General features: G+C 44.7%; 1 protein-coding gene across 2 annotated transcripts; it reads right to left on the minus strand.

Annotated features, from left to right (window-relative positions):
* Positions 1-11193: 11193 nt before the first annotated feature.
* On the minus strand, positions 11194-51371 carry LOC110508468 (protein-glutamine gamma-glutamyltransferase K). Of its 2 annotated transcripts, XM_021589002.2 has the most exons (14): positions 51193-51371; positions 36896-37167; positions 36564-36755; positions 24504-24755; positions 22324-22442; positions 22020-22127; positions 21568-21745; positions 16659-16797; positions 16201-16393; positions 15869-16022; positions 15328-15612; positions 14882-15042; positions 13942-14078; positions 12354-12498 (listed from the first exon to the last, which is right to left on the minus strand). In XM_021589002.2, exons 2-14 carry the CDS (start codon positions 37152-37154, stop codon positions 12354-12356), a joined length of 2322 nt encoding a protein of 773 aa, XP_021444677.2. In that variant the 5' UTR covers positions 37155-37167; positions 51193-51371. The 2 variants fall into 2 exon arrangements, with proteins under 2 accessions (XP_036822485.1, XP_021444677.2); XM_036966590.1 differs by lacking the exon at positions 51193-51371 and having other exon boundaries at positions 11194-12498; positions 36896-37154.
* Positions 51372-72089: the final 20718 nt, after the last annotated feature.

Here is a 72089-nt window from a genome sequence, read left to right on the forward strand (position 1 = left end):
GACCTCTGTTCTGACTTCCTGGTGAGGCCTGATCACCCTTACTAGGAAGACATGATATGTTTTTTTTATGGACTATGTAAAAACATATAATGAACAAGTTTATAACTTATTTATTTCGGACCACGAGAAGGACAGAGCCGTCTCCATTTGTATTTTACCATTACCTTATGGGATACAATTATTATCAAGAGAATTATTATCAAGAGAATTCGTTATCAAGAGAATTATCAACTTATCAAGAGAATTCGATTTGATATATTCTAATTTGTTTATTTTGATTTAACAGGGAGTGTTTTTTTAATGTATTTTTTTCGGACGCATGAATCATGTTGTGAGTCATGTGTCATAGGGGAATTACCAGTCCCTTGGGGTCCTTTGGTAAATATGCAAATAGATTTTCTTCACATGGTTGCCTGTAAAAGAGATGTTGGTAATGGATGACAGTTACTCCAAATTCATTGAAGTTTTTCCCCACCCTGAGTGATAGTATTGCTGTTGTTTTCTCTTTCTTTTTGTGCAACACTGACAATGTACTATGTAAACAGTACCAGTCAAAAGTTGACACACCTACTCATTCAAGGATTTTTCTTTATTTTTTTTTACTATTTTCTACATTGTAGAATAATAGTGAAGACATCAAAACTATGAAATAACACACATGGAATCATGTAGTAACCAAAAAAGTGTTAAACAAATCAAAATATATATTTTATTTGAGATTCTTCAAAGTAGCCACCTGTTGCCTTGATGACAACTTTGCACACTCTTGGCACACGCTTGGCACCAGCTTCACCTGGAATGCTTTTCCAACAGTTTTGGAGGAGTTCCCATATATGCTGAGCACTTGTTGGCTGCTTTTCTTTCACTCTGTGGTCCAACATCTGAGGGTTGAGGTTGGGTTATTGTGGAGGCCAGGTCATCTGATGCATCACTCCATCACTCTCCTTCTTGGTCAAACAGCGCTTACATAGCCTGGAGGTGTGTTGGGTCATTGTCCCGTTGAAAAACAAATGATAGTCCCACTAAGCCCAAACCAGATGGGATGGTGTATCGCTGCAGAATGCTGTGGTAGCCATGCTGGTTAAGTGTGGCTTGAATTCTAAATAAATCACAGACAGTGTCACCAGCAAAGCACCATCACACCTCCTCCCATGCTTTCAGAAATGTCAAATCTCAAGGACAGATTTCGGTCTTATGTCCATTGCTTGTGTTTCTTGGTCCAAGCAAGTCTCTTCTTCTTATTGGTGTCCTTTTAGTAGTGGTTTCTTTGCAGCAATTTGACCATGAAGGCCTGCTCCACTGTCTCCTCTGAACAGTTGCTGTTGAGATGTGCCTGTTACTTGAACTCTGTGAAGCATTTATTTGGGCTGCAATCTGAGGTGCAGTTAACTCTGAGCTTATCCTCTGCAGGTAAATCTGGGTCTTACTTTCCTATGGTGGTCCTCATGAGAGCCAGTTTCATCATAGCGCTTGATGGTTTTTGCGACTGCGCTTGAAAAAACGTTCAAAGTTCTTGACATTTTCCGGAATTGACTGACCTTCATGTCTTTAAGTAATGATGGACTGTCATTTCACCTTTGCTTATTTGAGCTGTTCATGCCATAATATGGACTTTGTCTTTTACCAAATAGGGCTATCTTCTGTATACCACCCCTACCTTGTCACAACACAACTGATTGGATCAAAAGCATTAACAAGGAAAGAAATTCCACAAATTAACTTTTAACAAGGCACACCTGTTAATTGAAATGCATTCCAGGTGACTACCTCATGAAGCTGGTTGAGAGAATGCCAAGAGCGTGCTTAGCTATCATCAAGGCAAAGGGTGGCTACTTTGAAGAGTCTAAAATCTAAAATATATTTGGGTTTCTTTAACACTTTTTTGGGTACTACATGATTCCATATGTGCTATTTCATAGTTTTGATGTCTTCACTATTATTCAAACATTTTGAAAATAGTAAAAAAGTAAGAAAACACACCTACTCATTCCAGGATTTAACTTTTGACTGGTACTGTATACATTTTTGTTGCATGTTATTTTGGCATTAATAAATTTGTCACATGAGTTTGCAAACAATAAAATAAAATAAAATTAACATTGAGTTAATAAAGCCACATAAAAACTTGTTCCCTTTATTGCTTCTTGAGTAAGGCAACTCCAAAATGCAGGTGTTCCAGCCTAGCTTAGTTTTTTCTGTGGTAGTGGGGCAGCCAAGCTGAAAATACTGAACGTAGGGTTGGTATGTTCTCTAGTTGTGCCGTGAATGGCTCTGTGTTTTGTCACTAATGGGGACACTACGTCACTACCAAATCTACGGAGAAAGCTCCAAAATTCAAGTCCCTTGGGTGCTGCCATAGAGTTATATTAGAAGTGCCCATCCAAGAAGTCTCGAGGTCATTGGCCACAGATAAAATGACGTCAAATCATGTTAGATCTACCATAGCTTTGATTGGACTAGTCAAGCAGTCATCATCATCATCAAGTCGACAATCTACAGGCAAGTCCTTTTCAATCATTTGTCATATGAAGAGAAATTATTGGACATAAACATTGGAAGTTGGAAATCAGAAATTCAACAATGAGTGGTTTGGAAGGAATCAGTGGCTAACAACAAGCGTTGCAAAGCAATCTCTAGCCTACTACTCAGTGGAGTGCGGGTGTGGTCCAAGTCTGGGTTTAAGGGTCTTTTTGCCAAGCTTAAAAGGATAAACATTCACATGCATCACCATGGGCCTGAAAAGGTTGAGTACAGCACGAGTGAATGAGTTGTTTACGTCTTTGTTAATTTACCGTAAAAATGTTTTTATTCAGTGTGGACGGGGTCCCTGTTTGAAAGGGGAAAATCTTTTGACGCACCGCCGGTGAGCACCTGAAATATTATGTCAGCTCTGAAAAATTATGTCAGCTCTGAAATATTATGTCAGCTCTGAAATATTATGTCAGCTCTGAAATATTATGTCAGCTCTGAAATATTATGTCAGCTCTGGAAAATTATGTCAGTTCTGAAATATTATGTCAGCTCTGAAATATTATGTCAGCTCTGAAATATTATGTCAGCTCTGAAATATTATGTCAGCTCTGAAATATTATGTCAGCTCTGAAAAATTATGTCAGCTCTGAAATATTATGTCAGCTCTGAAATATTATGTCAGCTCTGAAATATTATGTCAGCTCTGAAATATTATGTCAGCTCTGAAATATTATGTCAGCTCGAGGACACTTACCACGCTGCGCTTTGGTCCACACCTTCTTCAACAGACGATCGTTACAGAAAGCTTCAAGTTCCTTGGCGTACACATCACTGACAAACTGAAATGGTCCACCCACACAGACAGTGTGGTGAAGGCGGCGAATAGCACCACTTCAACCTCAGGAGGCTGAAGAAATTTGGCTTGGCACCTAAAACCATCACAAACATTTACAGATGCACAATTGAGAGCAAAAGCATCATCGGGGGTAAACTACCTGCCCTCCAGGACACCTAGAGCACCCAAAATCACAGGAAGGCCAAAAACATCAAGTACCACCTAAGCCACTGCCTGTTCACCCCGCTATCATCCACAAGGCAAGGTCAGTACAGGTGCATCAAAGCTGGGACCGAGAGACTGAAAAACAGCTTCTATCTCAAGGCCATCAGACTGTAAAATAGCCATCATTAGCACATTAGAGAATGCTGCCCTATACATGGTTTGCTTTTTCCGTATTTCTTTTTAAAAATCTGACACCGGTGGCATTAAGGAGAGGTACAGTGCCTTGCGAAAGTATTCGGCCCCCTTGAACTTTGCGACCTTTTGCCACATTTCAGGCTTCAAACAAAGATATAAAACTGTATTTGTTTGTGAAGAATCAACAACAAGTGGGACACAATCATGAAGTGGAACGAGATTTATTGGATATTTCAAACTTTTTTAACAAATCAAAAACTGAAAAATTGGGCGTGCAAAATTATTCAGCCCCTTTACAGCAAACTCTCTCCAGAAGTTCAGTGAGGATCTCTGAATGATCCAATGTTGACCTAAATGACTAATGATGATAAATACAATCCACCTGTGTGTAATCAAGTCTCCGTATAAATGCACCTGCACTGTGATAGTCTCAGAGGTCCGTTAAAAGCGCAGAGAGCATCATGAAGAACAAGGAACACACCAGGCAGGTCCGAGATACTGTTGTGAAGAAGTTTAAAGCCGGATTTGGATACAAAAAGATTTCCCAAGCTTTAAACATCCCAAGGAGCACTGTGCAAGCGATAATATTGAAATGGAAGGAGTATCAGACCACTTCAAATCTACCAAGACCTGGCCGTCCCTCTAAACTTTCAGCTCATAAAAGGAGAAGACTGATCAGAGATGCAGCCAAGAGGCCCATGATCACTCTGGATGAACTGCAGAGATCTACAGCTGAGGTGGGAGACTCTGTCCATAGGACAACAATCAGTCGTATATTGCACAAATCTGGCCTTTATGGAAGAGTGGCAAGAAGAAAGCCATTTCTTAAAGATATCCATAAAAAGTGTTGTTTAAAGTTTGCCACAAGCCACCTGGGAGACACACCAAACATGTGGAAGAAGGTGCTCTGGTCAGATGAAACCAAAATTGAACTTTTTGTTAACAATGCAAAACGTTATGTTTGGCGTAAAAGCAACACAGCTGAACACACCATCCCCACTGTCAAACATGGTGGTGACAGCATCATGGTTTGGGCCTGCTTTTCTTCAGCAGGGACAGGGAAGATGGTTAAAATTGATGGGAAGATGGATGGAGCCAAATACAGGACCATTCTGGAAGAAAACCTGATGGAGTCTGCAAAAGACCTGAGACTGGGACGGAGATTTGTCTTCCAACAAGATAATGATCCAAAACATAAAGCAAAATCTACAATGGAATGGTTCAAAAATAAACATATCCAGGTGTTAGACTGGCCAAGTCAAAGTCCAGACCTGAATCCAATCGAGAATCTGTGGAAAGAACTGAAAACTGCTGTTCACAAATGCTCTCCATCCAACCTCACTGAGTTCGAGCTGTTTTGCAAGGAGTAATGGGAAAAAAATTCAGTCTCTCGATGTGCAAAACTGATAGAGACATACCCCAAGCGACTTACAGCTGTAATCGCAGCAAAAGGTGGCGCTACAAAGTATTAACTTAAGAGGGCTGAATAATTTTGCACGCCCAATTTTTCAGTTTTTGATTTGTTAAAAAAGTTAGAAATATCCAATAAATGTCGTTCCACTGCATGATTGTGTCCCGCTTGTTGTTGATTCTTCACAAAAAAATACAGTTTTATATCTTTATGTTTGAAGCCTGAAATGTGGCAAAAGGTCGCAAAGTTCAAGGGGGCCGAATACTTTCGCAAGGCACTGTATATCTATATTTCCATGTCTAACACTTGAATGTTCATCGACATTTATAATGAGTATTTCTGCAAAATGATGTGGCTCTACAATATCACTGGATGTTTTTGGAACTAGTGAACGTAACGTGCCAATGTATACTGAGATTTTTTTATTTAAATATGAACTTTATCAAACAAAACATATATGTATTGTGTAACAGGAAGTCCTATGAGTGTCATCTGATGAAGATTATCAAAGGTTAGGGATTAATTTTATCTCTATTTGTGCTTTTTGTGACTCCTGTCTTTGGCTGGAAAAATGGCTGTGTTTTTCTGTGAGTTGGTGGTGACCTAACATAATCGTTTGTGGTGCTTTCGCTGTAAAGCCTATTCGAAATTGGACACTGTGGTGGGTTTAACAACAAGATTACCTTTAAAACGAGGAATTTTAATTATGGGATTTGAATTTGGCGCCCTGCACTTTCACTGGCTGTTGTCATATCAATCCCGTTAACGGGATTGCAGCCATAAGAAATTTTAAGCAAGTCAGCCATGTTTTTTAAAAGGCAGTAAATGAGGCTGAATGATGTCACGTTCGTCATAATGATCACTGAACAACTACAACTACTTTCGTCAGAATGAACACTGAACAAACAAACAAAATAACAAAACGAACCGTGAAGCTAATATGAGTAGTGCAGACAGGCAACTAAACATAGAACAAGAACCCACAAAGACAAAAGGGAAAATGGCAACCTAAATGTGATCCCCAATCAGAGACAACGATAAACAGCTGCCTCTGATTGGGAACCATATCAGGCCACCATAGACATACATATAACCTAGACCTACCAAACCCCTAGACATACAAAAACCCTAGACAATACAAAACTAGCATACCCACCCTTGTTACACCCTGACCTAACCAAAATATAAAGAAAACAGAGATATCTAAGGTCAGAACGTGACAAATGAACTGTTTTGCTGCCAGACAAGGCTCCGCTGATAGCCAGGTGTAGCAGTGGTAAGGATTAATTCCATGGTGCTGAAAATAAAACTGCTATTGGGACAGCTTTATGTAGGCATTAACAGTTTGTGGGCACCTTTTGTCACCGTTATAATGCAATTAATGTATTATTTAGTGTTGTTTAGTGGCTTTGCTGGTAGGCATAAAAGAATGTTGGGGGTCGTTTGCCCCACCAATATTTGCATGCTAATATCGCCACTGTTCACAATGTATTTCTTGGATGGCCATAGTCTTGAAATAACCAAAATAATTTATTTTCATTCCTTCTTAGGCTCCCTGTCAACATCATCAAACACATGGTTTCCATGTGTTTTGATGCCATTCCATTCACTCTGTTACAGCCATTATTATGAGCCATCCTTCCCTCAGCAGCCTCCACTGAATTATATGCATGAGATTTTCCATTTCCTCAGGTTAAATTGTGCTAGACACACCTTTGCCTGAAGCTACACAATTCGAATAGATAATAACATGTTAATGAGGAAGCCAAGGGTGTATAAAGTTATAATTATGTATTTTAAAATAAGTGCGCCAGGGAGGGAAAGTTTGGCTACTAGAGGTATGTACTTGCTACTCTGTTACATTGAACGATGTCATCTTTCTGATCTATTCACCCCATTTTGTCCTACAGGGAGTCATCATGCAAATAACTTAATTAACTACAAAGTAACTTTCCAGTGTTTCCACCTTTCTATGAAATATGACCTGTAAATAATTACATTAAGAGTGAAATAGTTTTCCTTTCATGAAATAGTAATTAGGTATGTTAAAAAACAGCTTTTTTTTGTGTTGGAATGGTGTGGGTGCATATACAGGTCATTAAAAATATTTATGTGAGTAGACCGCTGATTGGCCAGTTCATCCTCCTCAGGATGACATGAGGAAATAGTAATACTTTTTTAAACGGTTTGTTTGAGGTGGGGTTTTGAAAATGTTTTTTTTTTTCTCCAATTAATGCTTTGACCACAAATACGAGTATAGGCTGAGTCGGCAACATTATTTGGTTATGAGTAAACAGAATATTAACTTTTAAAAGGGAGATTGTCACCGGGCAATTTAACAGGGAAGATTGTTGATTAACAAATACATTGACAATTGAAAAAAAAAACATGTATATAGATGAATTAATACAATCTAAATGTAATGCGTTAAAATGTTTCCTTTCTTGTATTTTCACGTCCAAACACACAAACTATGAGAGCAGAGCAAGGTCAACAAGGGCCATGGATACAACTGTAAACTCTCAGGAGGTGACTGCTGTTTGGAACAGTGATTTCATAAGAGCACTTTAAGGCAAGGAAACACTATTAGCAAAATAAGATAATAATGTCTTCAATTCTTTCATATAAAAATAAGCAAAACACATTGAGAAGGACTTCTTTAGGCATAAGCATCAGGAAATCAAACTGAAGCGCTTCACCTTCATATAAACCATGTGACGCTACATACAGCATATCCAACAATGCACAATGCATACATCTTGAATAATAACATCATTTGACACTCTTATGCTTATACAGTGTATTAATAAAATATTTGATGACAGAAACTTGACATCGTTTGTTCAGTACATTCTACTGAAAATGGGTGCATTAGATAACATTGGTAACATTAGATCATGTATATCTAGATAATAAAGTATACCACAGGATTCTTCATAAAGCATTTCAGTGGCCCTAACAATAATTATGTTTCTTCTTCATAAGTGTGGATGACCCTAACAGTAATGGAAAATCCATTTCAGAGCAAGGCACGCTGGTGAAAAGCTTGGACACCTACTCATTCAAGTTCTGTTATACTTTCCAGGTCTATACCCAAACAGTTTGAGCTTCTATTTTTTTTTAACTAATCTCTCCAGAAATAAGTCTCTCACTGTTGCCGCCTGTTATAGACCCCCCTCAGCTCTCAGCTGTGCCCTGGACACCATATGTGAATTGATTGCCACCCATCTATCTTCAGAGTTCGTTCTGTTAGGTGACCTAAACTGGGATATGCTTAACACCCCAGCAGTCCTACAATCTAAGATAGATGCCCTCAATCTCACACAAATGATCAAGGAACCCACCAGGTACAACCCTAAATCCGTAAACATGGGCACCCTCATAGATATTGTCCTGACCAACTTGCCCTACAAATATACCTCTGCTGTTTTCAATCAGGATCTCAGCGATCACTGCCTCATTGCCTGCATCCGCTATGGGTCCGCGATCAAACGACCACCCCTCATCAATGTCAAATGCTCCCTAAAACACTTCTGCGAGCAGGCCTATCTAATCGACCTGGCGCAGGTATCCTGGAAGGATATTGACCTCATCCCGTCAGTCGAGGATGCCTGGTCATTCTTTAAAAGTAATTTCCTCACCATCTTAAATAAGCATACCCCATTCAAAAAATGTATAACTGAGATCAGATAAAGCCCTTGGTTCACTCCAGACCTGACTGCTCTTGACCAGCACAAAAACATCCTGTGGCGGACTGCAATAGCATCAAATAGTCCCCGCGATATGCAACTGTTCAGGGAAGTCAGGAACCAATACAGGCAGTCAGTCAGGAAATCAAAGGCTAGCTTTTTCAAACAGAAATTTGCATCCTGTAGCTCTAACTCCAAAATGTTTTGGGACACTGTAAAGTCCATGGAGAACAAGAGCACCTCCTCCCAGCTGCCCACTTCACTGAGGCTAGGTAAAACAGTAACTACCGATAAATCCATGATAATCTAAAATTTCAATAAGCATTTCTCTACGGCTGGCCATGCTTTCCTCCTGGCTACCCCAACCCCAGCCAACAGCTCCGCACCACCGCAGCTGCTTGCCAGAGCCTCCCCAGCTTCTCCTTCACCCAAATCCAGATAGCAGATGTTCTGAAAGAGCTGAAAAATCTGGACCCGTAGAAATCAGCTGGGCTAAACAATCTGGACCCTCTCTTTCTAAAATTATCCGCAACCCCTATTATTAGTCTGTTCAACCTCTCTTTCGTATCGTCCGAGATCCCTAAAGATTGGAAAGCTGCAACGGTCATACCCCTCGTACAGGGGGTGACACTCTAGACCCAAACTGTTAGAGACCTATATCCATCCTGCCCTGCCTTTCTAAAGTCTTTGAAAGCCAAGTTAATAAACAGATCACTGACCATTTCGAATCCTACCGTACCTTCTCCGCTGTGCAATCCGGTTTCCGAGCTGGTCATGGGTGCACCTCAACCACGCTCAAGGTACTAAATGATATCATAACCACCATCGATAAAAGACAGTACTGTGCAGCCGTCTTCATCGACCTGGCCAAGGCTTTCAACTCTGTCTATCACCGTATTCTTATCGGCAGACTCAATAGCCTTGGTTTCTCAAATGACTGCCTCGCCTGGTTCACCAACTACTTCGCAGACAGAGTTCAGTGTGTCAAATCGGAGCGCAGTCTCTGGCAGTCTCTATCGGGGTGCCACAGGGTTCAATTCTCGGGCCGACTCTTTTCTCTGTATATATCAACGATGTAGCTCTTGCAGCGGGTGATTCCTTGATCCACCTCTACGCAGACGACACCATTCTGTATACATCTGGACCTTCTTTGGACACTGTGTTAACTAACCTCCAAACGAGCTTCAATGCCATACAACACTCCTTCCGTGGCCTCCAACTGCTCTTAAATGCTAGTAAAACCAAATGCATACTTTTCAACCATTCACTGCCCGCACCCGCCCGCCTGACTAGCATCACTACTCTGGACGTTTCTGACCTAGAATATGTGGACAACTACAAATACCTAGGTCTGGCTAGACTGTAAATTCACCTTCCAGACTCATATCAAACATCTCCAATCCAAAATCAAATCTAGAATCGGCTTTCTATTTCGCAACAAAGCCTCCTTCACTCACGCCGCCAAACTTACCCTAGTAAAACTGACTGTCCTACCAATCCTCGACTTCGGCGATGTCATCTACAAAATAGCTTCCAATACTCTACTCAGCAAACTGGATGCAGTCTATCACAGTGCCATCCGTTTTGTTACCAAAGCCCCTTATACCACCCACCACTGCGACCTGTATGCTCTAGTCGGCTGGCCCTCGCTACATATTCGTCGCCAGACCCACTGAATCCAGGCCAAGTCTATGCTAGGTAAAACTCCACCTTACCTCAGCTCACTGGTCACGATAACAACACCCACGCGTAGCACGCGCTCCAGCAGGTAAATCTCACTGGTCATCCCCAAAGACAACACCTCTTTTCATCGCCTTTCCTTCCAATTCTCTGCTGCCAGTGACTGGAACGAATTGCAAAAAATCTGAGCAACTAACCGATCGCTGCAGCTGCACATAGTCCATCTGTAAATAGCCCACCCAATCTACCTACCTCATCCCCATATTGTTTTTATTTACTTTTCTGCTCTTTCGCACACCAGTATCACTACTTGCACATCCTCATCTGCTCATCTATCACTCCAGTGTTAATCTGCTAAATTGTAATTACTTTGCTACTATGGCCTATTTATTGCCTTACCTCCTCACGCCATTTTCACACACTGCATATAGACTTTCTTTGTTAATTGACTATAGCTCAGCATTCAACACCATTGTGCTCTCCACGCTCGTCACTAAGCTCAGGACCCTGGGACTGAACACCTCCCTGTGCAACTGGATCTTGGACTTCCTGATGGGCCGCTCGCAGGTGGTGAGGATAGGCAAACACATCCGACACGGTGACCGTCAACACGGGCCCCTCGCGTGCGTGCTTAGTCCCCTCTTGTACCTGTTCACCCACGACTGCGTGGCGGTGCATGACTCCAATACCATCATTAAGTTTGCTGATGACACGACGGTGGTTGGCCTGATCACCGACCATGATGAGACAGCCTATCTGGAAGTCAGTGACCTGGCAGTGTGGTGCCAGGACAACAACCTCGATGTCAATATCAGCAAGACAAAGAAGCTGATCGCGGACTTCAGGAAAAGGAGGGCCGAGCACGCCCCCCATCCACATGGCTGCAGTGGACGGAGCCTAGAGCTTCAAGAATCTGTGTCCACATCAATAAGGCATTATCATGGTCCACACACACCAACACAGTCCTGAAGAAGGCACGACAATGCCTCTTCCCCCTCTATTGCTAAAAAGATTATGCATGGGCCTTCAGATCCTCAAAAAGGTATATAGCTGCGCCATTGAGAGCATCTTGACTGGCTGCATCACCACTTGGTTTGTCAACTGCTTGGAATTTGACCGCAAGGCCCTACAGAGGGTAGTGCGTATGGCCCAGTACATCACTGGGGCCGAGCTTACCAGGCGGTGTCAGAGAAAGGCCAGCCAGCCTCCCAAATAATAGAACGTTTGTTCTGATACCACACGGCAAGTGGTACCGAAGCACCAAGTCTGGGACCAACAGGACTCTGAACAACTTCTACCCCCAAGCCATAAGACCGCAAAATAGTTTGTCCGAGTAGCTATTGGTTAACTATTTAACTATGTGCATTGACCCTTTTTGCACTAACTCTTTTAATCATCACTTAGGCTACTGCTGTTTATTATCTATCCTGTTGCCTAGTCACTTTATCCCTACCTATTGTATCTACCTCAATTACCTCCTACCCCAGCACATTGACTTGGCACCTCGTGTACATAGCCAGGTTATCGTTACTCCTTGTGTATTTATTCCTCGAATTCTTCTTCTTCTATTGATCCTTCTTCTCTCTCTGCATTGTTGGGAAGGGCCCGTCAGAAAGCATTTCACTGCTAGTCTACACCTGTTGTTTACGAAGCATGTGACAAATAAACTTGATTGATTTGGAAAAATATGACGTGAGTATTAAAAACATTAACACGGGTAAAAACAATTTAGTGTACAACTTCATCCAACGATCAGGGTATTTCCATAATTACATGTCAGCATGAAAAAAATATATATTACACTCAAATCATGGGAAAACTGAATAAAAAGCTTCCCATTCTCTTTTTGGAGACTTGAATGAAACACCAGATAAGTGGACAGGAGAGAGCAGTTGAAGGCTCCCTCTCATTGGTCCTGGACAATGATGTCAGCAACCCCGTGCACCTGTGTCAGCTGTTTACAGTCCAGAGCTGCTACCAGCTTCCTGTGTCCAGCCTGGGTGGGTATGAAGTGTTCTGTCCGAGTCACCGTAGAGTGGCTCCCAACATCACTTGAGAGTGGAGAGAGACAAGAGTTATCACTTAAAGCAGGGATGAGCAACTGATGAGGGGCCTACAAAACATCTGAACTCAGCATGAGGGGCCGCAGTGGCTCAAGGGTCTGGGTAACAACATCCATACCCACACATGCAGTCAGCGCTCTAAGTGAAACATTTTAGTGGCTCGCCCTCTCGACAGCGGAGAGAGAAACTTTTAGAGTTTAGAGCAATTCTACACATTGTCATGTTGCAGTTCTAAAGGAAGTTTGTTGCAATTCTACACATTTTGCCATGAGGCGGATAGAAGATTTAGCCATTTTAAAACTCATTTCCTGCAATTCTACACATTCTGCCATAGGATAGAGAGAAATGTTTTCAGTTTTTAATATATCTGAGTGAGAGTGACTAACAAAATCAATGAGGGGCCCCCCAGTTGTAGTAACCTTATAGTTACCATGACTACTACAAGTTTAGATAGCTGGCGTGACAGAAAATATGTACTTACCTCATTTGTTGGATATTTGACAATTATTTACTTAACAAACAGTAAGGTACTCTGTCCTACCAATGCTCTGTTGAAGAGATGGTTTCCACTCTAGCTTCCTGCAGTTAGTCTGGACGTATGGTCAAGCAAACAGGTTTTTGCTAGAGATAGTTTGAGCTGACAATGACTTGGGGATTAAAAACCTAAAAACTGGCATTCTATAGACAAGATGTGGTGTGTGTGACCCGAGGTAGAGAGAGCCTGGAGTTTAGCACAATGCCCCATTGCCTCATATTCCTGGCATCTGGGAAACTATGCCGTGTTGGAAGTAAAACAACATCCCGTGCAGATAACCAGGAGATGGACCAAGGAGGCTTATGGGAATGGTAGAAATGATTGACTAAGCATTTTTTAGGGCCTATATAAGATCTGTTTTCTCATGATCAGTCAAGCACTCGGCAACACACTTTGGCGTGTGGGGTCGACGCTTACATTATTGCAATAATTAATCGATGTTAAATAATGATGATCGCTTGAATAACTGTCCAAGTCTCTCTCAGTACTGACATTTCCACGACACTGGCTAGACTAACTTATGATTATGAAATAAATACATTGTTGACATGAGCTAATTGAGTGACTGTCAGTGACTGACATAAGAAAAAAACTGCTGATGGACAACCACATTTCAAAATTGATTCTAACTCTCAATAGTAAGCTGAGTTCCCAAATTATTTTTTTTTAAATCATTGGGGGAGGGAAATTGATGAATGTGCATGCGGCTCGTGTGCCGCCCATTGCCCATCCCTGACTAAGAGTAACTGGGAGAGGGACGGAGAGAAACAGAGGAGTTGACATACAGACGGAGAGAGATCGAAAGGAATATCATTACTGTAATTGACAGTTCTAAAGTGAAAGAGAGAGGAGAGAGCAGGATAATAGCAAGCTAATAGAGGCGGGTAGTGTCTTACCCCACAACCACCTCTTTGACCTCCTGCAGGCCCAGTCCCTCCACCCTGAGCACCACGCCCCTCAGTGTACGTGGCAGAGGGTTGGTGAACGTGATCTTGGCTGTCATCTTCTTGCCTACCACCGCCTCCCCTACAGCCTGAGGAAACAAACACAATAACTATTTCCAGCGCTGCTGTTTATCTGTGCAGTGACATCTGTATGCAGTCTGTGCCATGGTCCTGAGGCAAGACATCAGTACTTCATTTCTGTGGCATTACATTTGTTTTGGGATACTATACTGAACAAAAATATAAACGCAACATGGAAAGTGTTGGTCCCATAATTTCATGAGCTGAAATAAAAGATCCCAGAAATGTTCCATATGCACAAAAAGCTTATTTCTCTCAATTGTTGTGTTTGGCAGTACGTCCAACTGGCCTCGACTGCAGGCCACGCGTGACCACGCCAGCCCAGGACCTCCACATCCGGCTTCCTCACCTGCGGGATCATCTGAGACCAGTTATCCGGGCAGCTGATGAAACTGAGGAGTATTTCTGTCTGTAATAAAGACCCTTTGTGGGGAAAAACTTTCATTCTGATTAGCTGTCCCTTGCTGTCCCCAGTGGGTGGGCCAGTTTACCAAGTGCCCCTGCCCAGTCTAAGGAATTTATTTCAATTGACTGATTTCCTTATATGATCTTGAACTCCGTAAAATCGTTGAAATTGTTGCATGTTGCGTTTTATATTTCTGTATATGTTAATAGAGACAGAGGGAAAAAATGACTCTGATAGAATCATAACCAGCATATTGTACACCATTGATTACAAAACAAAAGTGTCTCTACACTGTTTGAAATTCAATTTTAAACGGCTTTTATTGACCATCGAATTTACAAAAGATGGAATAGGTACATCCTGAATCCCAGTAACAGATTGTGTTCATGTTAAACTGTGTCTTACCTCGATGCTGAGGTCAGGTGTGCGTAGCCTGAAGCTGGTCTGAGTGGCCAGGACCTGTTGGGTCTCGCTGACCCGTCCAGACAGAGTCAGCATTAGAGCAGCCTGGTCCACCAGCTGGTCCTGGTAGCTGTGGTAGGGCAGGACCCACTGCATGGCCTTCACTGAGGAGGAACAGAGAGAGATTACTGCATATTCTACAGGGACCATTTAAGAGGATGGAGGATGCACGTCGGAGAACATTTTTCATATTACGGTGACTGAGCTGAAATGGTGGCAGTGGGGCTAGCTGCTGGCTTCTGTTTGCTTGAGATTAAAGTTGCCCTTAACTCCAGATCTAGGATCAGATTACCCTACCCAAATCCTAACCTTAACCATTAGGAGTATGACAAATATCTGACCCTGTAGCAGGGGTTAAGGACACCCTCCACCTCCAGCCACTTACTAACCTTCATTGGGCTTGAGCGCCACAGGCATCTTGTCCTTCTTGACGGTGCCCTTCAGCACCCCGGTGTAGTACATGACTGCCACCTGGATGTGTAGCGTTGTCTTGCGGGTCTGGGAGCTGAAATTGGTTATCACGATGGTCAGCTGGGCGTCAGCCCCCATACGAGGCCCCTCTCCCTCCAACTTCACCTCCAAGCTCACGTCCTCCGCCATGGATGTAGAGTACACGTCAGGCTTGGTGCCATAACGACTGGCTGTCTCCACGGCGATACGTTCCTCCTCTGATCCTGGTGGGGGGAGAGTGGTGAGAGAGGGAAGGGGGTGAGAGAATATTCTGCTGGAAACTTTGGTGTGTAAATATCTATCCCCAATGTCTGCACAATTAATACATTAATCGTATGTTTCCTCAGAGCCTCAGATGTGAACTCTGATATTAATTTCTTTGTACAGGTAACCATCCGAACCTTAGTGTTTTTATGTGTGTGTATGGTTGCCAAGCTACCCTCTGACAGTGTGTTGAAGTGTATGATGACATGACTGTACCTTCGGTGTGTTTGTACAGGTGTGTGATGTCATCGCGTTTGTCAGAGCCCACAGCCTTGGTGCTGATGCAGTGGCCCACGGCCTTCTTTTCACATTGGATCTGAGTGAAGATACCATCCAGGTTCCTCTGCCAGTAGATCTTATCACTGTTCACCTGACCAGACACACACAGAGACAGACAGGAGAAGTAGGGAAAGTGTGCAATCTTTGATCAAACCTAGGTAGTTATCCAAGGTCAGTTTTAGCAATCCCTTTCTATTTGGAGTTTTGGGATGGTTAAGCTGAAAAAACTGATCCTAGATCTTCGACCATCTCCTTCCCATAGTACTCACCTCAGCAAAGATGAAAGGTGTGTCGTATTTGAGGTAGACCTGGCCGGTGCGGATGGCGGTGACAGAAGCAGGGCCACAGCGGAAGGTCCCCTGGCTGGTCTCCTGCGGGGTGGCGTCTAATGCCTGCCAGCCGCCGTTACCAGGAGGAAGGTCTGGCCTGGCCATCCAACAGTCGTTCCATACATGGAAATTCCTACAGAGAGGAGGAGGGGGTTGAGATTACATACGTAGTTAGGATCAGGAGTTTGACCATAGACATCTATTTATATAACTAGAGCCTGGTGTTTTTCTTGATCCAGTCACATGGTCAGGAAAATCTCCTGGGCCTTTTTATAGAGTATGACTTGTGTGGCAAGGCAATGGGTATTTAAAGTGGCACACTTTAATCTTGTGGTAGATTAGACGCATTTGATGTGACCAGGAAAACCGGGCCCTACTTAAAGTGGATGATAACTCACCAAACAGAGTCAGTGTTGAGTTCGTCGAACGGCTCCATTTTCTCGTCAAAATACATGTCTGTGGTGAGTGAGACGTCTGTGTCGTGGGCCGACTGGAAGTTTGTTACACTACGGCACGGTATACCCAAGCACCTGAGCACTGAGAGATGGAGAGAAAATGAAAAGGAGGGGGAGGGAGAGCGAGGAGCAAAAATGAGGCAAGGCATGAACAAAATTGACACAGATATGAAAAGAAAGCAAAAGGGAGAGATCGCACAGAGAGCAGGGGTGTAAAGTACTGAAATAGAGCCTTGTGTAGTCTTAACATTCTGTGTACTCCCCTTGTCCTAAGGGTCAAAAATGACCCGCCTTCACTAAAACCCCTAACATAAAAGCAGTTTAATTGAATTTTAAACCCCAAATCTATTTTGCATGAAGAAGCAACCTGTCATTCATCACAAACTTTGTGAATATCTGGGTTTTCCCTCTTCACAATGCAGAAAGACTGCATTTAATCAGTGGACACCACTTATTTTTATTACAACACACCTGTCATAATGGTTTTCTTTACTAAAGCAGAGGTTTATTATTATTATTATTATTATTATTATTATTGTTAAAGGTACTGCATAGGTGTAAATAGCCTAAGAAAGTTTTGTATAGCCTAAGAAAGTTGCAGAAATGTGCAGAAAGTAGTTTTGAATGCATTTTATTGAAGGGAAACAACAGTCTAACTTTTTTGGCAACATAGTGATATATTGTTATATACTGTACAATGAGGAATTCAACTACAAAATACTAGTCTTCTCCCATTTTTTAAAAACTACCCCCCCCCCCCCCCGCACAAGGTGTATAAACAACAACAATATGTAAGAATAAAATAAGATACTTTAATTGGCACATGTAGGACATAGTATTTGTTTTTACAGTCCTTTTTGGGGGGCAGATTTGGCATCTCCTCTTCTTGTCTGCCCCAGCTGCAGCCTCAGGTGGATCAGGACAAGAATCAGCCCCCTTAACAGCTTTCTCAAGTGCTGCAGAAGCTGCTGTGCATGGGAGGCGCTCCCTTCTTTGAATGTGTGGGGTTAAAAGTGCCTTTCCCAGGTGCTCCAGGAACACACTCCTCTTGTTCCGCTTATCAGGTATACAAGTAGGGTTGATTTTGTTCCATATCATGAAAACATTGTATGAGGACACATTAATGATGTTATGGACAACCTGGACAAGATGATGTTATGGAAGATGACCAGGGGCCAGTGGGCAGTTGTCTTCCTGCAGCTGTAAGTTCCAATCACCTTGTCCAGGTTGTCCATGCCTCCTTTGTTGTGGTTGTAGTCCAGGTTAATGACTGGCTTCTTGTCCTCACGATGACTGATCTCAGCCGTTTTGGGCAGTGTGCTTAGGAGGACCACATTCTTGTTCGTCTTCGGGAGGTAAGAAACTAGATTGGTGGTGGGGGGGAAGGCAAACTGATGAGAAGGCCTCTCTCCCCCTTGTTGCGAGGAGTGCAGGAGGGAGCTCAGGCTTGTTCTTTCTAACTGTGCCAACCATGGTGATCTTCCTCTTCAGTAGCTGCTGGCTGAGTTCAATCAGTAGCACACATAATCTCAATTTATGTGTGTGTGTGTGTGTGTGTGTGTGTGTGTGTGTGTGTGTGTGTGTCTTCGTGGTTTTTGTGGTGTGTAAATGATTTTATAACTGCCGGGTCAAAAATGACCCTAAGACAATCTTTGTACCCTGGTGGTGTACAGCTTTCATGGAAATATGAACAAATGCAATGTTTCACTCTTTCTAATGTTGTTGAAAAAACATAATTTAGGGGGTTTTCTCTGCTGTTAAACATTTGTTTTGTACTTTTATTTCACTACATTCCTAAAGAAAATAATATACTTTTTACTCTACACAATTTCCCTGACACCCAAACTTATCCGTTCCATTTTGAATGCTTAGCAGGACAGGAAAATTATCAAATTCCTGCACTTATCAAGAGAACATACTCAACACAAATGCTTCATTTGTAAATATCTCTGAGTGTTGGAGCGTGCCCCTGGCACTCCTTAAATAAAAGAAAAATAGAAAATAGAAAATGGTGCTGTCTGGTTTGCTTAACATAAAGAATTTGAAATGATTTATACTTTTACTTTTGATATTTAATACAATTTTAGCAATTATATTTACATTTGATACTTAAGTATATTTAAAACCAAATACTCAAGTATTATTTTACTGGGTGACTTTCACTTTTACTTGAGTCATATTCTATTAAGGTATCTTTACTTTTACTCAAGTATGACAATTTGGTACTTTTTCCACCACTGCCAGAGAGTCAGCAACAAATGTGCCTGTGTGTCTGTGACAAAAGTGTTAGGAATGAAAGGAATGCTGTTGGGGTATTTTGGGTAGATATCAGTTGTGGGACCCTATCAGAGGCACTGCTATGTGCTGCTCTGGGGTCAGCTACCGAGTGAGGGCCACCCTGGGCTGCACTCAGTATGAATGGTGTTCTGTTACAGAGAGAAACTAATTAGAACTAATTAGCATGACAGACTAGACACATAACAGGATGTGATGGATAATGATATTGTTACTGTGTCTACCTCATTTCTACCAGCATGTCACATGTGCAACCAGAGGAAAAAAATTCTAGACCACCTTTACTCCACACAAAGAGACGTGTACAAAGCTCTCCCTCGCCCTCCATTTGGCAAATCTGACCATAATTATAGCCTCCTGATTCCTGCTTACAAGCAAAAACTAAAGCAGGAAGTACCAGTGACTCGCTCAATACAGAAGTGGTCAGATGACAGGGATGCTAAGCTACAGGACTGTTTTGCTAGCACAGACTGGAATATGTTCTGGGATTCATCCGATGGCATTGAGGAGTATACCACATCAGTCACCAGCTTCATCAATAAGTGCATCGATGACGTTGTTCACACATTGACCGTACATACATATCCAAACCAGAAGCCATGGATTACAGGCAACATCCGCAATGAGCTAAAGGCTAGAGCTGCTGGATTAATCCAGACGCTTATAAGAAATCCTGATATTCCCTCAGACGAACCATCAAACAGGCAAAGCATCAGTACAGGACAAAGATTTAATCTTAATAGACCATCTCTGACACTCGTCTGGTGTGGCAAAGCTTGCAAACTATAACAGATTACAAAGGGAAACCCCAGCCGCAAGGTGTCCAGTGAAGCAAGCCTACCAGATGACCTAAATACCTTTTATGCTCGTTTCGAGGCAAGCAACACTGAAGCATGCATGAGAGCACCAGTTGTTCTGGAAGACTGTGTGATCACGCTCTCTGTAGGGACCAGACGGGTTACCAGGATGTACACTCAGAGCATGTGCGGACCAACTGGAGAGTGTCTTCACTGACATTTTCAACCTCTCCCTGACCGAGTCTGTAATACCTACTTGTTTCAAGCAGACCACCATAGTCCTTGTGCCCAAGAACGCCAAGATAACTCGCCTAAATGAATACCTCCCCGTAGAACTCCCGTCTGTAGCAATGAAGTGCTTTGAAAGGATGGTCATGGTTTCCATCAACACCATCATCCCGGAAACCCTAGCTAGACTCACTCCAATTCGCATAACGCCCCAACAGATCCACAGATGACGCAATCTCAATTGCACTCCACACTACACGTTCCCACCTGGACAAAAGGAACACCCTATGTGAGAATGCTGTTTATTGACTACAGCTTAGTGTTCAACACCATAGTGCCACAAAGCTCATCACTAAGCTAAGGACCCTGGGACTAAACACATCTGCAACTGGATCCTGTACTTCCTGACGGGCCACCCCCAGGTGGTAAGGGTAGACAACAACACATCTGCCACGCTGATCTGCAACACGGGGGTCCTTCAGGGGTGCATGCTTAGTCCTCTCCCATACTCCCTGTTCACCCAAGACTGCATGGCCAAGCGCGACTCCAACACCACCATTAAGTTTACTGACAACACAATGATGGTAGGCCTGATCACCGACAATGAAGAGACAGCCTATAGGGAGGAGGTCAGAGACCTGGCAGAGTGGTGCCAGGACAATAACCTCTCCCTCAATGTGAGCAAGACAAAGGAGCGGATCGTGGCCCACAGGAAAAGTAGGGCCGAGAATGCCCCCATTCACATCAACGGGGCTGTAGTGGAGCGGGTCGAGAGCTTCAAGTTCCTTGGTGTCCACATCACCAACAAACTATCATGGTCCGAATACACCAAAACAGTCATGAAGAGGGCATGTTAACACCTATTCCCCCTCAGGAGACTGAAAAGATTTGGCATGGGTCCCCAGATCCTCAAACAATTATATAGGTGCATCATTGAGAGCATCCTGACAGGTTGCATCACCGCCTGGTATGGCAACTGCTCTGCATCCGACTGCAAGGCGCTACAGAGGGTAGTGCATACGGCCCAGTACATCACTGGGGAAGACTCCAGCCACCCAAGTTATAGACTGTTCTCTGCTACCGCACGGCAAGCTGCCCGGGAGCGCCAAGTCTAGGTCCTAAAGGCTCCTTAAAAGCTTCTACTCCCCCAAGCCATAAGACAGCTGAACAATTAATAAAATGGCTACCCGGACTATTTGCATTTCTTTACACTGCTGCTACTCGCTGTTTATTATCTATGCATATTCACTTTATCCCTACCTACATGTTAATTTTGCCTTGACGAACCTATACCAACACACATTTACTCGGTACCAGTGCCCCCTGTATATAGCCTCATTACTGTTATTCTATTGTGTTACCTTTTTTTACTTTAGTTTATTATATTATAATAATAATATTATATTTTCTTAACTCTTATTTTCTTAAAACTGAATTGTTGGTTTTAAGGGCTTGACAGTAAGCATTTCATGGTAAGGTCTGCACCTTACCGGCGCATGTGACGAAATTAAATGTGATTTGATTTGACACACCTGTGGTGGTGACCCCAGAGAAGACCCAGCACTGTCCATATTTGACAGGCAGGCCTCCCTCCTTGTGGTATTTCCTCAGGATCTCCACACTGCCATTCCAGGCTGTAGGGGAAACTCCTCCTACATAGTTCCCTGACCAATTCCCAGCCAGGACCCCATTGTCATCTTGGGAGTTGATCTGGAACGCAACAAAAAAAATGGGAGAGACCGTTTTGTTTTCAGTAAGATAAAATACAGCAGCACGTGGTTGTTTTTACTTAACCAGGTAGGTCACTGAGAACACATCTTTAAAAAAACGTTATAGTAATGGTCATGAAATGAACATCAACATACCTCAACATAATTCAGATCAATGAACGTACGCCAGGAATGAATACACGGGAAAGTATGTGTATGTATGATAAATAAGTATGTTCACTACTGGAGGTCAAATAAGTCGACAGGTAACGCACCATGGCAGATATGACTCTGACCACGTTGACAGGGTCCCCTCTACCAGGCGGAGGGATCTCACTCTTCTCCAGCACATAGAGACAGGCCTCCAGCATCCCCTCAAGGAACTGAACAGCACAGCGAGTGGGAAACAGACAGACAGGGAGAGATGGAAGACATGATAGGGGTCAACCAATGAATGAATTACTTGTGTTCTGTGGTTCATAAATGGCTTAAACGACGGTGGTTTTCAGGATGACTGGAATTCGCCGAAAGACATCATGGCCACCGCACTTGATGTTGAATTCCCTCCCCATCTCGTACTTGTCCGTAGTTCCATGTGCGATCTCCAATCTGTTTCTCTGTGCCGTAGTAGAGTCTTCCTGTGTCATTCAGCACATACTCCTTCTTCTCCTCCTCATCATCCATGTACACTGTGTCATCTTAGGGGGAGTGGGAAGAGGGACAAAGATTAGGTATGCATTTTTCAGTTATGCATGGCAAAAATGATTTCTGTTTTTCTTAACATTTCTGAAATGTAATCTGGTGTGAAGTCCACAACACAGTCACATCTGCCACAAATAACTATTTTGATAAACACCGGGGAGAATCGGAGAGAGAGGCAAGGATAGGGTTCACTGTTATTTGATGAATATCTGGACCATACAAAGCAGGGAGAGTGAGTGTAGCCAGGAGAGGGTTAATCACTACTAGCAAAATGTCTGGACTTCACAAAGCCGGGAGAGGGTTTACTATTACTAGAGGCCAGAATAGGTTTAAATGTTGCTAGCACAGTGGCTGGCGCTCACTGAGGGGCCTTACTCATTTAGAGGAAAAGGGATGGATTGTGTGAAATCATCCTAAATGGATAATACACCACAGGGTGGAGTAAGGACTCTATGGGAATATCTGGTTCTCTCTTTTCCATCCGTTTGTTGTCTTTACTGACCACATGGACATGATTATCTGTGTGAGACACTGTGAAACAGGAGAAAGCTATTGGGAGGAGGGACAAGAAGAAGGGGAGGCAGAGGAAAAAGCTAGGGGGGGGGAGTGAGAACTAGCAGAAGGGGCAGAGAGGTTAAACGATTAGTTTGGGAGCAGTGGTCAAGATGGGATGTGGGAAGGAAGAGGAAGGAAGAGGTACAAAAAGGCTACACAAACTAATGGCGGGAGAGGACGCTATAAAGAGGGAGTGGTAGAATCTCAAGGAGGGAGGGAGGAAGGGTAGAGATTGTGTAGAGGTTTTATGGGAGGAGGTACAGTATAGATTTGAGCTGTTGACAGGATCTAGCAGCTGAGATTTGGCTGGCTTTACTACTTAATAAACATCTACAGCACGTAGAGAGAGAGAGAGAGAGAGAGAGAGAGAGAGAGAGGGGGAGAGAGGGGGAGAGCGAGAGAGCGATAGAGAGAGAGAGAGAGAGAGAGAGAGAGAGAGAGAGAGATGTGCAACCAGAGGTCTTGACGTGCAACCAGAGAATGAAACAAACATTCTGGGTCACACTGGGTCAAGCTGTGACTTTATGATGGATAGCAGCACATTATTGGGCAGTGAGCTGAGTTTCCCGCCTATGTGCAAATTAGCGCTTCTCTGTGAGACCAAGAGGCTAAATAGAGCACAGTCCTAGAGACAGCCTCTGTTAGACACTGAGGGTACAAAACATTAGGAACACCTGGTCTTTCCATGACATGGAAGGTGAATCCAGGTGAACGCTATGATCCCTTATTGATGTCACCTGTTTAATCCACTTCAACCTGTGCAGATGAAGGGGAGGAGACATGTTAAAGAAGGATTTTAAAGCCTTGAGACAATTGAGACATGGATTGTGTGTGTGGCATTCAGAGGGTGAATGGGCAAGAAAACACATTTAAGTGCCTTTGGTATGGCAGTAGGTGCGAGGCGCACCGGCTTGTGTCAAGAACTGCAACGCATCTGGGTTTTTCACGCTCAACAGTTTCCCGCGAGTAACAAGAATGGTCCACCACCCAAAGGACATCCAGCCATCTTGACATAACCGTGGGAAGCATTAGAGTTAACATGGGCCAGCATTCCGATGGAACTCTTTCGACACCTTGTACTCCATGCCCCGACTTATTGAGGCTGTTCTCAGGGCAAAAGGGGGTGCAAACTCAATATTTAGGAAGGTGTCCCTAATGTTTTGTACACTCAGTGTAGAAACCCCTAGCTCTTTTGAACTCTACGTCTACTCTGTGATCTGTCACTTGGTCCTGGTGTTTAGATGGGGTCATAGGTCTGTTCCCATAGCAATGGAATAACAACATTGAAACATTAGACTTACATACTGCATTGAAGCTGAACTGTGATACAATGGGATACCTTTGTTTGACTCACTGTGTCAACTTTAGGTGAGCACGGGGGGTGGGGTTGGCACTTCAGTGGCAATGGTATGGTCCTTAACGTGCCGACCTTGCCTCCCAATATTTATTTGTCGCCCCCTTCTCTCTCATTCCTTCCTCCCACATTTCCCAACAGTCTTTACCTTCACACCAGGGGTTGAACAGCATGACGATGTCTTTCCTGGGGTCGCGTGTGGTTGCAGACCCGCCCTTCGGAGACTCCACCGTCACGGTGAGCTTGTACTTGCCAATCACAGCTTTGGCGTGCGAGTTGACGGACAGCTTGATCCTGTTGCCGTTCCGCTCCACTATCTTGGCCTCCCAGCGGTCGTCCTCCAGCTCTTCCACCAATTGAATGATGACGTGCGTGTTCTTTGACACCATGGGGAGGGGTCCTGTCAGACACATTAGTAAACGGTTTGTCGGGTTATCATTTATGGTCATCACAAGCGTGTGCCAAATGGCGCCCTTATATAGTGCAGTGCACTATAGGGAATAGGGGGGCCCTTTCAGGTAAAGCTTCAGGGGGATTGAAGCAGTGGAATATTGGTGGAATATCATTGTGGTAACAGTGTAGTGGTGCCTGAAACCCATCTCAACAAACTATGCAGTGTTCAGGACCATCGTGTTACTCCCAAAGACCGCCGTAAAGATTGATTGTTCTCTTATCTCTGATGGAAACCGTACCAACCCACATCGAATTCCTCCTGCACCTCTCTTGGACTTAAGCCCTCACCCTTCACACAGAAAAGGTCCACAATACACACGCAATCATTGAAACCTGCTTTCAGTCAAATGCACCATACGGCTAACAGCTGCACTTGACTGGCACACACGTTCTATTGCAGAGGCAGGAATCACATTCTTCACATAACCAGAGGGGTGGAAATTCCAAATCCCGTCACACTCCACTTGGCAAATACCAATGCTGACTATTTATACAGAGTGAATGTGTGTGTAATTGCATGTGAGAAACAGTAAGAAAAAGCTCTGCAAACTATACCAGTGAAACACTGTCTTGAATTGACCTTAAAAGAGTTGAAATAAAGGTAAGATAGTGGAATGACAACGAGCGGCCTTTAAAGGTAACGTGTAGTCTGCTGTGCAGGAAAGTGAGGAAACCACAGTATCCCCACCACTGTAATTCAGAGCCTGTTGTGCCAGAGGGTGACAGTGCCAAAACCAAATGTGAACCACAAGTGTGTCACTGTTATGCAGTTCAGTTCAGCTTCGGTAAACTGAGCTGAGTACTGTGAAAACTCCACTGAGGGTAAACACACAGAACGTCTTCACACATACAGTGGGGTCTGAAGTTTTTTGACACCCAAAATTGACCATATCAAATACATCATTGAAATACTGAGCTATGTTGTACGCTCAAAGCATATGGGAGAATATATTATTTTATACTAATACAACTGCTCAGAGAAAGAGATTTTGATGATCAAGTATTCATTTTGATATTCTTCGTCTGCGTCTTCGTCTTCAATTCAAACCACAGGTTTTCAATGGGATTCAAGAAATGGCAATTGCAAAATGTTGATTTTGTGGTCAACCATTTCTTTGTGGATTTTGACGTGTGCTTGGGGTTATGGTCTTGCTGGAAGACCCACTTGTGGCCAAGTTTCCTGGCAGAGGCAAAGTTCACGATGCCGTTGACCTTAACAAGGGCCCCAGGACCAGTGGAAGCAAAATAGACCCATAACATCCAGTGGTGTGCATTCATGATTCCCAAGGGAAGCCAGACTTCCCCCCAAAAATGTACCAAGAAATGTAAAAAATAATCTTTTGTCTCTGTGTTTCATAATTCTCCCTCAATTCGCAAGAGGCTGAATGTATCTCACCAGAAAAAAAGCATCTGAGTGAGCGAAACAACGTCCCTCTGTCTCTGTCTCTGTATCCCATCTATAGGATGCTGTCTGGTCAAAAAGAGTATGGCATTGTTGCCGCCTGTAGTATTGAATGCAAGGAAAGCCAGTGAGCATTTGGCCTCCCTTTATAAAACAATAGCCAATCAGCGTTGAGCCTAAACTGAGCTCAACTGTGAATGGTTCTGGCGCACCAAAAAAAAAGGGTGAAGGGAAGCCCATTTGGATTTAGCTTCACACCAATCACATCACATCAAAAGCTATACGTCATTGACATATTTTTTTTAAATGACTGCAACTCGCTGTGTGGTTGTCCTTCAATAGCTAGCTAGCTAAAATTGTCCCTTTCCTAAATTAGCCATGGATGGAGATAGAGATTTGGACTTGTGGTTTTACTTAATTCTCCGTTCTGGCCAATGATTATGACAGCGAGTCTGATCCAACCATAAATTCATACATTGTGCCTCTGGCTTGAGAGGATGGAAGTTCAATATGTAGCTATATGTAGTAGGCTAATGTTTATATTTGGATGTAGTCTATCACAGTGCCGTCCGTTTTGTCACCAAAGCCCCATATACTATCCACCACTGCGACCTGTATGCTCTAGTTGGCTGGCCCTCACTACATATTCATCGCCAAACCCACTGGCTCCAGGTCATCTATAAGTCCTTGCTAGGTAAAGCCCCACCTTATCTCAGCTCACTGGTCACCATAGCAACACCCACCCGTAGCACGCGCTCCAGCAGGTATATTTCACTGGTCATCCCCAAAGCCAACACTTACGTTGGCCGCCTTTCCTTCCAGTTCTCTGCTGCTAATGACTGGAACGAATTTCCAAAATCACTGAAGCTGGAGTCTTATATCTCCCTCTCTAACTGTAAGCATCAGCTGTCAGAGCAGCTAACCGATCACTGTACCTGTACACAGCCAATCTGTAAATAGCCCACCCAACTACCTCATCCCCATATTGTTACTTGTCCTCTTGCTATTTTGCACCCCAGTATCTCTATCATCATCTGCATATCTATCACTCCAGTGTTAATGCTAAATTGTAATTATTTTTCGTCTATGGCCAATTTTTTGCCTTACCTCCCTACTCTTCTACATTTGCACACACTGTACATAGATTTTTCTATTGTGTTATTGACTGTACGTTTGTTTATGTGTAACTCTGTGTTGTTGTTTTTGTCGCACTGCTTTGCTTTATCTTTGCCAGGTCGCAGTTGTAAATGAGAAATTGTTCTCAACTGGTTAAATAAAGGTGAAATAACAAATGTTTATTTTTGCAATATTCAATTGGTAGTTAAGGTCTTGTTGGACTCAGGAGAGGCAAAGATCAAGATCTGTGTGTCCTCTGAAACATGACCCAGCCAAGCTGCACGGCTTCTTGACACAATACTCACTTAACCAGGTAGCCTTGTCAGCGTCCATTCTTGTCAGCGTGCATTGCGCCTGGCCCACCACAGGAGTGGCTAGAGCGCGATGAGACAAGGACAACCCAGCCAGCTAAACCCTCCCTTAGGCTAGCGAGCAAACATGAACTTGATTGACCGTGCTGTAGGTCATGTAACTGTTTGTTAAATGCAATATGCTCTGTAGACTCCACTGGACAGATGTTGCTCTCCGGTTTTGTGATGACAAAGGTGTGGTTGAATTTATTCTGCTGCGGTGTCTTCTTATTGTCTCGGGCCTTAGGCTTAGATATCACGGTGGCAAGGCATGTGAGCTAACAGGTTATAGAGTGCTGCAGTGGTCTAAGACACTGCATCTCAGTACAAGAGGTGTCACTGCAGTAGCTGGTACGAATCCAGACTGCATCATATCCCGCTGTGATTGGGAGTCCTGTAGGGCGGCGCACAATTGGCCGAGTGTAGTCCTGGGTTTGGCCGTTATTGTAAATAAGAATGTGTTCTTTACTGACTTGCCTAGTTTTAAAAAATTAGAGCAAACTATGCAAATATCACAACACATAGGTTGTAATATATATATTTGTCCTGGCTTGGCTTCCTCAGTGATTTTACCCACTCACAGCTACTGGTAACATCAAATATCCACCACCATATTTTACAGTAGGTATGGGGTTATTTTCTTCTCATGCATCCTGATTTTGACGTTAAACCCACCACTGGTGTGCGTGGCCAAAGAGCTCTATTTTCATGTAATCTGACCATAGCGCTGATTTCAACCCAAGTGCCGTTGCCGTATAGCAAACTCCAGGTGTTTACATTTGTAGGATGACATGAAAATAGAGCTATTTGGCCATGCACAGCAGTGGTGGGTTTGGCGTTGAAATGAGAATGCATAAGAGTCCTTCTATAAATAATTGGTGAACCAGGCAAGGCAGTCATCCGAAAAACTGAGGCTACTGAGTCTGCCGATAAGAATACGGTGATTGACAGAGTCGAAAGACTTGGCAAGGTCTATGAAGACGGCTGCACAGTACTGTCTTTTATCGATGGCGGTTATGATATCGTTTAGTACCTTGAGCGTGGCTGAGGTACACCCGTGACCGGCTCGGAAACCAGATTGCACAGCGGAGAAGGTACGGTGGGATTCGAGATGGTCAGTGACCTGTTTGTTGACTTGGCTTTCGAAGACCTTAGATAGGCAGGGCAGGATGGATATACAGTGCCTTGCGAAAGTATTCGGCCCCCTTGAACTTTGCGACCTTTTGCCACATTTCAGGCTTCAAACATAAAGATATAAAACTGTATTTTTTTGTGAAGAATCAACAACAAGTGGGACACAATCATGAAGTGGAACGACATTTATTGGATATTTCAAACTTTTTTAACAAATCAAAAACTGAAGAATTGGGCGTGCAAAATTATTCAGCCCCTTTACTTTCAGTGCAGCAAACTCTCTCCAGAAGTTCAGTGAGGATCTCTGAATGATCCAATGTTGACCTAAATGACTAATGATGATAAATACAATCCACCTGTGTGTAATCAAGTCTCCGTATAAATGCACCTGCACTGTGATAGTCTCAGAGGTCCGTCAAAAGCGCAGAGAGCATCATGAAGAACAAGGAACACACCAGGCAGGTCCGAGATTCTGTTGTGAAGAAGTTTAAAGCCGGATTTGGATACAAAAAGATTTCCCAAGCTTTAAACATCCCAAGGAGCACTGTGCAAGCGATAATATTGAAATGGAAGGAGTATCAGACCACTGCAAATCTACCAAGACCTGGCCGTCCCTCTAAACTTTCAGCTCATACAAGGAGAAGACTGATCAGAGATGCAGCCAAGAGGCCCATGATCACTCTGGATGAACTGCAGAGATCTACAGCTGAGGTGGGAGACTCTGTCCATAGGACAACAATCAGTTGTATATTGCACAAATCTGGCCTTTATGGAAGAGTGGCAAGAAGAAAGCCATTTCTTAAAGATATCCATAAAAAGTGTCGTTTAAAGTTTGCCACAAGCCACCTGGGAGACACACCAAACATGTGGAAGAAGGTGCTCTGGTCAGATGAAACCAAAATTGAACTTTTTGGCAACAATGCAAAACGTTATGTTTGGCGTAAAAGCAACACAGCTGAACATACCATCCCCACTGTCAAACAAGGTGGTGGCAGCATCATGGTTTGGGCCTGCTTTTCTTCAGCAGGGACAGGGAAGATGGTTAAAATTGATGGGAAGATGGATGGAGCCAAATACAGGACCATTCTGGAAGAAAACCTGATGGAGTCTGCAAAAGACCTGAGACTGGGACGGAGATTTGTCTTCCAACAAGACAATGATCCAAAACATAAAGCAAAATCTACAATGGAATGGTTCAAAAATAAACATATCCAGGTGTTAGAATGGCCAAGTCAAAGTCCAGACCTGAATCCAATCGAGAATCTGTGGAACTGAGATTCTACTGAGCTCGAGCTGTTTCGCAAGGAGGAATGGGAAAAAATGTCAGTCTCTCGATGTGCAAAACTGATAGACATACCCCAAGCGACTTACAGCTGTAATCGCAGCAAAAGGTGGCGTTACAAAGTATTGTTTGCAAAGTATGTTTTGGATCATTGTCTTGTTGGAAGACAAATCTCCGTCCCAGTCTCAGGTCTTTTGCAGACTCCATCAGGTTTTCTTCCAGAATGGTCCTGTATTTGGCTCCATCCATCTTCCCATCAATTTTAACCATCTTCCCTGTCCCTGCTGAAGAAAAGCAGGCCCAAACCATGATGCTGCCACCACCATGTTTGACAGTGGGGATGGTGTGTTCAGCTGTGTTGCTTTTACGCCAAACATAACGTTTTGCATTGTTGCCAAAAAGTTCAATTTTGGTTTCATCTGACCAGAGCACCTTCTTCCACATGTTTGGTGTGTCTCCCAGGTGGCTTGTGGCAAACTTTAAACGACACTTTTTATGGATATCTTTAAGAAATGGCTTTCTTCTTGCCACTCTTCCATAAAGGCCAGATTTGTGCAATATACAACTGATTGTTGTCCTATGGACAGAGTCTCCCACCTCAGCTGTAGATCTCTGCAGTTCATCCAGAGTGATCATGGGCCTCTTGGCTGCATCTCTGATCAGTCTTCTCCTTGTATGAGCTGAAAGTTTAGAGGGACGGCCAGGTCTTGGTAGATTTGCAGTGGTCTGATACTCCTTCCATTTCAATATTATCGCTTGCACAGTGCTCCTTGGGATGTTTAAAGCTTGGGAAATCTTTTTGTATCCAAATCCGGCTTTAAACTTCTTCACAACAGTATCTCGAACCTGCCTGGTGTGTTCCTTGTTCTTCATGATGCTCTCTGCGCTTTTGACGGACCTCTGAGACTATCACACTGCAGGTGCATTTATACGGAGACTTGATTACACACAGGTGGATTGTATTTATCATCATTAGTCATTTAGGTCAACATTGGATCATTCAGAGATCCTCACTGAACTTCTGGAGAGAGTTTGCTGCACTGAAAGTAAAGGGGCTGAATAATTTTGCACGCCCAATTTTTCAGTTTTTGATTTGTTAAAAAAGTTTGAAATATCCAATAAATGTCGTTCCACTTCATGATTGTGTCCCACTTGTTGTTGATTCTTCACAAAAAAATACAGTTTTATATCTTTATGTTTGAAGCCTGAAATGTGGCAAAAGGTCGCAAAGTTCAAGGGGGCCGAATACTTTCGCAAGGCACTGTATCTTGACGGAAGATGTTATAGTTGGGCATGGAAATCTCATAATTTTTGGTGGCCTTCCTGAGCCAGGATTCAGACACGGCAAGGACATCAGGGTTAGCAGAGTGTGCTAGAGCAGTGAGTAAGACAAACTTAGGGAGGAGGCTTCTGATGTTGACATGCATGAAACCAAGGCTTTTTCGATCACAGAAGTCAACAAATGAGGGTGCCTGGGGACATGCAGGGCCTGGGTTTACCTCCACATCACCCGCGGTACAGAGAAGGAGTAGTATGAAGGTGCGGCTGAAGGCTATCAAAACTGGTCGCCTAGAGCGTTGGGGACAGAGAATAAGAGGAGCAGGTTTCTGGGAATGGTAGAATATATTCAGTGCATAATGCGCAGACAGGGGTATGGTGGGGTGCGGGTACAGCGGAGGTAAGCCCAGGCACTGGGTGATGATGAGAGAGGTTGTATCTCTGGACATGCTGGTTGTAATGGGTGAGGTCACCGCATGTGTGGGGGGTGGGACAAAGGAGGTATCAGGGGTATAAAGAGTGGAACTAGGGGCTCCATTGTAAACTAAAACAATGATAACTAACCTGCACAACAGTATACAAGGCATATTGACATTTGAGAGAGACATACAGCGAGGCATACAGTAATCACAGGTGTTGAATTGGGAGAGCTAGCTAAAACAGTAGGTGAGACAACAACAGCTAATCAGCTAGCACAACAACAGCAGGTAGAATGGCGATTGACTAGGCAGAGGGGGGGTCGGATTAACTACACACAGAGCCTGAGTGCGGCTGGGGCCGACAGATAAAACATAAACAAGCAGAATGGATTACCGTGATTAATGGACAGTCCAGCATGCATCAGCTATGTAGCCAAGTGATCAGTGTCCAGGGGGCAGCGGTGGATGGGGCAGGGAAGCTGGACTGGCGAGTGTTATCCAGGTTAGAAAACTAACAATGACTAAATAGCTTGTAGCCAGTAAGCTGGTTAGCTTCTGGAGGTTCTTGAGTGTGTTCAAAACATTTAAAAATAATAGCGGTTCCGTATCACATTGGGTGAGGCAGGTTACCGGAAGGTATAAACAAATTAAAAATCGAAAAGGGATAGAAAGTAAATATGGGTCCAGTGAGTGTTTGGGACGCGGCGATTCAGACGGTTAGCAGGCCTGTGCTAACAAGCTAACAGTTAGTAGGCCGGTGCTAAACACGGTAGCAGTCAGCGGACCGGGCTAAACAAGCTAGCAGTTAGCAGGCCGAATTTGCAAGCAAGGAGATAGCAAGGGCTAGAGAGTTAGCCTTTGGGGGGACGTCGCGATGGGGTGAGTCTGTTTATTCCTCTTCATGCGGTGACATCGATGGACCGGTCGTGGGTCCGGATATTGTAGCCCAGGAGTATGCTACGGTGGAACAATGGTGTTTGTTCTACACTGATTGCCCTTTTCTTGTGACAACAGGTCACACATCTTGCTGCTGTGATTACACACTGTGGTATTTCACCCAATAGATATGAGAGTTTATCAAAATGTGATTTGTTTTCAAATTCTTTGTGGGTCTGTGTAATCTCAGGGATATATGTGTCTCTAATGTGGTCATACATTTGGCAGGAGGTTAGAAAGTGCAGGGTCTGTACAAACTCAACGATTTCCTTAATTATGGGTCAGTCACAGTGGTCAGGTATTCTGCCACTGTGTACTCTCTGTTTAGGGCCAAATAGAATTCCAGTTTGCTCTGTTTTGTTGTAATTATCTTTTTGTTTTCTCATGATTTGGTTGGGTCTAGTTGTGTTGCTGTCCTGGGGCTCTGTGGGGTCTGTTTGTGTTTGTGAACAGAACCCCAGGACCAGCTTGCTTATGGGGCTCTTCTCCAGGTTAATTTCTCTGTAGGTGACGGCTTTGTTATGGAAGGTTTGGGAATTGCTTCCTTTTAGGTGGTTGTAGAATTTAACGGCTCTTTTCTGGATTTTGATAATTAGCGGGTGTCGGCCTACTTCTGCTCTGCATGCATTATTTAGTGTTTTACATTGTACACAGAGGATATTTTTGCAGAATTCTGTATGCAGAGTCTCAACTTGGTGTTTGTCCCATTTTTTTAATTATTGGTTGGTGAGCAGACCCCAGACCTCACAACTATAAAGGGCAATGGGTTCTACAACTGATTCAAGTATTTTTTGCCAGATCCTAATTGGTATGTCAAATTTTATGTTCCTTTTGATGGCATAGAAGGCCCTTCTTGCCTTGTTGCTCAAATCGTTCACAGCTTTGTGGAAGTTACCTGTGGCGCTGATGTTTAGGCTGAGGTATGCATAGGTTTTGTATACTTTAGGGCAATGGTGTCTAGATGGAATTTGTATTTGTGGTCCTGGGAACTGGACCTTCTTTGGAACATCATTATTTTTGTGTTACTGAGATTTACTGTCAGGGCCCAGGTCTGACAGAATCTGTGCAGAAGATCTAGGTGCTGCTGTAGGCCATCCTTGGTTGGGGACTGAAGCACCAGATCATCAGCAAACAGTAGACATTTGACTTCAGATTCTAGAAGGGTGAGGGTGCTGCAGACTGTTCTACTGCCCTTGCCAATTTGTATATATATATATATATATAATGTGTTGAAGAGGGTGGAGCATAAGGTGCATCCCTGTCTCACCTCCCAGCCCGTGAAAAAAAATGTGTGTGTTTTTTGGCAAGTTCAACAGCGCACTTGTTGTTTGTGTTCAGGGATTTTATAATGTCGTATGTTTTCCCCCAAAACCACTTTCCATCAATTTGAATAGCAGGTCCTCATGCCAAATTGAGTCGAAAGCTTTTTTGAAATCAACAAAGCATGAGAAGACTTTTCCTTTGTTTTGTTTGTTTGTCAATTAGAGTGTGCAGGGTGAATACGTGGTCTGTCATACGGTAATTTGGTTACATAGTTTTCGCTGAGGAAATGTATGAGTCTGACGTTATTTCTGACGTGCTGTTCTTTCTTTTTCCGTAGTGTATTCTTGTATTGTTTTAGTTATTCACCATAGTGAAGGCGTAGGCTCAGGTTTTCTATGACTCTATGCTTTTGGTTGGATAGGTTTCTCAATTTCTTTCGTAGGTTTTTGCATTCTTTGTCAAACCATTTGTTATTGTTGTTAATTTTCTTAGGCTGTCTGCTTGACCTTTTTAGATTTGATAGGGAAGCTGAGTGGTCAAATATACTGTTTAGGTTTTCTACTGACAAGGTTACACCTTCACTATTACAGTGACACATTTTGTCTAGGAAATTGTCTAGAATTTGCTGCTGCCTCACTGTTTTTTGGTAGATTTCCACACTACTTTCCTTCCATCTAGAGCATTTCTTAATATTATTAAATTATCTTTGGTTTTGATGCCTCATGATTGAGCAAATCTCTGTTCAAGGAATTGCTGTCACCTCCAGGTAGGTATTTGTCCCCCTTTGTGCTGAGGGTGTCAGGTTCTTGTCCAGTTCTGGCATTTAGGTCACCACAGGCTAGTACATGTCCCTAGGCCTGGAAATCTCTAGGATGGAGAAGCTGTCATCGTTAAAGTATAAAGTATGGGGATTATATTGGGGGGGGATACAGGTAGCACAAGAGGTCAATTTGTTTATTAATTCCTATAATTGACACTGTTCATTTGGGCTGGCAGGTAGCCTAGTGGTTAGAGCACTGGGCCAGTAACTGAAAGGTTGCTAGATCAAATCCCTGAGCTGACAAGGTAAAAATCTGTCATTCTGCCTGTGAACAAGGCTGTCATTGTAAATAAGAATTGGTTCTTAACTGACTTGCCTAATAATAAGTTTTCTGTTTTGACTAATTTGATAGAGTGGGTCTGCTATATACCAAACTATCATACCCCCTGAGTCTCTTCCCTGTTTCACACCTGGTAGTTTGGTGGATGGGACTACCAGCTCTCTTTAACCTAGAGGGAAACCAGTGGTTCCATCTCCTTTATACCATGTTTATGGATGACAATGTCTGTATTTTCAATTTCTTTGATGAAGTCTGAGTTCCGGCTCTTTAAGCCAAAGGCAGATGACCTCAGACCTTGTATATTCCAGGATGAGATTGTAAAAGCTTTGTGTTCCATAGTGTCTAGTATTGATTTGGTGTGGTTTAAGTCCGGACCATTACAGTAGGTGTGAGCAGAGCATGTTAGGCATGTGATACATACCTCTGAGGTCGCAGGATGGGGCTTGGGCGGGTGTAATAGTGGGGGTTGGGCCTGTTGCTCTGCTCACGGCCTGGGCATATGTCCTGCTGTCATGTTGAGGTCCTTGCCGCAGAGGCGGGGGGCATGGGTTGGGTAGAAGGAGCATAGGTCTGATATGGGGGGGCTATATAGGGTGTGGCCAGAGTTTGCTTGGGGTGGTCTTAGCTGGTTGGGGTTTGGCTGGCGATGCAGTGGTCTGGGTGTAGGTCCTCTTGACGTGGGTTCTCTCGGTGCAGGTCCTTTAGGAGGGGGTCTTGCAAGTCTGGGAGGGTGTCTCGCTGGTCTGGGCGGGGTGTCCGTTGCTCTGTTGTTCCTGTGTGAGGTGCTGGGGCTATGGTTGTGGGTGACGTCCTTCAGGGTCCTGGCACAAGTTGGGATTGCTGCCTTGTAGAGGCGAACCTGTTCGTAATGGCTGTTCAAGTCCAGTGTGGAGTGGTGGGCCAGGTAGACATTAGCTTTTGAGGCACAGTCGTGCTGGTCTGTTTTGTGGGTTTGTTCTGTGTGTATTGTGTGGACTAGCTCTCTCAGCTATCTGAGCAGCTAATCAATCGCTGCAGCAGTACATAGCCCATCTGTAAATAGCCCATCCAATCTACCTATCTCATCCCCATATTGTTTTTTTCTTGACTTTTCTGCTCTTTTGCACACCAGTATTTCCACTAGCACATCATCATCTGCACATCTATCACTCCAGTGTTTATTTGCTAAATTGTAATTACTTCGCTACTATGGCCTATTTATTGCCTTACCTTCACGCCATTTGCACACATTGTATATAGACTTATTTATGTATTTTCTACTGTGTTATTGACTGTACGCTTGTTTATTCCATGTGTAACTCTGTGTTGTTGTTTGTATCGCACTGCTTTGCTTTATCTTGGGCAGGTCGCAGTTGTAAATGAGAACTTGTTCTCAACTAGCCTACCTGGTTAAATAAGGAATACTAACCTCATACTAAATAAGGAATACTAACCTGTGTTCCCTTTTTTGTGACAGACATCAAGGTCAGACTTACCTGTCCTGAGGTCCAGGTGGAGTTTGTCTGTGTTGGAGTTAAAAGGTCGCGACAGGTCCAGTTCTATCTGGAAGGTCTGGCCACGTCGGATGATGAGTGCGTTGCCATGGTAACAGTCGGTGTGATGCTCCATGCGGTTCTGACCCGTTTTAGAGCTCAGTAGATCCACCGAGTGCACTGACAACATCAACTCTGACAGAGAGAGAGAGAGAGAGAGAGAGAGAGACATTGAAAAAGTTAATGCAATGATCATTGCTTATAGGTAGGGCCAGGATTTTTCCCATCTACATGGGCTTACCATTATGAACTAATTAACTTGACTGAGACTATACCTTCCAGCTGATTGTCTCCAGTGTGGGGCTGAGGGGGCTCAGGAAGCGGGGCCTGTTTCTCCACTTCGTCCGTGACAACTGTATCGTACAAGCTGCTCTGGCGTGGCCAGCAGCAGCATATCTTCTGAACACCCTGGAGAAAGCCCCCCTGCTCCTTAGACTCCGCCTCCTCCTGGTTGGTTGCCTCCACTATGGTCAGGGCATTGCCATGGAAACGGCCCACATCAGAACCGCTCTCCATCAATCGTTCTCCTGGCATTCTGAAAGGGGTGCTACGAAAGATCAAGTTCGAGATGAGATAGTAAGATTGAGATTGTAAGAAACAGTAAGATTGGTCATGCAGACAGTCAGGGATAAATAATAATGATACATAAAGAGGAGTGCCCAGTTTTTAAAAAAAGTAAAATATAGGAGAAAAGCGCAATTGACTGAAATAAATCTATGAAATAACATCAAATGAAGATGCAAAAGCATGTCAACAATTCAATGTGAGAGGGGTTAAGTGCACACATATCAGTCGGACAACACAGCGCACAATTGTCTACTGAGAAAGACTGTTAACATTACTACTCCTATTCTTCCTCCTGTGTTTCCCCAATGTAAACCTCTCTTCTGCATGTTCTCTCTGCTTACATTTCTTCTCCACCTCTTTTCCTCCCGCCATTCCTGAAACCAGCTTGTTTTCTTTTGAAACTTTTCCTACAATTACCCCGTTCTTGACTCACTCTTTACAACAGCCTGCTGTTCCCAAAGCATGCTGTTCCCAAATTCCCCAAACACCCCAACATTCCTCTTGACTGATACCAGACATTATAGCCCCCACCCAGCCACAGATGTGTGTGTAATCTCTAGATATGATGGGGACCATTTATCATATTGCCATGACAATGCAAAATGCTTAATTATTCAGTTAGTCTAGTTCATCTGTTTATACCACCATTCATTAAACTGCAAGGTTAAGCGAACCATGAGACTATGAAACTCTGGATCCAGGCTACCACGCTAGAGTCCAGGCTACAAATCTAAACATAATGGGGGGTTCTAAGGTCAAATGTGAAAGGTCAAGAGAGGTAAAAACAAGAGCATGAGGCATGTTTACAAGAAGACCAAGATACGTTTCCAACCATGGTCTCCATCTGTACTGTTTCATTCGGCTGTGTCTAAACAAACTAAAACACTGGCTCAGGCCTGGGTTCTCTCCCAGGACCCAAACAATGAAGCCCCTGTGGAGTCAGTTTGGTCTGATGAATCCCTTTTGTAAACACTCACTGCCCTAACGAGCCATACGCCCTGCACATAGTTAGGAGAAATAAAAGCAGAGTTGTAAACAATTATGTTTACTTTTAGGATTTGCATTGGCAAGACAGAACAGCTGCCTCCGGTAAGACAAGTGGTGGATGTGTCTATTTGTCAATAACAGCCGGTGCGCAATGAGGTTTTGCTCTTGAGGTTTTGCTCACCTGAGGTAGAGTATCTCATGATAACCTATAGACCACACTATTTACCAAGAGAGTTTTCTTCTAAGACAGCACTCAACGAGCTGTATAAGGCCATAAGCAAACAAGAAAATGCTCATCCAGTGGCGGAGCTCCTAGTGGCCGGGGACTTTAATGCAGGGAAACTTAAATCCGTTTTACCTCATTTCCACCAGCATGTCACATGTGCAACCAGAGGGGGAAAAAAAACTCTAGACCGCCTTTACTCCACACACAGAGACGCATACAAAGCTCTCCCTCGCCCTACATTTGGCAAATCTGACCATAATTATATCCTCCTGATTCCTGCTTACAAGCAAAAACTAAAGCAGGAAGTACCAGTGACTCACTCAATACGGAAGTGGTCAGATGACGCAGATGCTAAGATACAGGACTGTTTTGCTAGCAGAGACTGGAAAATGTTCTGGGACTCATCCGATGGCATTAAGGAGTATACCACATCAGTCACCGGCTTCATCAATAAGTGCATCGATGACATTGTCCCCAACAGTGACCGTACGTACATACCCAAACCAGAAGCCATGTGTAGGAGCCGTTTTGGCCTGTTTATGTGATGTGCGTATGTTGTCTGTCAAGGGTTATTTTGTCATTGTTTTTGTATACTAGAGGGCATTAAATGTTGGGGTCATGGGTCACATGTGTATATAGGTAGCACAGGTGACCAGGAAGGGTTAGCACAGGTGAGAGGAGAGGGCATACAGTTCTTACCGTATCACAGATATAGCTTATAGAATGCATCTCTCTGTACCTTTTTGTATAGGAATATGTGTTTTGGAGCTATTCATATTTTATATGTGCAATACAGGGGAACTTCACACCAAAAGAGTAACGTTTGGAAAGTTGTCATGGACAGCTCTCTCCTGTGCCAGTGGCTTTTCATAGGGAATTGCCACCACCATGGATTACAGGCAACATCCACACTGAGCTAAAGGCTAGAGCTGCTGCTGTCAGGGCGCGGGACTCTAACCCCAATGCTTATAAGAAATCCCGCTAGGCCCTCAGACGAACCATCAAACCAAATACTGGACTAAGATTGAATCCTACTGCACCAGCTCTGACGCTCATCGGATGTGGCAGAGCTTGCGAACTATTACGGACTACAAAGGGAAGCCCAGCCGTTAGCTGCCCAGTGAAGCAAGCCTACCAGACGAGCTAAATTATTTCTATGCGCGCTTTGAGACAAGCAACACTGAAGCACGGATGAGAGCACCAGCTGTTCCGAATGACATGTAGGTATTACAGACTTGGTATTACAGACAGGTTGAAAATGTAATTGATCATGCGACTGTAGCTGATGTGAGTAAGACATTTAACCAGGCCAACCTTCACAAGGCCGCAGGGCCAGACGGATTACCAGGATGTGTACTCCGAGCATGCGCTGATCAACTGGCAAGTGTCTTCAATTACATTTTCAACCTGTCCCTGGCCAAGTCTGTAATACCTACATGTTTCAAGCAGAACAACATAGTCCCTGTGCCCAAGAACACCTGTGCCCAAGAACACCAAGGTAAGCTGCCTAAATAGGGCTACCGAGTGGTGCAGTGGTCTAAGGCAATGCATCTCAGTGCTAGAGGTGTCACTACAGGCACACTGGTTCAAATCCAGGCCATGATTGGGAGTTCCATAGGGGGGCACACAATTGGCCCACCATCATCTGGGTTTGGCTGTTGTAGACTGTCATTGTAAATAAGAATTTGTTCTTAAGTGACTTGCCAAGTTAAATAAAGGTTAACTTTTTGATGACAGGGAGCAGTATTTTCATGTCCGGATCAAATGTATGCCCAAATTCAACTGCCTGCTACTCGTCCCCAGAAGATATGATATGCATATTTGGATAGAAAACACTCTGAAGTTTCTAAAACTGTTTGAATCATGTCTGTGAGTATAACAGAACTTATTTAGCAGGTGAAACCCTGAGGACAAACCATTTAGATTTTTGTTTGTTTTTGAGGTCACTCTCTTTTCAATGTGTTTTAATTGGGAATCCAGGACCTTCTTGCAGTTCCTACCGCTTCCACTGGATGTCACCAGTCTTTAGAAATTGGTTGAGGTTTTTCCTTTGTGTAATGAAGAAGTAGCCCTGTTCAAAACGAGGGTCACTTGTAGTGTACTGTTAGATAGAGACGCGTGACCAGAAAGCTAGCTACAGTTTGTTTTCCTCCTGTATTGAACACAGATCATCTCGTCTTAAATTTTATTGATTATTTACGTAAAAAAATACCCAAAGTTGTATTACAAAAGTAGTTTGAAATGTTTTGGCAAAGTTTACAGGTAACTTTTGAGATATTTTGTAGTCACGTTGCACAAGTTGGAACCAGTGTTTTTCTGGATCAAACGCGCCAAATAAATGGACATTTTGGATATATATCGACAGAATTAATCTAACAAAATGATAATTTGTGATGTTTATGGGACATATTGGAGTGCCAACAAAAGAAGCTCGTCAAAGGTAAGGCTTGAATTATATTTGTATATATGCGTTTTGTGTCGCGCCTGCAGGGTTGAAATATGCTTCTCTATCTTTGTTTATGGAGGTGCTATCCTCAGATAATAGCATTGTTTGCTTTTGCCGAAAAGCCTTTTTGAAATATGACATGTTGGCTGGATTCACAACAAGTGTAGCTTTAATTTGGTATCTTACATGTGTGATTTCATGAAAGTTAGATTTTTATAGTAATTTATTTGAATTTGGCGCTCTGCATTTTCACTGGCTTTTTGCCAGGTGGGACGCTAGCGTCCCACATATCCCAGAGAGGTTTTAAATTCACGTCTGTAGCCATGAAGTGCTCACATGAACACCATCATCACAGAAACCCTAGACCCACTCCAATTTGCATACCGCCCAAACAGATCCACAGATGATGGAATCTCTATTACACTCAACACTGCCCTTTCCCACTTGGACAAAAGGAACACCTACGTGAGGATGCTGGTCATTGACTACAGCTCGGCGTTCAACACCATAGAGCCCACAAAGCTCATCACTAAGCTAAGGACCATTGACCCAAACACCTGCACCTGGATCCTGGACTGCCTGATGGGCCGCCCCCAGGTGGTAAGGGTAGGCAACAACACATCTGCCACGCAGATGATCCTCAACACAGGGGCCCCTCAGGGGTGCGTGCTTAGTCCACATCTGTAATCCCTGTTTACCCATGACTGCATTGCCATGCACGACTCCAACACCATCAATACGTTTTCCCGATGACATAACGGTGGTAGGCCTGATCACCGCCTACAATGAGACAGCCTATAGGAAGGAGTAGGTCAGAGACGATGCAGTGTGGTGCTAGAACAACAACCTCTCCCTCAACATGGTCAAGACAAAGGAGATGATTGTGGACCACAGAAAAAGGAGGATCGAGCATGCCCCCATTCTCATTGATGGGGCTGTAGTGGAGCTGGTTGAGAGCTTCTCAACAAATGATCATGGTCCAAACACACCAAGACAGTCGTGAAGATGGCACGGCAATGCCTATTCCCCCTCAGGAGACTGAAAAGGTTTGGCATGTGTCCTCTGATCCTCAAAAAGTTCTACAGCTGCACCATCGACAGCATCCTGACTGGTTGCATCATCGCCTGGTATAGCAATTGCTCGGGCTCCGACCACAAGGCACTACAGAGGGTAGTGGGTACGGCCCAGTACATCACTGGGGCCAAGCTTCCTGCCATTCAGGGCCTATATACCAGGCAGTGTCAGAGGAAGACTCCAGCCACCCTAATCATAGATTACTCTCTCTGCTAACGCATGGCAAGAACGCCAAGTCTAACTCCAGAAGGCTTCTTAATCTACCCCCAAGCCATAAAACCACTGAAGAGCTAATCAAATGGCTACCCGGACTATTTGCATTGACCCCCACTTTTTTTACACGGCTGCTACTCGCTGTTTTTTTATCTATGCATAGTCACTTTACCACTACATACAGTGGGGCAAAAAAGTATTTAGTCAGCCACCAATTGTGCAAGTTCTCCCACTTAAAAAGATGAGAGGCCTGTAATTTTCATGATTAGGTACACTTCAACTATAACAGACAAAATGAGAAAGGAAAATCTAGAAAATCACATTGTAGGATTTTTTATGAATTTATTTGCAAATTATGGTGGAAAATAAGTATTTGGTCACCTACAAACAAGCAAGATTTCTGGCTCTCACAGACCTGTAACTTCTTCTTTAAGAGGCCCCTCTGTCCTCCACTCGTTACCTGTATTAATGGCTGTATACATTTTTCTTATTTTGTCTGTCATAGTTGAAGTGTACCTATGATGGAAATTACAGGCCTCTCTCATCTTTTTAACTGGGAGAACTTGCACAATTGGCGGCTGACTAAATACTTTTTTGCCCCACTGTACATATACAGTACCAGACAAAAATTTGAACACACCTACTGATTTTTCTTTATTTTTTACTATTTCCTACATTGTAGAATGATAGTGAAGACATGACAACTATGAAATAACACACATTGAATCATGTAGTAACCAAAAAAGTGTTAAACAAGTCAAAACATATTTTATATTTGAGATTCTTCAAAGTAGCCACCCTTTGACTTGATGACAGCTTTGCACACTCTTGGCATTCTCTCTACTAACCTGTACCCCCACACATCGAATCGTTACTGGTACCCCCTGTATATAGTCTCGTTATTGTTATTTTATTGTTGCTCTTTTATTTTCGACTTTAGTATATTTAGTAAACATTTTTCTTACCTCTTATTTTTCTTAACTGCATTCTTTGCTAAGGGCTTGTCAGTAAGCATTTCACGGCAAGGTCTACTCCTGTTGTATTCGGCACATGAAACAAATAGCATTTGATTTGATGATTTTATTGACATATTTACGTTCAATCTCATGCCTTCTAGGAATTCCTTCTGCTTTTAACTGACCAGGTCTTTCACATCAGGAAACAAAAAAGAAATAGGTCAAGGAGAGGATTCTACTTGAGGCTATTGAGATGCATCCTCTCTATCACTCTAACCCAGATGCTTATAAGAGAAGATGTATGTCGAGGCCAGGGTTGGTCTCAGTTTGAATAAAACAAAAATGACAATTCAATAATTCAAAAAGGGCATTTATTTTCAATGACTTCTCAATAAACTGAAAAGTAAAATCTATTTATTTCAAAAGTTCTACCATCTCTGAATGTTAAGTTCAAATCACTTCCTGAATATTCTGCGTTCAATTTGAATAGATGCCAAGTCTGGTAGAGGCTAGTTAAAAGGTGTCACAAACCTTTTGATAATAACAACTGGTAGGATAGTTCTGTGACAGCTCAGAGGGAGGAAAGAGAACAGCTGGGTGAAGAAGAGGGGCGTTTTGTACATGGTGGGTTTGGCAACTTTATCAACTAAAGCACTGTGTGTGTGTGTGTGTGTGTGTGTGTGTGTGCGTGTGCGTGTGCGCGTGTGTGTGATTTAGAAACTTGTCAGTCCATATGCTGGTCCAATGATGATAAACCTCTGTCCCTCTCCCTGTTTCTCTCCTGCCAAGTAACTTTGTTTTGGCAGCTAGCACCATGCAAACACCGTTAGAATGCACATGGGCCACTGAGATAAGAGCCTTTAATTCAATGCTGTTTCCCAACAACAACATCCACACTTTAAATGCTATGGGTTGAAGGCTGCTTCACCAGCACACATATAAAAAGTCACCCAAATTGATGCCAGATGTAGAAAACACCCACTATAAACTATTGTTTATACTGTATTATTGACTGTATGTTTGTTTTACTCCATGTGTGTGTTGTATGTGTCGAACTGCTTTGCTTTATCTTGACCAGGTCGCAATTGTAAATGAGAACTTGTTCTCAACTTGCCTACCTGGTTAAATAAAGGTGAAATTAATAAATAAATAAAAATCAGCATTTGTTTGCAAATTAAATGGCACACAACATGCAACCTATACAGTGCCTTGCGAAAGTATTCGGCCCCCTTGAACTTTGCGACCTTTTGCCACATTTCAGGCTTCAAACATAAAGATATAAAACTGTATTTTTTTGTGAAGAATCAACAACAAGTGGGACACAATCATGAAGTGGAACGACATTTATTGGATATTTCAAACTTTTTTAACAAATCAAAAACTGAAAAATTGGGCGTGCAAAATTATTCAGCCCCCTTAAGTTAATACTTTGTAGCGCCACCTTTTGCTGCGATTACAGCTGTAAGTCGCTTGGGGTATGTCTCTATCAGTTTTGCACATCGAGAGACTGACATTTTTTCCCATTCCTCCTTGCGAAACAGCTCGAGCTCAGTGAGGTTGGATGGAGAGCATTTGTGAACAGCAGTTTTCAGTTCTTTCCACAGATTCTCGATTGGATTCAGGTCTGGACTTTGACTTGGCCATTCTAACACCTGGATATGTTTATTTTTGAACCATTCCATTGTAGATTTTGCTTTATGGTTTGGATCATTGTCTTGTTGGAAGACAAATCTCCGTCCCAGTCTCAGGTCTTTTGCAGACTCCATCAGGTTTTCTTCCAGAATGGTCCTGTATTTGGCTCCATCCATCTTCCCATCAATTTTAACCATCTTCCCTGTCCCTGCTGAAGAAAAGCAGGCCCAAACCACGATGCTGCCACCACCATGTTTGACAGTGGGGATGGTGTGTTCACCTGTGTTGCTTTTACGCCAAACATAACGTTTTGCATTGTTGCCAAAAAGTTCAATTTTGGTTTCATCTGACCAGAGCACCTTCTTCCACATGTTTGGTGTGTCTCCCAGGTGGCTTGTGGCAAACTTTAAACGACACTTTTTATGGATATCTTTAAGAAATGGCTTTCTTCTTGCCACTCTTCCATAAAGGCCAGATTTGTGCAATATACAACTGATTGTTGTCCTATGGACAGAGTCTCCCACATCAGCTGTAGATCTCTGCAGTTCATCCAGAGTGATCATGGGCCTCTTGGCTGCATCTCTGATCAGTCTTCTCCTTGTATGAGCTGAAAGTTTAGAGGGACGGCCAGGTCTTGGTAGATTTGCAGTGGTCTGATACTCCTTCCATTTCAATATTATCGCTTGCACAGTGCTCCTTGGGATGTTTAAAGCTTGGGAAATCTTTTTGTATCCAAATCCGGCTTTAAACTTCTTCACAACAGTATCTCGGACCTGCCTGGTGTGTTCCTTGTTCTTCATGATGCTCTCTGCGCTTTTAACGGACCTCTGAGACTATCACAGTGCAGGTGCATTTATACGGAGACTTGATTACACACAGGTGGATTGTATTTATCATCATTAGTCATTTAGGTCAACATTGGATCATTCAGAGATCCTCACTGAACTTCTGGAGAGAGTTTGCTGCACTGAAAGTAAAGGGGCTGAATAATTTTGCACGCCCAATTTTTCAGTTTTTGATTTGTTAAAAAAGTTTGAAATATCCAATAAATGTCGTTCCACTTCATGATTGTGTCCCACTTGTTGTTGATTCTTCACAAAAAAATACAGTTTTATATCTTTATGTTTGAAGCCTGAAATGTGGCAAAAGGTCGCAAAGTTCAAGGGGGCCGAATACTTTCGCAAGGCACTGTAGTGCGGCTGGGCGATATATCGAACGAATTTGTTTCATTCGAACTCATGTTTTTGCGCGATATTCCAAATGATAGTGCCACTAATCAATGTTTTGTTATTTTTCGTTTTTATGAGCGTTTATGTCCGCTTGTTCTCATTGTATTTTTGGTCTCGTCTCCTTCGCTCCTCTGTGCTGTGTGCCCCTTTCCATTTACACCAGAGATCTGTCTCCGTCCAACAGATTTGAACAAGAGTGAAACCTCTCACCTTGCCTCTTTCTATGTGGTTTACACACATACCAAGCTCTTTCCTCTCAACAAAGTTGGAAGATCACACCTTCCTCTCTTTGAACTCGTCAAACAGAATTGGCCATATGGACACCAAAACACATTGAGACATTATTTTACTGTAATAGAGGAGAAGTAAACTTTTCAATCAATACCCTTTTTATGTCTCAACTACTCAAAATGCGCACAGAGCAGACACTAGTAAAACAAGAGTATCAATGAACATCGATTGTGGAAAATGAATGCTCAGTTTGTCGTGCGCGACATTGGGGTACCACGTATCACTAGCAGTATTTCAGCCAAAGACTGTTATACTAGCTGTCTAGTCTTTTTTAAATTGTGTTTTATAAATGTGCAATAAGCATAAAACACAATTATATAAGGAATTGGCAACTCGTTCTCATTCTGAGAAATCAGGTAGGCCACTTGATTTCAAGAAGTGGACAGGCTAACATGCTTTCAAACAGTTGGAGGCAGACTGAAGGGTGTGCTCATTGCAATTCCACTGTTCAGCCTTGTTAGCTAGCAAATAGATCCAAGTTGGCTAAACTTAAAATATAAAGATTATCTTGGCTAATCCCTAGCACATGGGCTTGAGAGATTGTGGAGACCTGTGTTCATTTTCTATAGCCCAATGCCTGCTCCAAGAAGTTTGTCATTATTAGTGAATGTGCATTATGCATGGTTCTAGTTAAATTTGTAATAAAAAATTGAATTTTCATTGACAGACTTGAAAGCCAGATCAGTGATTGTTGCACAAAAAAGCAGGTTAAACTATTTTGATAAACTCATTAAGCAGTGTGTCAGAGTCGTGTGTATAGGTGGCAGGGAAGTCATGCGCAAGAGAATCAAACTTAATGGAATGGAGTTGTTTAATGATTGTAATCAAAACATAACTCCAAAACAAATGAATCATAATGAAACAAAATGGAGTACGAGGACCCGTCGCGCACAAAAACTGAACAACAAACAATCTCCGAACAAAGACATGAGGGGAAACAGAGGGTTAAATTCACAACAGGTAATGAACGGGATTGAAACCAGGTGGGTAGGAAGACAAGACAAAACCAATGGAAAATGAAAAATGGATTAATGATGGCTAGAAGACCGGTGATCGAGCGCCGAGCACCTCCCGAACAAGGAGAGGCTTCGACTTCGGCAGAAGTCGTGACACAGTGGATCTTATGGTTGTGGAAGGCTTATATTTAGCCTAGGTATAACTTCAGAAGCCCTAAATGCATTAGATTATTGCTGACTGTTTGAAATGCAGTGTACTTTACCTTTAATTGTACAAATATCGAGATATATATTGTGAATCGAGATAGGGCTGGGTGATATGGCCTAAAAAATGTAGCTTATCCCCTCTTATTTGACAGAAAAGGTCCTTAGACCACATGACCTTTATTTAACTAGGCAAGTCAGTTAAGAACAAATTCTTATTTACAATGACGGCCTACCAAAAGGCAAAAGGCCTCCTGCGGGGACGGGGATTAAAAATGAAAAATAAATCCAATATAAATATAGGACAAAACACACATCACAACAAGGGAGACAACGCAGCACAACATAAAGAGAGATCTAAGACCACAACACAGCAAGGCAGCAACACATGACAACACAGCATGGTACCAACACAACATCACAACAACATGGTAGCAACACAACATGGTAAAAACATTATTGGGCACAGACAACAGCACAAAGGTCAAGAAGGTAGAGACAACAATACATCACACAAAACAACCACAACTGTCAGTAAGAGTGTCCATGATTGGGTCTTTGAATGAATTGATTGAGATAAAACTGTCCAGTTTGAGTGTTTGTTGCAGCTCGTTCCAGTCGCTAACTGCAGCGAACTGAAAAGAGGAGCGATCCAGGGATGTGTGTGCTTTGGGGGTACAAATGTGTGTGTCATAGGATGTGTGTGTCATAGGTGAAAGGGTAACAACATTACATATATAACTTGCCTATTATTTTATTTTTGTTGGAGATTAATTTTGATCTTTCCCTTTATTCAACTTCTTAACTCACCATCAAGTCTCTGAACGGGGTTAGGTGTGTGGGAGTGAGGGTGGGGGTGTGTGCCTCTTTGGGTCTCCGAGACCAGGATTGAGAAGCACTGCCTTTGAACAAAATACACTGAAATTGCAAATCGTGAAATGTGTAATAATAACTTGAAAAAATGAATTATGTGGAGGCCAGATCATCTGATGCAGCACTCCATCACTCTCCTTCTTGGTCAAATAGCCCTTACACAGCCTGGAGGCGTGTTGGGTCAATGTCCTGTTGAAAAACAAATGATAGTGCCACTAAGCGCAAACCAGATGGGCTGGCGTATCGCTGCAGAATGCTGTGGTAGCCATGATCGTTAAGTGGTCTTGAATTCTACATAAATCAATCAATCGATCAATCAATCAAATGTATTTATAAAGCCCTTTTTACATCAGCCTATGTCACAAAGTGCTATACAGAAACCCAGCCTAAAACCCCAAACAGCAAGCAATGCAGATGTCGAAGCACGGTGGCTAGGAAAAACTCCCTAGAAAGGCAGGAACCTGGGAAGAAACATAGAGAGGAACCAGCCTCTGAGGGGTGGCCAGTCCTCTTCTTGCTGTGCCGGGTGGAGTTTATAACAGTACATGGCCAAGATGTTCAAACGTTCATAGATGACCAGCAGGGTCAAATAATAATAATCACAGTGGGTGTAGAGGGTGCAACAGGTCAGCACCTCAGGAGTAAATGTCAGTTGGCTTTTCATAGCTGAGCATTCAGAGTTAGAGACAGCAGGTGCGGTAGAGAGAGAGAGAGAGAGGTCCGGGACAAGCAGGTCCGGGACAAGGTAGCACGTCCGGTGAACAGGTCAGGGTTCCATAGCCGCAGGCAGGACAGTTGAAACTGAATCAGGCCTTCAGTGTCACCAGTAAAGCGCCATCACACCACCTCCTCCATGCTTCATGGTGGGAACCACATATGCGAAGATCATCTGTTCACCTACTTCGCATCTCACAAAAACACGGCGGTTGGAACCAATAATCTCTCATTTGGACTCATCAGACTAAAGGACAGATTTCCACCGTCTAATGTTCATTGCTCATGTTTCTTGGCCCAAACAAGTATCTTCCTCTTATTGGCGTCCTTTAGAAGTGCTTTCAGCAATTTGACCATGAAGGCCTGATTCACGCAGTCTCCTCTGAACAGTTGATGTTGAGATGTGTCTGTTACTTGAACTCTGTGAAGAATTTATTTGGGCTGACATTTCTGAGGTGTAGTTAACTCTAATGAGCTAATCCTCTGCAGCAGAGGTAAGTCTGGGTCTTCCTTTCCTGTGGCGGTCCTTATGAGAGCCAGTTTCACCATAACGCTTGATGGTTTTTGCGACTGCACTTCAAAAAACTTTTAAAGTACTTGAAATGTCCTGGATTGGGCCTCCCGGGTGGCGCAGTGGTTCTGGGTGCTGTACTGCAGCGCCAGCTGTGCCACCAGAGACTCTGGGTTCGCACCCAGGCTCTGTCGTAACCGGCCGCGACCGGGAGGACCGTAGGGTGATGCACAATTGGCCTAGCGTCGTCCGGGTTAGGGAGGGTTTGGCCGGTAGGGAGATCCTTGTCTCATCGCACACCAGCGACTCCTGTGGCGGGCCGGGCACAAGGTGTGCTAACCAAGGTTGCTAGGTGCGACACATTGGTGCGGCTGGCTTCTGGGTTGGATGCACGCTGTCTTAAGAAGCAGTGCGGCTTGGTTGGGTTGTGTATCGGAGAACGCATGACTTTCAACCTTCGTCTCTCCCGAGCCCGTACGGGAGTTGTAGCGATGAGACAAGATAGTAGCTACTAAAACAATTGGATGCCACGAAAAAGGGGTAAAAATTTAATTAAAATTAAAAAAAGAAATGTCCTGGATTGACTGACCTTCATGTCTTAAGGTAATGAGACATGTTTCTCTTTGCTTATTTGAGCTTTTCTTGCCATAATATGGACTTTGTCTTTTACCATATAGGGCTATCTTCTGTACACCACTCCTACCTTGTCACAACACAGCTGATTGCCTCAAACGCATTATGAAGGAAAGAAATTCCACAAATGAACTTTTAACAAGGCACACCTGTTAATTGAAATACATTCCAGGGACTACCTCATGAAGCTGGTTGAGAGAAAGCCAAGACTGTGCAAAGCTGTCACCAAGGCAAAGGGTGGCTACTTTGAAGAATCTCTAAATATAAAATAATATTTTGATTTGTTTAACACTTTTTTGGTTACTACATGATTCCATATGTGTTATTTCATATTTTTGATGTCTTCACTACTATTCTACAATGTAGAAAATAGTAAAAATAAAGAAAAACCCTTGAATGAGTAGGTGTCTCCAAACTTTTGACTGGTACTGTATAAATATATAAAGAAAGGCAAAAAATGCCTCATATTTCCATTGGTTGTCGACGCACAACATTATGTGAGGGAGCAGGTATCTAAAATATTTCTCACTTTATGAGCAGAGCCTGGTACCACTGGAACCAATAACACCCATCACCCTGTGTGTGTGTGTGTGTGTGTGTGTATGTGTGTGTGTGTGTGTGTGTGTGTGTGTGTGTATGTGTGTGTGTGTGTGTGTGTGTGTGTGTGTGTGTGTGAGAGAGAGAGAGAGAGAGAGAGAGAGAGCAATTCAGTGTTCAGTAATTCAATGGCCAAATGAAACGTAATATTGCTCAGTCAGCTGAGCTAATAACTATCTGCCATTTAAAAGTGCCTTTTATTTTGATTTATCCATTGGCTACATAAGCACTTTCCTCTGCATGTTCTTTCATGCCAAGTTAATAAGCTACATGTGGTGGATGCAGGCTTCTAGTTGCAAGCTTTCAGCCTATAGGCTACTCACTTTCAAGTCAAATCAAAGTTTATTTTTCCCTTCATACCTCATCAAAACACATCCCAACTGCGAAATTTGTGAAAGTTCTTCACTTGAGTAGCCTACCACAGTGTAACTAATTGTCAAGAGTGAAATGAACAATTGCTTACGTTGTGTTGAGTGATGGCTTCTTTATACACCGAAAAAGTTTGAGTGACTTAAAGCTTCTAATATATATATCCTTGTTCGTGTATTATCAGCTTTAAAAGTTTCAGCTCGTGCCAGTTCTTCTGTCTCTAACAGACGCTTCTTGGATATGCTCCTCTGGAGGAACGCAAATAGGAAGTGACTTGACACACCCCCTGCCTCGGACAGTTCCAACCTACCCCCCTCACCATTATGGTATCAAATAAACCATAGCCCTCTATCGAGGACATCCTGTGTTGAGCGTCAAGGCACTCCAGCAGACAGCATACACGGCAAACCCACAGGTTACTTAGTACAATAACAGGCGCGTTAGTTTATAATGCAGAAAGGCAGTGGAAACCAAGCAGGCACATTTTTTGGTGGCAACCCTTTTGATGGCAGAGAGAAAAATTTACATTTTAAAGTTGATTTTAGAAATTATGCCATGTGGCAGAGGAAAAATGTAGCAATTTTATAACAAATTTGATGCAATTCTACTAATTTTACCATGGGAGGGAGAGAAATTAAAGGGCAATTCCACCACTTTTCAACTTCATATTCACCATCTTCAGCACCAAACCAGGGTCTACATACGTGAAAACGGTGCGTTTCTCTGTCTGTGGTTAAAAAAATAAGGTTCTAAAAATTGCTTCTCTATCACATGGTGGGATAAAAAAAAAATATTGGCAAACATTTCAGTGTTCATACCTTCCTGTGTGCTGTCCCGTATACAAAATCTAATCAAAATCGAATTTAGTTTATCACATGCGATGAGTACAACTGGTCTAGACTTTACAGTGAAACGCTTGCTTAAGAACCTTTCCCAACGATGCAAAGTTTAAAAAAGAATGATACACATTTTAACGTAACTAACGCGAGGAATAAAATACACAAGAATGGAGCTACAGTATATACAGGGAGTACCAGTACAATATGCAGAGGTACGAGGTACTTGAGGTAAATATGTACATGAAGGCAGAGTAAAGTGACTTCGCATCCGCATAGATAATAATACGAGTAAAATAAAGAACAGATAAGCAGCAGCAGATTAAAAGTGTGTGTGTGAGTGTGCGCGTGTGTATGTATGCATGTTTGTTTGTGTTGTGTCGCTATGTGTGTGTGTGTGTGTGTGCGTATGTACTGTTTGAATGTGTGAGAGATTTGTGTGAGAGTGACAGTGTAGTGTGTGTGTGAGTGAGTGTGTATATCAATTCTAGTGAGTGTTCATTGGGTCGGTGCAAGATAGAGTCAGTGCAGATAGTTTGAGTACCATTAGTTGACTGTTTAGCTGTCGGACTATTTAGCAGTCTTATGGCTTTGGGGTAGCAGTTGTTTCGGAGCCTGTTGGTCCAGAGCAGATGTTCCGGTACTGTTTGCCGGACGGTACCAGAGTGAACCGTCTATGGCTTGGGGGGCTGGAGTCTTTGGCAAATTTTCTGGCCTTCCTCTGACACCGCCTGATGTAACCAGGTTTCTATCTCCCCATATTGACTGGTACCATTCAATAAAAAAAAAGACAATACAAGAACAATCCAAGAACAAAAACCAGTGCCTGGTCTCTCAATTTAGAGACATAAGTATCAAGCCTGTCTGTGCGTCTGGCAAGTCTCCATGTGCTGTCTCCATACATTTCTGTGAAAACATACACACAGTCACTGTTCTATAGGATCGTTTTCAATAACACGTCACAATACCTTTTGATTTGGCTGCTGGGGGGCAAGGAGACCCCTAGTTCCATTAAAACCATTGCCATCTACAGTGCCTTCAGAAAGTATGAGTTTTTACACATTTAGTTGTGTTATAGCCTGCATTTGAAATGGATTACATTGAGATTTTGTTTCACTGGCCTACACACCTACACACCCCATAATGTGAAAATGGAATTATGTTTTTAGACATTTTCACAAATTAATAAAAATGAAAAGATGAAATGTCTGAGTCAATATGTATTCAACCCCTTTGTTATGGCAAGCCTAAATAAGCCCAGGAGTAACATTTTTCTTAAAAACTTCTTAGAGCTAGGGTCTATTTAAATATTAGTAGAGAGAATGCTTTATTCCAGCTTTTATTTCTTTCATCACATTCCCAGTGGGTCAGGCGTTTACATACACTCAATTTGTATTTGGTAGCATTGCCTTTAAATTGTTTAACTTGTGTTACGGTGCGTGAATGAGGACCCAAAAGCGAATCAACTTAAACAGAGCTTCTTTAATTACCAAACATAGGTAGGCTCAGATGGACCGGCAGATTCCGACAGGACAGGACAAGGTTACAGCAAACATGACGACAGTCTGGTTCAGGCATGAATGACACAAACAAACAAGAATCCGACAAGGACAGGAGCAGAAACAGAGAGAGATATAGGGACCTAATCAGAGGGAAAAAGGGAACAGGTGGGGAACGGGGTGAATGGGTAGTTAGAGGAGACAAGGGACAGCTGGGGGAAAGCGGGGGAGAAAAGGTAACCTAACACGACCAGCAGAGGGAGACAGGGTGAAGGGAAAGGACAGAGACAAGACAACATGACAGTACATGACAGTACCCCCCCACTCACCGAGCGCCTCCTGGCGCACTCGAGGAGGAAACCTGGCGGCAACGGAGGAAATCATCAATCAGCGCACGGTCCAGCACGTCCCGAGAGGGAACCCAACTCCTCTCCTCAGGACCGTACCCCTCCCAGTCAACTAGGTACTGATGACCACGGCCCCGAGGACGCATGTCCAAGATTTTACGGACCCTGTAGATAGGTGCGCCCTCGACAAGGATGGGGGGGGGGGGGGGGGAAGACGAGCGGGGGCGCGAAGAACGGGCTTAACACAGGAGACATGGAAGACCGGGTGGACGCGACGAAGATATCGCGGAAGAAGAAGTCGCACTGCGACAGGATTAATGACCTGAGAGATACGGAATGGACCAATGAACCGCGGGGTCAACTTGCGAGAAGCCGTCTTAAGGGGAAGGTTCTGAGTGGAGAGCCAAACTCTCTGACCGCGACAATATCTAGGGCTCTTAGTTCTACGCTTATTAGCAGCTCTCACAGTCTGCGCCCTATAACGGCAAAGTGCAGACCTGACCCTCTTCCAGGTGCGCTCGCAACGTTGGACAAAAGCCTGAGCGGAGGGGACGCTGGACTCGGCGAACTGAGATGAGAACAACGGAGGCTGGTACCCGAGGCTACTCTGAAAAGGAGATAGCCCGGTCGCAGACGAAGGAAGCGAGTTGTGGGCGTATTCTGCCCAGGGGAGCTGTTCTGACCAAGACGCAGGGTTGCGAAAAGAAAGACTGCGTAAGATGCGACCAATAGTCTGATTGGCCCGTTCTGCTTGACCGTTAGACTGGGGGTGAAAGCCGGAAGAGAGACTGACGGAAGCCCCAATCAAACGGCAAAACTCTCGATGATGATTTGTGCCGTCTCTTTAGCAGAAGGAAGCTTAGCAAGGGGAATGAAATGAGCCGCCTTAGAGAACCTATCGACAACCGTAAGAATAACAGTCTTCCCCGCTGACGAAGGCAGTCCGGTGACAAAATCTAAGGCGATGTGAGACCACGGTCGAGAGGGAATAGGAAGCGGCCTGAGACGGCCGGCAGGAGGAGAGTTACCGGACTTAGTCTGCGCGCAGACCGAACAAGCAGCCACGAAACGACGCGTGTCATGCTCCCGGGTGGGCCACCAGAAACGCTGGCGAATGGAAGCAAGCGTACCCCGAACGCCAGGGTGGCCGGCTAACTTGGCAGAGTGAGCCCACTGAAGAACGGCCAGACGAGTAGGAACGGGAACGAAAAGAAGGTTCCTAGGACAAGCGCGCGGCGACGGAGTTTGAGTGAGTGCTTGCTTTACCTGCCTCTCAATTCCCCAGACAGTCAACCCGACAACACGCCCCTCAGGGAGAATCCCCTCGGGGTCAGTGGAGGCTACTGAAGAACTGAAGAGACGAGACAAAGCATCAGGCTTGGTGTTCTTAGAGCCCGGACGATAAGAAATCACGAACTCGAAACGAGCGAAAAACAGCGCCCAACGCGCCTGACGCGCATTAAGTCGTTTGGCAGAACGGATGTACTCAAGGTTCCTATGGTCAGTCCAAACGACAAAAGGAACGGTCGCCCCCTCCAACCACTGTCGCCATTCGCCTAGGGCTAACCGGATGGCGAGCAGTTCGCGGTTACCCACATCATAGTTACGTTCCGACGGCGACAGGCGATGAGAAAAATACGCGCATGGGTGGACCTTGTCGTCAGAGAGGGAGCGCTGAGAAAGGATGGCTCCCACTCCCACCTCTGACGCGTCAACCTCGACAACGAACTGTCTAGAGACGTCAGGTGTAACAAGGATAGGAGCGGATGTAAAACGATTCTTGAGGAGATCAAAAGCTCCCTGGGCGGAAACGGACCACTTAAAGCACGTCTTGACAGAAGTAAGGGCTGTGAGAGGAGCTGCCACCTGACCGAAATTACGGATGAAACGACGATAGAAGTTCGCGAAGCCGAGAAAGCGCTGCAGCTCGACGCGTGACTTAGGGACGGGCCAATCAATGACAGCTTGGACCTTAGCGGGATCCATCTTAATGCCTTCAACGGAAATAACAGAACCGAGAAATGTGACGGAGGAGGCATGAAAAGTGCACTTCTCAGCCTTCACAAAAAGACAATTCTCTAAAAGGCGCTGGAGGACACGTCGAACGTGCTGAACATGAATCTGGAGTGACGGTGAAAAAATCAGGATATCGTCAAGGTAAACGAAAACAAAGATGTTCAGCATGTCTCTCAGGACATCATTGACTAATGCCTGAAAGACAGCTGGAGCGTTAGCGAGGCCGAAAGGAAGAACCCGGTATTCAAAGTGCCCTAACGGAGTGTTAAACGCCGTCTTCCACTCGTCCCCCTCCCTGATGCGCACGAGATGGTAAGCGTTACGAAGGTCCAACTTAGTGAAAAACCTGGCTCCCTGCAGGATCTCGAAGGCTGAAGACATAAGAGGAAGCGGATAACGATTCTTCACTGTTATGTCATTCAGCCCTCGATAATCTATGCAGGGGCGCAGAGACCCGTCCTTCTTCTTGACAAAAAAAACCCCCGCTCCGGCGGGAGAGGAGGAGGGGACTATGGTACCGGCGTCAAGAGCTACAGACAAATAATCTTCGAGAGCCTTACGTTCGGGAGCCGACAGAGAGTATAGTCTACCCCGGGGGGGGGTGGTTCCCGGAAGGAGATCAATACTACAATCATACGACCGGTGTGGAGGAAGAGAGGTGGCCCTGGACCGACTGAACACCGTGCGCAGATCGTGATATTCCTCCGGCACCCCTGTCAAATCACCAGGCTCCTCCTGTGAAGAAGAGACAGAGGAAACAGGAGGGATAGCAGACATTAAACATTTCACATGACAAGAGACGTTCCAGGAGAGGATAGAATTACTAGACCAATTAATGGAAGGATTATGACAAACTAGCCAGGGATGGCCCAAAACAACAGGTGTAAAAGGTGAACGAAAAATTAAAAAAGAAATGGTTTCACTATGATTACCAGAAACAGTGAGGGTTAAAGGTAGCGTCTCACGCTGAATCCTGGGGAGAGGACTACCATCCAGGGCGAACAAGGCCGTGGGCTCCTTTAACTGTCTGAGAGGAATGTCATGTTCCCGAGCCCAGGTCTCGTCCATAAAACAGCCCTCCGCCCCAGAGTCTATTAAGGCACTGCAGGAAGCTGACGAACCGGTCCAGCGTAGATGGACCGACAAGGTAGTGCAGGATCTTGAAGGAGAGACAGGAGTAGTAGCGCTCACCAGTAGCCCTCCGCTTACTGACGAGCTCTGGCCTTTTACTGGACATGAAGTGACAAAATGACCAGCGGAACCGCAATAGAGACAGAGGCGGTTGGTGATTCTCCGTTCCCTCTCCTCAGTCGAGATGCGGATACCTCCCAGCTGCATGGACTCAGCACCCGAGCCGGCAGAGGAAGATGGTAGTGATGCGGAGAGGGAGGCGACGGAGAGCGCGAGCTCCTTTCCACGAGCTCGGTGACGAAGATCAACCCGTCGCTCAATGCGAATAGCGAGTTCAATCAAGGAATCCACGCTGGAAGGAACCTCCCGGGAGAGAATCTCATCCTTTACCTCTGCGCGGAAACCCTCCAGAAGACGAGCGAGCAAGGCCGGCTCGTTCCAGCCACTGGAGACAGCAAGAGTGCGAAACTCAATAGAGTAGTCTGTTATGGATCGATTGCCTTGACATAGGGAAGACAGGGCCCTGGAAGCCTCCTCCCCAAAAACAGATCGATCAAAAACCCGTATCATCTCCTCCTTAAAGTCTTGATACTGGTTAGTACACTCAGCCCTTGCCTCCCAGATTGCCGTGCCCCACTCACGAGCCCGTCCAATAAGGAGAGATATGACGTAGGCGACACGAGCAGTGCTCCTGGAGTAAGTGTTGGGCTGGAGAGAAAACACAATATCACACTGGGTGAGGAACGAGCGGCATTCAGTGGGCTCCCCAGAGTAACACGGCGGGTTATTGATTCTGGGCTCCGGAGATTCGAAAGCCCTGGAAGTGGCCGGTGGATCGAGGCGGAGATGGTGAACCTGTTCTGTGAGGTTGGAGACTTGGGTGGCCAGGGTCTCAACGGCATGTCGAGCAGCAGACAATTCCTGCTTGTGTCTGCCTAGCATCGCTCCCTGGATCTCGACGGCTGAGTGGAGAGGATCCGAAGTCGCTGGGTCCATTCTTGGTCGGATTCTTCTGTTACGGTGCGTGAATGAGGACCCAAAAGCGAATCAACTTAAACAGAGCTTCTTTAATTACCAAACATAGGTAGGCTCAGATGGACCGGCAGATTCCGACAGGACAGGACAAGGTTACAGCAAACATGACGACAGTCTGGTTCAGGCATGAATGACACAAACAAACAAGAATCCGACAAGGACAGGAGCAGAAACAGAGAGAGATATAGGGACCTAATCAGAGGGAAAAAGGGAACAGGTGGGGAACGGGGTGAATGGGTAGTTAGAGGAGACAAGGGACAGCTGGGGGAAAGCGGGGGAGAAAAGGTAACCTAACACGACCAGCAGAGGGAGACAGGGTGAAGGGAAAGGACAGAGACAAGACAACATGACAGTACATGACAACTTGGGTCAAACGTTTTGAGAAGCCTTCCAACAAGCTTCCCACAATAAGTTGGGTGAATTTTTGCCCATTCCTCCTGACAGAGCTGGTGTAACGGAGTCAGGTTTGTAGGCCTCCTTGCTCGCACATGCTTTTTCAGTTCTGCCCACAAATCTTCTATGGGAATATTTCAGCTTACTGGTCACGATAACAACACCCACCCGTGGCACGCGCTCCAGCAGGTATATCTCACTGGTCATCCCCAAAGCCAACACCATCTTTGGCTTTCTTTTTTTCTATTGTGTTATTGACTGTACGCTTCTTTATTCCATGTGTAACTCTGTGTTGTTGTTTGTGTTGCACTGCTTTGCTTTATCTTGGCCAGGTCGCAGTTGTAAATGAGAACTTGTTCTCACCTGGCCTACCTGGTTAAATAAAGGTGAATAAAAAAAATAAAACATTTTAAAAAATGTGGTTCCAGGTAGAACAATATAAGTTTGTAAAGCAAGTAAAACCCTTGATTCAGTCTCCCTTGGTGTGTCATGTAAAGTTTCTCCCATTTCTCTCTTGCTCATTCTCCCTGTCGCTCAGTCAAACTCACACGTGTACAATTCCAAAGAAGAGGACGAGATTAGCCAGTTACACCCATTTCTAACAATGTTTGTTGCAGGACTGATATGACAGACAACTATAGAACAAGATCATCTTTTATTGTCTCTTTGTCGCCTCTTCACACATACTTACATTTTTGCATTTAGCTTTCTTCTTTTTAAGACTGCCAAGCTGTACTCAATTGGGGTAACCTCTGTCCGGGACAATTTCCTCAGGATTATGGAGCAGTATGTTTATACATTTTTTATTTATTTTTTATATTACAACATGTATAAGGATTAAGCAACTTTACCATTTAGAGATTAGTTAAAAATTGTCATTATCCAACCACTGTCTAATTCTGATAGCCTCTTTCTTAAAATGTTTCAGATTGATGACCAATGAATGAATGTACCAATAGGAAGAGGCAGAGGAGAAAACATCCCTTTGCTACCACTTTTAGTAGATTCTGACTGTTAGAGATATTTTACTGAGCGTTACTGTTCTGTCGTGTTCTGCATGTCCACATTATGCCAATCACTAATTTATTTTTCTTCTCTTTTTATGCTTACAGTAAGTGTCATGAAAGGCCAGAGACTCAGGATGTTGGTTTGTTGCTGGCCCTCTGGAAAGTCCCAAAATATTTCCCTGACCACCGTGAGGGAGGACACAAAGTGTGCATATGAGCAAGTTGCTCCTTACTGAAGACATCTCTAACCTACAACTGCCACAGAATGCTTCATGTAGTACCATGGAAATACAGTTAGCCAGCTGAGTCCACAAAGTTTCTTCAAGAATGTCCTTTTCTAGTTTGTGTATATATCTAAAATTGATCAGTCGGATTGCGCTGATTCTCTTCAATGCAGATCTGACCAATCACACAACTCTTCAAGAGGGCCACAACGTTCCAGGTCACCTTCTGTGCTCAGAGGTCCTTGATGAGGATCTACGCCATCACACCACTTTTATTAATCATTAATCAAATACAATTACTGTATGCAGATGTGCGAAAAATTGTGATGTAGATTTGTTTTTGCCATTGCTTGATCTGTTTTAAATGTAAGAATATGTTGAAGAATAACTTTAATTAGTGACTATGGAAACAAATATAAATGTAATGAACAATGATTTCAATATCCAACTTTATCCTCTGCAATACTTTTTACAGTACACTCAGAAAAAAATGTGGAATCTAGAACCTAAAAGGGTTATTTGGCTGTCCCTATAGGAGAACCCTTTGAAGAACCCTTTTTGGTACCGGGTATAACCCTTTTGGGTTCTATGTAGGACCCTTTCCACAGAATATTGTTGTTCTACATGGAACCAAAAAGGGTTGTTCTGTGGGGACAGCTGAAGTGTCCTTTGGAATCCTTTTTTCTAAGAGTGTGGGTAATAAGCTGTAGTCAGGTGGTCATTACCAGGTTATGATGAGGTCCTAACCATGACCAGTAGGCGACATAATATAGCACATAATGTAGTGGTCAGAATTATGACTGGCTGGTCAGATAGAGGTCACAATTATGATCAACTGGTCATATGGTCGTCAGAAAAAGAAGTTTAAAAAAAAAGTTATTTTTCAACCCGTTTGCGACCAGAATAAGACATTGTAAAAATACGTCATACTAACCATGTTTCCATCCACAGTTTTTATGCAAGTCATACCATTTAAAACAAAATCACGACAGCGGTGATGGAAACAGGACGTTTCACTACAATTGTATTAACGGCGACACGACATTTAATCGTCCGCCATGAGGGATCTTTTTGTGTCCCTCATGGCATCTTCATGCTTGTGACACTTTTGAATGTGGGTCACAAAAGGGAAATAAAAGTATTATATTCGTTATTTTGCCCCAGTCTCCCGGAGTCCTCCTGGCTAGCTAGCCAAACCAGTAGGCAGTGTCCAGCTCTGCAGTTCAGCTCTGCTCTACTTTATGCAAATGAGACGCGGTCACCATTCCTGTTAACCAATCAGGTGAGGAGCAGATGTTTGCTTGAAAATCTTCTGTTGGAATGGCCTGCTCCGGTTGTAATGAGTTTGTAGCCCACGTTGTGTGTGATTTTTAACTGTATTGTTGTATAGAACATTTGCTAACATAAGTACACATACGACCCATGGCATACAAGGATGTGCCAGTAGTCTCTTGGGACATTCACTGGGACCTCTTCATCTGCAGACAGGCTTTCGCAGCTCTCCATATCTGAGGATAGACAACATCACAAAGAAACAGGCTTCATTATTACAATGAGACATCTCTGACTATTATTTCTCTGTCTTCATAGTCTTCCTATCTAGGACTAGAATGGGAAAATATTTTCAGAATATCATCCCACAACCTGCCATATCTAACTAGCTACTCCCTTTTCTGACAGCTGGAGCAGAATATCATCCCACAACCTGCCATATCTAACTAGCTAGTATACCTACTCCCTTTTCTGACAGCTGGAGCAGAATATCATCCCACAACCTGCCATATCTAACTAGCTAGTATACCTACTCCTTTTTCTGACAGCTGGAGCAGAATATCATCCCACAACCTGCCATATCTAACTAGCTAGTATACCTACTCCCTTTTCTGACAGCTGGAGCAGAATATCATCCCACAACCTGCCATATCTAACTAGCTAGTATACCTACTCCCTTTTCTGACAGCTGGAGCAGAATATCATCCCACAACCTGCCATATCTAACTAGCTAGTATACCTACTCCCTTTTCTGACAGCTGGAGCAGAATATCATCCCACAACCTGCCATATCTAACTAGCTAGTATACCTACTCCTTTTTCTGACAGCTGGAGCAGAATATCCTTTCACCCTCTTCCATTTCTGTTATCATTTCTGTTATCATTTCTTTTATCCACAAACGCATTTGGAGTATACATATTTAATTTACAACGATTAATAGGCCTATATCAAAATAGCAAGTGTCATGACTGTCCTGTGAGGATCTGAATGGGTCAGCTCAGCTTGGCAATGGATGACAGTAACCACACCCTCTCTCACCCACAGAGGGGGGAGGAGGGAGCTGGTAGAAGGTTGACACCTCACGCCCTGTTGTAATTCAAGGAGAGAGAACCTGTCACGACTTCCGCCGAAGTCGGTCCCTCTTCTTGTTGGGGCGGTCGACGTCACAGGCCTTCTAGCCATCGCCGATCCAGTTTTCATTTTCCATTTGTTTTGTCTTTGTTTTACACACCTGGTTTCAATTCCCCAATTACATGTTCATTATTTAACCCTCTGCTTTCCCCATGGTTTTTTGTGCGTGATTGTTTTTTGTAAGTTCGGTCCAATGTTTGAAGGCTTGGTATGACTTCATGTATATTTTGAGTAAAGTTCCTTTTGTTACTCATCTCTGCTGTCCTGCGCCTGACTCCTCTGCACCAGCTACTCCCAGATCCTTACAGAATCATGCACCTGAAAATGGAGTCAGCAGGAGCTCTTTGACCCTTTGGCGGTCGAAGAGCACGTCCAGCAACATGTTGCAACGTCTCGGCACCGCCATGGATCGCGTGCTGCAGACGATGGACCGATGGGAGAGAGGGGGAGTTCTGCCAGCGCTTCCACCGGCACCACTACAACAGGCACCACAGTTCACCCCTCCTTCACCCGGTCCCAGTGGTATTTGGCTCGCGCTCCCGAGGGAGTATGATGGGACAGCTGCCAGATGCCAGGGGTTCCTACTCCAGCTGGAACTCTACCTGGCGACTGTCCACCCGGCTCCTTCGGGACTTGAGAGCGTGTCCGCCCTCGTCTCCTGTCTCTCAGGGAAAGCCCTGGAGTGGGCCAATGCCGTATGGGGGGGAAGGTGAAGTGGAGTTGGATCATTACGCGGAGTTCAACGTCTGTGAACGTCTGTTCCACTGCAGGCAGGGGATGAGGAGCGCACAGGAGTTCGCATTGGACTTCCGGACCCTTGCCGCCAGTGCAGGATGGACCGACAGGGCCCTGATCGATCCCTACCGGTGCAGTCTGCGTGAGGACATCAGTCGGGAGTTGGCCTGCAGGGACACCACTCTTACGGCTGACCAGCTGGTGAACCTGTCCATCTGGCTGGATAACCTGCTGGCTACCCGCAGACGTCCTGATCGGGGCCTGTCAGTTCCATCCCCCAGCACCACCGCTCCGATGCCCATGGAGCTGGGAGGTTCTGCGCTTAGGGCGACCGGAGGAGGGGCCGTTTCCTGTTCCATCTGTGGCCGCAGAGGGCACACTGCTGGTCGGTGCTGGGAAGAGTCGGCACCAGGCTCACTCAGAGCCCCCTGTTGCTCGCATGTTTTTGTTTATACATTTTCCTGAGTTTTCCCCGCATTCCCAGCATAAGGCGCTCGTAGATTCAGGCGCAGCTGGGAATTTTATTGACAGAGCATTTGCCCATAGTTTAGGGATTCCCATTGTTCCTGTGGATATGCCCTTCCCTGTGCACGCCCTAGATAGTCGACCATTAGGGTCAGGGCTAATTAGGGAGGTCACTGCTCCACTGGGCATGGTTACGCAGGAGGGTCACAAGGAGAGAATTAGTATTTTCCTTATTGATTCTCGTGCGTGGTGCTGGGCCTACCCTGGTTGGCCTGTCATGACCCCACTATTTCGTGGCAACAGAGGGCTCTCAAGGGGTGGTCACGGAAGTTCTCGGGGAGGTGTTTAGGGGTTTCCGTCGGGGCTACTACAGTGGAAAGTCCAGACCAGGTCTCCACCGCGCATATCCCCTCTGACTATGCCGATTTGGCTCTCGCCTTCTGTAAGAAAAAGGCGACTCAATTACCACCCCACCGACGGGGGCATTGTGCGATAAATCTCCTGGTAGACCCTGCACTTCCCAGGAGTCATGTGTATCCCCTGTCACAGGAGGAGATGGCGGCTATGGAAACATATGTCTCTGAATCCCTGGGGCAGGGGCACATTCGGCCCTCCACTTCACCTGCCTCCTCAAGTTTATTTTTTGTAAAGAAGAAGGATGGAGGTCTGCGCCCGTGCATTGACTATCGAGGTATCAACCAAATCACTGTGAGGTACAGTCAATGCGCGGGGTGCGCTTCTTCACAAAATTACAACATTCTGATATAATCCGCTACACGCACGAGCATGTGTCCCTGGTGCGCAGGATGCTTGGTCGACTGTTGGAGCATGACCTGTACATCAAGGCTGAGAAATGTCTGCTCTTCCAACAGTCAGTCTCCTTCCTAGGGTGCTGCATTTCCACTTCAGGGGTGGAGATGGAGAGTGACCGCATTTCAGCCCTGCGTAATTGTTTGACTCCCCCCACGGTTATTAAAAATGTATGTGCAAATCAAATCAAATGTAGAGTTAGAGTTATGAAAATATTTACGAAATAAACTAAAGTTTAAAAAAAAATACAATAACAATAATGAGGGTAAAGGTTAGTTAAGATAATTTTTACATGTAGGTAAGGGTAAAGTGACTATGCATAGATAATAAACAGAGAATAGCAGCACTGTTAAAACAATGGGAGAGGGGGGGTGTCAATGCAAATAGTCTGGGTGGTCATTTGATTAATTGTTCAGCAGTCTTATGGATTGGGGTAGAAGCTGTTAAGGAGTCTTTTGGACATAGACTTGGCGCTCCGTTATCGCTTGCCGTATGGTAGCAGAGAGAACAGTCTATGACTTGGGTGACTGGAGTCTTTGACAATTTTTGGGGCCTTCCTCTGACACCACCTAGTAAATAGGTCCTGGATGGCAGGAAGCTTGTCCCTGGTGATGTATTGGGCTGTACGCACTACCATATGTAGCGCCTTATGGTCAGATGCCGAACTGCTCGTGATGCAACCAATGCTCTTGTTGGTGCAGCTATAGACTTTTTGAGGATCTGGGGACCCATGCCAAATATGTCCAGTCTCTCCTGAGGGGTAAAAAGCCTTGTCGTGCCATCTTAAGAACTTTTTTGGTGTGTTTGGACCATGATAGTTTGTTGGTGATGTGGAAACCAAGGATCCAGTTGCAGAGGGAGATGTTTTGTCCCAGGGTCCTTAGCTTATTGATGAGCTTTGTGGGCACTATGGTGTTGTACACTGAGCTGTAGTCAATGAAAAACATGCTCACTGAGCTGTAGTCAATGAAAAACATGCTCACATAGGTGTTCCTTTTGTCCAGGTGGGAAAGGGAAATGTGGAGTTCGATTGAGATTGCATCATCTGTGGATCTGTTGGAGCGGTATGCGAATTGGTGTGGGTCTTGGGTTTCCGGGATGATGGTGTTGACCAACCTTTCAAAGCACATCATGCATACTGACGTGAGTGCTACAGGGAGGTTGTCATTCAGGCAGGTTACCTTCACTTTCTTGGGGACAGGAACAATGGTGGTCTGCTTGAAACATGTAGGTATTACAGACTCGGTCAGGGAGAGGTTGAAAATGTCAGTGAAGACACTTGCCAGTTGGTCCGCCCATGCTCTGAGTACACGTCCTGGTAATCCCTCTGGCCCCGCGGCCTTGTGAATATTGACCTGATTAAAGGTCTTGATCAGCTACGGAGAGCGTGATCACTCAGTTGTCCGGAACAGCTGGTGCTCTCATGCGTGCTTCAGTGTTGACTGCCTCGAAGCGAGCATAAAAGGCATTTAGCATGTCTGGTAGGCTCATGTCATTGGGCAGCTCATGTCTGGGTTTCCCTTTGTAGTCCGCATAATATGTCTGTATGTGAGCAAATGATGGAGTGTTTGTATGTGTGTTGCATGTGTGTTTGTATGTGTGTTGGAGTATCAGTGTGCGTTGTGTGTAGGGCCCTTTGAGTGTACATAGAGACAGTGCAAAAAAATGAAATGAACTACAAAGGTAAACTCAGATAGTCCATTTTGCCATTTAGCAGTATTATTTCATTGGGATAAAAGCTGTTCAGGAGCCTGTTGGTGTCAGACTTGATGCACTGGTAACACTTGCTGTGCAGAAACAGAGAGCACAGTCTATGGTTTGAGTGGTTGGAGTCTTTAACGATTTTCCGGGCCTTCCTTAGCTTGGCCCCAGTGATGTACTGAGCTGTCCGCGCTACCCTCTGTAGCACCATGTGATCGATGGCGGTGCTATTGCCATACCAAGCAGCCAGTCAAGATACTCTCAATGGTACAGCTGTAGAACGTTTTGAAGATTTGAGGGCCCATGCCAAATCTTTTCAACCTCCAGGGGAGGAAGAGACCCTATCACACCTTCTTCACAACTGTGCACGTGTGTGTGGACCATTTTAAGTTCTTAGTGATGTGGTCAAAGCAGCCCCGTTGATGTGGATGAGGGCGTGCTCGCCCACATGTTTCCTGTAGTCCACAATTAGCTCCTTGAACTTTACTTGAATACGTTCACGCCCACGCCCACAAAGCGGCCAATCTTTTGGAGTGAAGCGGAGGTGCCGCTTCTGGTCAAAACTTGAAATGACTGGCATGGGTGAAGGACACTGTCTACCGCTAGCACAGCAGGTGGGAGGATGGGGGGACACCATGTGCTAGCTAACTAGCTTGTTTGCTAGTTAGTGACACTGTGTGCTAGCTTGCTAGCTCCCTCCTGATGTGTACTGGAGAAAACAATGCCCAAACATTGGGAGAGAAGGACACGGTCTATCGGTTTAAGGCTAGCTAGCTACTGTTGTTGCCCCCGCCCCTTCTTCTGTGGGATTTATTTGCGGCTGGCTTCCAATGTTATTTTGTATTAACGCCACCTACTGTACTGGAGTAACCCCACCTTCCACCTGTCCTAGCTTCAAAATGTACCAATAGAGATATAAAGAGGGGTTCCTGCAGATGCAGGAATTGCTGGCCGCAATTGCACCCTTCTCTGTAGACTAGCCTACCTGCACTGCATCTGGGTCATGGCTAGAAGGGATCCATCCAGCTTTTGTCAAATTAACGTCAAAACATGTTTTTTCTGTTCATGAAAACTTAAGCGAAACGATACATTTTGTGTGCGTGTCACGCCCTGGCCTTGGTATTTTGTGTTTTCTTTATATTTGTGGTTAGCCCAGGGTGTGACATGGGTGATTATGTGTTTGTCTTGTCTAGGGGTTTTGTAGATTGATGGGGTTGTGTTCGGTGTAGTATTCTAGGTAAGTCTATGGTTGCCTAGAGTGGTTCTCAATCAGAGGCAGGTGTTTATCGTTGTCTCTGATTGGGAACCATATTTAGGCAGCCATATTCTTTGAGTATTTCCTGGGTGATTGTTTCCTGTCTCTGTGATTTGCACCAGTTAGGACTGTTTCGGTTTTGTCACGGTTTCTTATTTTGTATATGTATATTGTTCACGTTATCATCTTTATTAAAGATGTTCAACCATAACCACGCTGCATTTTGGTCCTCCTCTCCTTCCCAGGAGAAATCTCGTAACAGAATCACCCACCAAACAGGACCAAGCGGCGTGGTGACAGGCAGCGGCAGCAGGAGCCGAAGCGAAAACGGCCAAAGCGAAAGCAGCCAAAGCGGAGAGGCGGCGGTTTGAGGAGGCAGCACGGCGGCGCGGATGGAAGCCCAAGAGTCAGCCCACAAAATGTATTGGGGATGGCACAGGGAGAGTGTGGCAGAGTCAGGAGTCAGACCTGAGCCAACTCCCTCTGTTTATCGTAAGGAGCCAAGGAGGAAACCAGAACCAGAGCCGGTGTTGGAGGTGAGCGAAGCAGAGACCGTGAAGGAGTTAATGGGGAAATTGGAGGAGAGAGTTATGAGGGAGTTGCTGTGTTGGTGCATGAGGCACGGAATTCGCCCGACGGAGCGTGTCGGGGATTTGATGGCACCTGGGTCAGCTCTCCATACTCGTCCTGAGGAGAAGATTGAGAAGATTGTGCCAGCCTCACGCACCAGGCCTCCTGTGCACCTCCCTAGCCTTGCACGTCCTGTGCCAGCTCAGCGCTACAGTGCTCCTAGCAGTGCTAACCATGGCGGGCGTGGTACTGGTCAGGCACCGTGTTATGCGGTGGAACGCACGGTGTCCCCAGTACGCGCGCTTAGCCCGGTACGCTACATTTCAGCTCCCCACATCTGCCGGGCTAGGGTGAAGATCCAGCCAGGGCGGTTGGTGCCAGCCCTGCACTCGAGATCTCCAGTACACCTTCACGGTCCGGTCCATCCAGTGCCACCTCCACACACCAGCCATCCGGTGGTAGCTCCCCGCACCAGGCTTCCTGTGCGTGTCCTCGGCCCAGTACCACCAGTGCCAGCACCACGCACCAGGCCTACAGTGTGCTTCGCCTGTCCAGCGCTGCCGGAGCCTTTCTCCTCTCCAGCGTCGCCTGAGCTGCTCACCTGTCATGAGCCGCCAGAGTCTCCCGTCTGTCATGAGCCGCAAGTCTCCCGTCTGTCATGAGCCGCCAGAGTCTCCCGTCTGTCATGAGCCGCCAGAGTCTCCCTTCTGTCATGAGCCGCCGGAGCCGCCAGTCAGCATGGAGCAGCCGGAGCCGCCAGTCAGCATGGAGCAGCCGGAGCCGCCAGTCAGCATGGAGCAGCCGGAGCCGCCAGTCAGCCTGGATCTGCCGGAGCTGCCAGTCAGCCAGGATCTGCCGGAGCCGCCATTCAGCCAGGATCTGCCGGAGCCGCCATTCAGCCAGGATCTGCCGGAGCCGCCATTCAGCCAGGATCTGCCAGAGCCGCCAGTCAGCCAGGAGCCGCCATTCAGCCAGGATCTGCCGGAGCCGCCATTCAGCCAGGATCTGCCGGAGCCACCATTCAGCCAGGATCTGCCGGAGCCGCCATTCAGCCAGGATCTGCCAGAGCCGCCAGTCAGCCAGGATCCGCCATTCAGCCAGGATCTGCCAGAGCCGCCAGTCAGCCAGGATCCGCCATTCAGCCAGGATCCGCCAGTCAGCCAGGATCCGCCAGAGCCGCCAGTCAGCCAGGATCTGCCAGTCAGCCAAGATCTGCCAGATCCGCCAGTCAGTGTAAGGCTAGCTAGCTACTGTTGTTGCCCCCGCCCCTTCTTCTGTGGGATTTATTTGCGGCTGGCTTCCAACGTTATTTTGTATTAACACCACCTACTGTACTGGAGTAACCCCACCTTCCACCTGTCCTAGCTTCAAAATGTACCAATAGAGATATAAAGAGGGGTTCCTGCAGTCAGTCCGCCAGTCAGCCAGGATCCGCCAGCCAGCCAGGATCTGCCAGAGCCGCCATTCAGCCAGGACCCGCCATTCAGCCAGGATCCGCCATTCAGCCAGGATCTGCCAGAGCCGCCAGTCAGCCAGGATCTGCCAGAGTCGCCAGTCAGCCAGGATCTTCCAGAACCGCCATTCAGCCAGGATCTGCCAGAGCCGTCAACCTGCCTGAGCTTCCTCTCAGTCCTGAGCTTCCTCTCAGTCCCGAGCTGACCCTCAGTCCGGAGCTGCCCCTCAGTCCAGTGGGGCCCTCTGTTAGGGTTCTTAGGCCAAGGTCGATGGCGAGGGTCGCCACTCTAAGGACGCTAAGAAAGCGGACTATGACTATGTTGGAGTGGGGTCCACGTCCCGCGCCAGAGCCACCACCGTGGATAGACGCCCACCCAGACCCTCCCCTATGGGTTTAGGTGTGCGGCCGGGAGTCCGCACCTTGGAGGGGGGGGGGGGGGGGGGGGGGGGTATTTTGGCCCTCCTCTCCTTCCCAGGAGGAATCTCGTAACAGTGTGCAACCTCATCATGCACTGATTGTTGCCAAATGGATGGAAACCTAGCTACTGACGTCTTTTTAACCAGGTTTTGCCCACTGGGTTTTGTGTCGGTAAAATTCATTATTCAAGAAATGTCGGTGGAAATGCTTTTATGCATAAATATTGGTATAATAACCATCATAAGGAAGTAAACTTGGAGTCACGCAATGACATGTTGTGTGGTCCTCCCACTACGACTCCTCGGGAAAGCATGAAGTTTATTAGGCGACTTCACAGCATGGTGAAAGTGCAAGGCTTCATGCTCCTTTACAATAAATATCTAGAGTATTTTTTGGTGACATGATCATTGATGCTTGGCTGCCTTTTGACCAATAAAAATAATCTTGCTATTTTGTCCATTACCTTACCTTTTACATAAGCGTGATTACGTTACCATTTTTAAAATGATATCCCGATACATGACTTGCAGGCTTATGTCTATCAGAGCAGAGAGAGGGAGAGAGATCATAGAACGTGAATCTCATTCTGCGCCGAGGAACTTGAAGCTTTCCACCTTCTCCACTGTGGTCCCATCAATGTGTTTTGGGGGGTGCTTGATGATTGAGTTGGAGGCGTGTGTGGCCACGCAATCATGTGTGAATAAGGAGTACAGGAGGGGGCTGAGCACGCACCCTTGTGGGCCCCAATGTTAAGGATCAGCGAAGTGGAGGTGTTGTTTCCTACCTTCACCACCTGGGGGCGGCCCATCAGGAAGTCCAGTCCCCAGTTGCACAGGGCGGGGTTCAGATCGAGCTTAAGCTTAATGATGAGCTTAATGATGAGCTTGGAGGGTACTATGGTGTTGAATACTGAGCTACAGTCAATGAACAGTATTCTTACATAGGTATTCCTCTTGTCCAGATAGGATAGGGCAGTGTGCAGTGCGATTGCATCGTCTGTGGATATATTGGGGAAGGTAAGCAAATTGAAGTGGGTCTAGGGTGTCAGGTAAGGCTTCCTACAGTCGGGAACATGCTGCAAATCTGTCAGTGAACAGCATTCAGCCAAAACAGGCCTTTCACAATATTTTAAGTACAATCACGGGAAAACAAAAAAAAACGTATCTGTCTGTAGGTTTCCAAATATGGTATCAACTTGCAAATAGGTCTATTAAACAAAGAGCATTGTTTTTTTTTAAGTAAAACAAGAGAGAGATAGGCTTTAATTTCATCATCAATACAGACAATATGTGTGTCCCCACACACCTAGGCCTAGGCTATTGATGGATTCAAGATAAGGTCATTTTTATTGATCTCAGATTTTCAGTTTGTCAGTGTCAAAGTAGCCTGTCATTTCGATCCTTTGTGAGGTATTTCAAAAATATTCTGCTAATGTCTCCAGTCATCTAAAATGATGTCGAATTGCATGAAATGGGTTAATAAAAGGCAAAATGAGGCAAAATAAAAAATACATTCCTATGTGCAACTTCTGTACTCACCTATACTCTACTACTCTATGTCAGCACGCAAGAGCGATGATAATACATGCAATGGTTTATTAAAAAGGTGTTTTTATGTAAAGTTTCCAGTACCTCAGAAACCCTCAGGTCAACCCCCTTTCCTTTTTTTTTCTTTTTTCGGGCACCTCCCAATTTAAAAATGAAGCACTGGAAAACATCCAGAGCTACCTTATTTACATAAGTATTCAGACCCTTTTCTATGAGACTACATTTTTTGTTATGTAACTAGGCAAGTTATTTAAGCACAAATTCTTATTTACAATGACGGCCTACACCGGCCAAACCCAGACGATGCTGGGCCAATTGTGCGCCACCCTATGGGACTCCCAATCACGCCCAGTTGTGATACAGCCTGAATTCGAACCAGGGTGTCTATAGTGACACCTACTAGCACTGAGATGCCGTGCCTTAGACCACTGTACCACTTGGGAGCCCAGGTGCATCCTGATTCCATTGATCATCCTTGAGATGTTTTGACAACTTGATTGGAGTTCACCTGTGGGAACTTAAATTGATTGGACATGATTTGGAAAGGCACACACCTGTCTATATAAGGTCCCACAGTTGACAGTGCATTTCAGAGTAAAAACCAAGTCATGAGGTTGAAGGAATTGTCCGTAGAGTTCAGAGACAGGATTGTGTAGAGTCACAGATCTGGGGAAGGGTATCAAAAAAATTCTGCCGCAATGAAGGTCAACAAGAATATAGTGGCCTCCATCATTCTTAAATGGAAGAAGTTTGGAACTACCAAGACTCTTCCTAGAGCTGGCCACCCGGCCAAACTGAGCAATCAGGGGAGAAATCCCTGGGTCAGAGAGGTGACCAAGAACCCGAAAGTCACTCTGACAGAGCTCCAGAGTTCCTCTGTGGAAATGGAAAAACCTTCCAGAAGGACAACAATCTCTTTAGCACTCCATCAATCAGGCCTTTATGGTAGAGTGCCCAGACGGAAGCCACTCCTCAGGAAAAGGCACACAGACAGATTGGAGTTTGCCAAAAGCCACGTAAAGGACTCAGATCATGAGAAACAAGATTCTCTGGTCTGCTGAAACCAAGATTGAACTCTTTGGCCTGAATGCCAAGTGTGACGTCTGGAGGAAACCTGGCACCATCCCTACGGTGATGCATGGT

Source organism: Oncorhynchus mykiss, chromosome 28, assembly GCF_013265735.2.
Source record: "Oncorhynchus mykiss isolate Arlee chromosome 28, USDA_OmykA_1.1, whole genome shotgun sequence".
In the NCBI taxonomy this organism is placed as follows: domain Eukaryota; kingdom Metazoa; phylum Chordata; class Actinopteri; order Salmoniformes; family Salmonidae; genus Oncorhynchus; species Oncorhynchus mykiss.

Excerpts from the sequence above, each read along its gene's own strand:
- LOC110508468 (XM_036966590.1), bottom strand. The coding sequence starts at position 37,154 with ATGCCAGGAGAACGATTGATGGAGAGCGGTTCTGATGTGGGCCGTTTC. Across the intron at positions 36,756-36,895 it reads TGGAGACAATCAGCTGGAAG|AGTTGATGTTGTCAGTGCAC; the intron begins GTATAGTCTCAG and ends TCTCTCTGTCAG. Across the intron at positions 15,613-15,868 it reads CCTGTACAAACACACCGAAG|GATCAGAGGAGGAACGTATC; the intron begins GTACAGTCATGT and ends TCCCCCCACCAG.